Genomic DNA, 72,089 nt, shown 5'->3' with positions numbered 1-72,089 from the left:
CAATCAGTTGCTTCTTTTTCATGTTGCTAAAAAAAATGACTAGAAGCAAATTTCAGAACCTCCTAGCAAAATGTGCAGCACACACAGAGTTCCTTTTCTAACAAATGCCAAAGTCTATTCTTCTTTTAATAAGTAATCATGGGAAATGGAACGGTAGGTTGGCTTTGCAAAGTTTTGCAGTAGTAGCAGGTAGCAGTACAAACCCAGATGATGGGGGTGAAGTGTGAATGGGAAGCAGCATTCAGCAGCGTAGGTGTAATTACCCAAAGAGAATGCTGTTGTCATCATTAGTGACAAAAATAGCAAGCTTAAGGGGAAAAAAACCCTAAAACAAAACAACCACCAAAGCACTGTTTATTTTTTTCGGAGTTATAGATGTGTAATTAAATTGTGCATCAGGATATTCTTACAGATTTTAAACTTTGGCACTAATAAATCACAAATGTTTATATAGGTATTTCAGAGTTTTTCTTTTTGTTTGTTTTGTTTTGTTTTGTTTTATGAGGTTTGTAAAGGTTTAATTGGTGTTTAAGAAACAAAATAAAGCCACAGAATCAAGAGAAATCATGGCCACAAATACAGATTAATTTGGCTAGGAATCATCTTGGCTGTAGGCATTGTAATCCCATCCTAGGGATGCAGTGCGTGATAGATGGGAGGAATCGCTTGCTAGGACCAGTTCTCTCTAACTTAAAATGATGCAAGGAAAGAAAAATTTGCTGATGGCAGGATTATAAAAATATGGGGAAATAGCATGCTAAAATACAGAATATTGTTGCTCGCTTAGCTGAAAATAAAAAAGAAAAAAAAAATGCCTGAACCAGCTCCTTTTCTGGAGTTCCACCTTCTCTGTACCAGCTTGACATAGCTGGTAATATTCACAAAGAAATATTCCTTTTTTTATTTTTTTAATTTCAGGTCTTTATTTTAAAATAAATGTATATGTCGTGGGGATTCATAAATTGAGATTAATTTTGATAATTTTGAGCTCCTCCAATCTGTTCGCAAGAGTTCAGAACTCTGCTGCAGCTTTAGAGGACTACCAAGGTTTGGGAGGAGGGGCAGGACTGGTTTGGGGGTTTTTTTTGTTTTTTTCTTGGTATGATTGATCTGGTTTTTAAATTCTCTTAATTGCAGCAGTGGCCAGTTAACTTCATTACTTACAGAATATTTCTTAGGGGAAAAAAAAAAAAGGGGGGAAACAATTGCAAGAAACTGGGATTTCTACCCCTGTTCAGTGTTATTCCTTAATACATTTTTATGAATGAGTGGCAGATTGCAGATCGAAGCAGGAGATTCATCACACAGGGTCATCAGAAGCACTCCAAGGGTAGGATGGATGTGGCTATTCTCACCTTGAGCCAGGACTTCCCCCAGTGGCACACCATGGTGGGGAAAGCTCCCTTGGGCAGAAGATGCACAGATGTTGCTACTCTGCTTCTGCCCTATTCAAAGGGGAGCAAGCGGCTTCACTGCCTGTCTTTCAAAGCAAAGGCACCTCCCTCCGAAAGGCCGGTTCTCGAGGCATGGCTGATTGCAGGAGCTTTACATCTCCTTTCCTTACAATTCAGGAAGCTGTAATGCTTGGCACCCGCTGAGAATTTATCTATCTCCAAAAGTGTAGCCAAGGGTGAACAGAGGTAAACAAAGTTTATCCTCTTCTGTTGTTTCTATTGTGGGTAATTGGCAGTTTACGGCTCCACCGGGTGGGCCTGGAATACCAAACAAGTGACTTTATCCACTTGTTTATTGACTTCGGTGCCAAAAGAGAACAACGATATCTTTGTCGTTCCCAGAGACAAAGCCTGGCTGGTCACCCCGTGTCAGATGGAGCAGAAAGCTAAAACAAGTGGGCAGAAACCCATTGCAGCCTCATTTCCTATAGAAGAGCACGCTTTCACATACATTTAAAGCAGTTTCCTGTGTGTGGGTGCATCGCAGTAAGGAAACAACCTCAGAAGAAGATGAGGGGGTGGTCAGCTCACACCTATCACTGTTAGCTCCAAAGGGAAATAGTGCCCAGACTTTAAACCATAAGCTGGTACCCCAGAATTCCCTCTAATCTTTTTTTCCCGTCAGAGTTTTTTTTCTTTCTTTTTTTTTTTTTAATAATTTTTGTGTTGCAGTTCTGTATTTTGCCTGCTGATCAACCACCCCCTGATGTACCAGGAGGTTTAGAACTGATAGCCTTGCCCTGAATCCCATCAGCTTTCACATTTTCTGTTGTTCTTGTTGTCATGAGTGACTTAGCTGTTTTAAAACATCTTCTTCCAGGTACTGCATCAGTAAGAGGCAGAAGATTTCTTGCCTGGCTTCCTATCATGCTCACACAAAGTGTTTTGATGAATTCTTTCTTTTTATGGATTGAAGGTTGTTTAGGAATCATCTGCAATCACAATGATGAAAACCATGGTAAGTGAGTTCTGGAGGCAAGAAAAAAACCACACAGGAGTAACTACCCATACACAAGTCATTAATGCTGTAAAGAGACAGCAAAGCTGATTCTGCATCATAATTATAAAGGAAGCATTTGTAGTTTTTCTACAAAGAGACTGGGGTATTGCAATTTTGTTGGTCAGGCATATGCATCAGTGTATTTATAACAAGAAAACACAGAAAGACCTTTTGAAAGCTCACTGAAATTGAAAGTCTTCCCCTGACTTTAATGGAATTTAGATCAGGTACAAAACATTTGTTAATTAGCCAATTTACAAAAATTAAAAAAATTTATACAAAGTCTCTGTAAAGAAGTTTAACAAGTGTTGCTAATGGCTGGTACAGGCTGTGCACAGCCTGCAGGGTTCCCAGTAAGCAGTTCCAGGGCTGGACACAGTATCTGCTCACACAAGGGACTGAAGAAGCGATTTCATAAAAGAAGAAGGGTAGAAGGGACCTGAGCGGTCACCCAGTCTATTTCTCCCCCTTTCAGCCAGCATCAACTACACCACCACTGTTCCTGACAGCCCTTTTGCTAACGGAGTCCTAAAACATCAGCCTGCCCCACCATCTCTCACAGCCCTGAGCAGGGAATCAGAGTTTTCCAGCCCTTCCCCAAACGACAGGATTAGGAACCACGGATTTCTAGGTTTTCTTCTGAGGTTTGAAATCAATGCACAGCGGTTTTGAAGAGACAGGTGATTCCGGCAGACAGGCACCTTAGTAGCCAAAACCTCCTTGTACTTGTGGCAAGCAGGGTGAGGTCGTACAGAATCGTTAAAGCTCTGAGCACCACGGGAGGTGGGTGTCTTTGCTTGATAGCACTGGGTAAAACTAACCAAAATCAGCACTGAAAACTGATCAAGGTACTGGGTTCATTGTCCTCCTTTTGGTGCTGAAGATGGCCTCAGTCAGTGTGCAGGAGGCAGCCGGGAAAATTGCTCCTCTGAAGATAATGGTGAATAACTCACAAATTGCCAAGAAGCATTTGGATGGGTGAACTGAGAAACAGAAGAGGGAAGAACACCAGAATATTTGAGAATTTTATCAAAGAACCCTAAATTCAATTGAGGATTAATTAGTCTGAATATAGTTTACCAATATTTTCTTCTTGCAGCACCACCAGCCAGGAGGCTCAGAGCACCCTGGACCAGGAGGCAGAGACCTCAGTCCTCAGCAACCAACTGGCTCCTGTGACAGATGATGCTGTGAACTGTAGGAGGGAAGATTCCTCTTAAAGAAGTCTGGAAAGTCATGACCAAGCAGGAGTTCCTCATGTCCTACTCCTGTGCTTCATCTTCAACTGCAAGGGATCTGGACAACCCTCAGGCTTTCAGAGTTGACGGAAAGATTCGTGGCAAAGCTTTCTTAATCTCTCCATGGGCCACTTCACAGTTTTTCTGCTTTCTGGCATGACTGTGTGATACACTCAAGAGAGATTAAGCAGGATTTATCTGCAAGAAATAAACAGCAATGGACATCTAATCTTTGCTTGACAAAATGAATCTTTTAGGTACTGCTCACCAGGTCTGAAAGATGCTCTGGAGCTTCCACCTCTCCAGCCTTGGAGAGTTGTTTGTCTTTTCCACAAGCGGCTGAGCCTTTTAGTGCTGCCTTTGCTCATGGTCCTTGTGAGTAATAACGCAGAGTTAGACAGACTTCCTAGGCTCCTCAGGCTGCACATGAAGGAGCTGTAGCCTGGCCACTTGGGCTTAAGGGCAAGGCATGAAAAATCACACTTCTGATTGAAAATGGCAGGAAAGATTGAAAGGGAAAAAAAAAAAAAAAAAGGAGAGAGCAGCTAGCTGAGCCTCTTAGTTCAGCCCTGAGGGAAGAAAAGCAAATCCCGCACAGCTATAAGTCTTGTGTTATCAGGGCTTTCCTTATGGTCCTTGCTCTTGGGTCTGAGGGATGAGAGAGAACTTTCTTCCCATGAATAAAAATAGTTGATAGTCCCTCCTGATGACAAGACAAGCTAGTTAATAAGAACTCGTTGGGCTGACACCAGAAAACCAGAAATCAAACTGCCTGGATCCTACCTTCTTTTGAAAAGGGAGAGAGGAGGGAACCAGTGGGTGGAGGTTCAGGGATGGGAATACTGCGAAAAGGTATTGAGAGAGCACTGCTCACAACTGCTGGGCATTTCTTTGCTCTTCCCTGGAGATAGTTCCACTGGTATGGACAATAAAAGTACATAGGACCACAGCAGGAGACAGTGTCTTCATTCAGCTCTTGTAGGACTGGAACATCTTGACAGCATGTTATATTGGTGGCACATGGGGTCTTGGCAGTGGTGAGGGCTGGTGACAGAGCACCCGAGCTATCAAAATCCTGCAGGGCTGTAGGTCCACGTGGGCAGATGCATTTCCAACTTCAGGAGCAGCACCAGCCCCGGGATCTCTCTTGGGTGAGTAGGGTTCCATGCAGATACTCCATCATCTCTGGCATGTGATGTGTTTCTGATGCCCAAAAAAAATAATTCTGAAACCTTCAGGTGATCAGCCCCTTCCAAACAAGTAGCGATGTTTGTCTTCATTTCCTGCAGCACCTTCCTTGCTGTGTTTCCCTCTCCAGGTCTACGTATTTTTCTCTTCCTGTGCTGTTTTTTCTCCAGCTTGTGTGTTTTTCAAGGCCAGGTAATCACTGTTACCGCAAACCCAAAGTAAACCAACAGCACTGAAACCAGGAATAGTGAATATGTAAAGTAGTCTTAAAACACTGGATCTCTTGGTATGGTGACTTCATCCATATCTTCAGCTTAACCGAGGTGTCTCAAGCATACAGCAGTGACACCAGGCTGCTTCAGTGTTCTTTTGATGATGCAGGGTGCTTTGAACTCCTGTGAAAGCATTCCTCTTTCTTTTGCTTTGTTTTCTGATGTATTATGTCCTGGCTAGTTCAGAAAGATACTTCCTGGAGAAAAAAGTCCCTTAAATACAAGAAGAACAGAGAATAAGTGTTCTAAGAGGGAACAAACTTTATCTAGGGCAAAAACCCCCAGTTTTACGGCAAGCTCCTAGCCAAAGAAATCTTTCCCATTTGCACTAAAGTTTGTTTTGTCTCTTCCAAAGAGATCTGAGTATCTAAAACATAACACTACCCAGATGATTCTTTCACATAACAATGGTCCTGGCTTGAAACCTCCATAGTAGATGACATTTATGATTCTTGGTGTTTCCTTATGATTCTCACACTTTTGCAGGATGATACCATCTCTAGAAACAGTCCTTAAGTAATCTGTTTTGGTGCTTACTAACCTTTTAAGTTACTTCACTTTCCTTCTTGGTCTCTGATACCTTGTAGTTTCCAGGTCAAGACGAACCAGTCCATTGACATGCCCCATCTTATGCAAGATAAAAAAGATCAATAAACCCCCTAATTCTTCTACGCAGTCAAGATTTGGCCAAGCACCTTCAGAGAATATCTCTGATGCTGAATTGATTTTTGATTTCCAACTTCAGCCAGTTAGCTAGGCCTCCCAAGAAATGGAGTATTAGACACTACGCTCTGTTTTGCTCTACCCACAACCACTTAAGGTATTTTTATCCCTCTTAATTCCTTCCCATTAACTTAGACCTGGTGATCCTGGGCTTGGCTGTTTGGGTGATCAGCAGTCATTCCTCACTGAAGGGTGGAGGAGACATGGTCTGCCTTCCAGGAGAACACCTTCCCTCCATTCCACTGTCCTTATGTTCTTCAAAGGCGAAAATTGAATCACTGAATTCAGATTAAGTCAAAAAACACTGAGAGGCAAGATATTAGAGAGCTGTTTACATCTGCCAGTTAATTGGCTATTGCTTGTGCAGTAGCAGTTGATAGACACCATCAAGAAAATAGTGCCCCCCGGGGAAAATTATTCCCTTTTTACACCCTTTGCAGTCTCCTGGGAAATACGCTATTTCTGACAATGGTATGCATGTATTATGTAGGAAGGAAAGTATCCAATCTGTACTTTTGCCTACAGGCATGCTGTTTCATATACTATGACCAATATATCATTTATTTGTTTCAAGTCAGCTCAGCAAGGCCAGTCCTAGGAAATGAGTTGGATGGGTTGCTTCCAAAAAACAATTAACAGGTGATATTTCTTCAAAGCAGAATTTTAACTCAAGTCTGGACAAGAAAGATGCATTAAAGAGCGTTGGTAAATAACTTTTTTGAGTTAACTGTGGAAAAGTACCTCTCACAGCTGTTCAGAGCTGCTTCCTCATTAGAAGCTCAGAAGGACAGACAGCTGATGTTGGGATATCTTGTGGCTTTCTGCCATGTACAGGAAGATCTAAAATTGGAAATGCAAGAACTGAGGTGGCTGGGTTCAAAGGTGGAGTCATTTCTTTTAAGGTAATGTGTGGGAGAGTCCCCTGCCAGCTCCATAACACCAAGGCCTGATCAAGGGACTCCTCACCAGTGCTGCAGGCTGATGAGACACCCCAGAGCCTGCAGGCCAACCCACAGCCTTAACTGCATCTGGACCCTTTCCATTGTATGTAGAACAACTAGACTTCCAATGACCAACGCTAAAAGTAAATACTAGATGCAAGGTTTTAGGGGGATCCCATGCTGTATCTCAGCTGCCTACTTTGATCATTGTCATCTTTGTGTGACAGATGTCAGCTGTTGTCAGAGATGGTGTTCAAGGCTCATCGGACCACAGGGCTGATGCTCTCCCTCAGACTTTCTCCATTTCTTAAACCCTGGGTAAACCTCTGTCAAATACATTATAAATCTGGTGTTGTGAGATTCACACTGCACTTGCTGTATTGGATGAAGGTTGCATAGAAAAACGTGTTCCTTCGCTATGGGAATCTGGTAGGCATCAGGGGGAGCCCAGTGATGTGTTGGCCCTGCCACCTGTGTCTGTAGGCTGCTTGTGCAGGGGAGCAGCGGGGCAGGCAGCCCCTCTCTGCCGTCTTATCAGTGGCAACACAGGAAGCCCCAAGCACAGTCTGCAAGTGCTGATTCAAGGAACAGGAAGGATGTGGTCAGCAGCAGCAGCTATCAGATGCACTCATCTTAAGATGCTCAGATTCCTGCATGGGAAGGGGGCAAAAGCTCTCCCTCCCACCACCAGTCCCCAACTTATATGGTGAGACCGAAGGCAGAGCTGACATATTTTCTAAGCTGTGTCACTTTACTTCCTGTTTTGAGCAGCTACAGCCAAACCCACCTTGTTCTGAGAACATAACTCCCAGTGTGATTGCTTAAGCAGATTTCAAATGAAGGCTTTTTAATGCTGCTACCATACCAAACCCTTCCACTGAAGCCAGCATGCCAACTCCATTACTTAAGAGGAACAGGAGCCTTTTACCCACCTCTTCAGCTGAATGCCAAAAAAGCACTTGAGACACACACTGTGTTTCTTAACTTCATGTCCCCATGCATCTTTCTGCGTAAGTACTTAAGCATTGTATCAGGTGTTAGCTGCACAGAGCTGTGGTGTTCCTTGCAAATAATGTCCTTCCATTCCCTTTGTTCACCTGGTCAGCTTTTGTTTGGTCAATCCAGCTGCTTCTCTGGTGGGGGATCATGATCAGAGCACAGAGCAGAGCTCAAATGCTGCGCTTAATGTGGTTTAACAACATTCAGCACTGCCAGCATCCGTTCTCAACAACAGGTTTTTATTTGTAAAAGAGCTATGCTGATGAAGCAATGGATAAGTGGGTAATCCAAATTTGTATAATTAATACCAACAGGGTCCAAAAATACTTTTTAGCTAAAAGCAAGCCATTAAATTCACCACACTCTTATTATGTCGGTCTCCTGTTCCATTATTTTCACCCTTGCTAAATTTTGGACTAATTTTTGTTGAACCATGTATAAAAGCAACCTTTTTTTATTCCATATAACATTCAACTTTTTAATATTCTGCTACAATTCGAAGTTTAACTAGAAAGTTGTCAGGGCCCACTCTTCCATTCAGTATCTGAGCCCCAAACACAAGAGAAATGAGCCACAATCACAGCCGGAAGCTTCATTTGGTGCTGGCCAGAACGCACATTAAACAACACAAATATTTTAAGGTGGTGCTACAGAATACACCTGCCCACCAGACCATTTCCCACCAACCAATGAATCCCACCTTTACGGCACAAGTCCCTACCTTCCAGAAGCTCTAACTGAAGACTACCACACAGGTTGTTAAGTGCTACAGCACTTTTGCCCAGGAATAACAACAGACCACAGGTGGCAGACAGTCCACCAAGACGTACTAAACGGCTCATACATCTGAGCTGCTGGAAGACGCATTACCTGCTGAGCCAGGTAATTGTATCTGCCTCCTTCCCTTGTGGCGTGGCGGGTCAGAAGTACTCAGGCTTAAAGGTTGGTTTGCATTTGTCACCTGACACAGCAGTCCTGGTGTTAACGGAGCTGTTCAGCCTTTTCCCATGGCATACAGGAGAGGGCATTGCTTGGGCATGGGATGCAAAAGGTACTCCTCCACAAGGACAACTAAACCTGTGCCCACCAGTGTTTCTGTCTGCATCCATTTCGTACGATCATTGGAGAACTGCTTCAGCCATACCTTCATACCCAGTGTTTATTCATCCCCCACCTTCCCCTGCTTCCACTTCTTTCTGTAGCTTGTGTCTCTTCCACCCTTCTACCTTCCTCCCTTCCCGGCAGCACGGATAAGTTATCACCAACCCTTTGCTAGTGTCTTCTTGAAGCCACACAGTTACACAGGCAAGTGGTAATGCTTCAAACGCAATACAGTGCCAGCCTTCCAAGAATTTACTTTGTTCTCACCATTGTAGAGTTGGTCCAAGTTTCTCAGGCAGGAGTTTTCCATTGGAAAATGCTGTCTGTGCAGTGCTGCAATGTTCTGCAGAAATGTGATGACTTCTCCAAGACTGTCAGTGGAAAGCGGGCGGTCAGGTTAGTCTGCTGGTCTCCAGCCAACCCACCTTCCCAGGCGTTCTGGCATCACAGCCACCTATGTGATGTCCAACCCAGGATTTGGGCTGCCAGCTTTCCAGCTCTCCAGGCAGAAGGGGTCATATGAAACTACTGCCTTGTTTCCACAGCGGACCAAGATCTGGTACCTTTGCCCCTTGCTCATTCCCTAAGTTGACAGGTTTCATGGATATCTATCACAGCTTTCTATTTACCCGGTTTCATCAATATCCAGACACCACTGCTGTCTTTGAATCAGTTCTGCAAAGCCAAAAAGAATAAACATTCAGAGATGAGATTTCTCCAAAACTTACCAGCTTCAGGGGAAAATAAGAAGAAACTTTGTGAGTATAAAAAAGCGCCCAATTAAAGATATTGGGGGCAGGGAGACAGCAAATGGAAGGGGTTTTTTGCTGATAGAGAAAATATTTTGTTTCAATTCCCTTCCCTTTACCCAAAGAATGGAAAGTTTGGCCATATTTTCTACGGCCTAGTAGTTGCTATGGCATTCACTGGCAATGTCTTTCTGCGTGTTCTTTGCAAGGTTAGTTTTAAGTACAAGACCTGCCTGTATGCATCTGTCAAACCATTGCTAGAGAGCTTTAATGCGATAGACTATCATTTTGTGGGAAATATCCCTTCAGATAGTTGGGAAAACGCCACCTCTTTTTTTCCCATAAGCTGACTTGTGGTAGACTTGACAAACCAACTTTTTCTTCTGATTCAATCCCAACTGGCTTGCCAAACTCACTGGATCTCAGGCCAGCCTTTCCTGGAGTTTCTTTTATCTAAGGAAAGTAAAGCAGCCTTAAATAAAGGAAGGCTGATACCCTGATGACCAAAATTATAATTTTGCCTTACAGTTTAGATTTCCAAGTGGGTGTACGATAAAATACATAGATTAAAGAGCAAAGACCAGGATCACGACCAGAAGGTAGGTAAAAAATGAGGAAAACCAGAAAGAGAACAGTGGAGTAAGGATGGGAACCTGGGGGACTGCAGCACACCAGGATAAGATTCACAGCAGGCTGAGAAGCGGTTTGAGGTTTGGCTACGGCTTGTCTCCCTCCTGGTGCCAGCTGTGCCACAGCACCCCTCGGTGGGATCCATACCCTTGTAATCTCCAGTGCTGTAAGGCAGAACACACAGCTTATTCTCGTGAGTTCCTGGGGAAACTATCTAACAGTAAGTTAATAGCACCTCCTGGGTGACATGTCACTTTGAGAAAATGAATTAGTTCCCTTTTTTCTTCCCCCCTCCTTCCCCAATCTTCATTGCTTTCACTCCAGGAGGAGGAAATTAAGGAGAAAACACTGAAGTGTAGCATAACCCCACTTTTCGGAATTAGCACCTTTGAGAACGCTTTTGTTGTGGATTTGAAAATTGAATTGACTTCTTATGTAAACAGGAATAGTGGCTGCAGAGTGACAAAATGAGCAAGGAATGTTCTAACTTCAGGGATCAACAAAGTGAGATGCAAAATGCTGGCTTTTTTTTGGCATTGCTCTTTGTTCTTGCAATGTGCATCTGGACTGGTTCTGCAAACCGAGTGTGGTCTTCCTCTCTGATCATTCTTGATATCCTAAATTTAGGAGAAAAATAACTGCAGCAAAATTATATATAATCTTCCTTCCAAACGTACCCTATCATTAGACAGATATACAGTGCATGGATTATTATCAAGCCCGTAATCATAGTTTGCTCAAGAGATTTGAAGCCTACACAAGTCCTATATTATTCTCTCAGCCCCCTAAATGCAGTGCAAAATTAAAGCCACTGTCTAAGCCACAGTGCTCTGGCTGAAATAATACAAAGATGCTACAAATATCCACAGATATCAGTACACCTCATCAGGCAATGTGAGCCTTACTGCTTCTCTCTGACATGGAGCCACTGAAAATCTGAGCCAGGTAAGAGAAAGTTTGCAGACCTTCTGTACTGCTCACATCACTGGTGGTACCAAACTGTTTCCATCCTGGACTAAGTAATATCTCAGGAATTCACAAAGGACACTTGAAAACAATGTGGGGCGCCAATAGGATTGCAGAGCTGCAGTGTTGAAGGCTCTGTCTTTACAAAAGCATCATCTACTCTTGAACTCTGCCTTATGCCCATGCAGAGAAAGCCTCCAGCTCTTTTAAAGCAGAAGCCAGCACTTGATTTCCAGTCCTTCAGGAAACCACTGGGAACTTGGGCAACCACTCAAAAACAGTCTTGGCATCCTCCTTATGCCATCTGAAGAAAAAGGTGACATCTAGAATAGTAAACTAAACAGGGTCAGATTGCATTGTCTTGTGCTGATGCCAACAGGCAGGACCTGGCCACATCCCTGCTATTAAATTCCCTTATCCTCCTAAATGGGTTGACCGTGTCCAAATTGCCTATTGGGAATGCTCTCTGGCCTGCACTGACACCCAAACCAAGCCCAGAAATTGTCAGGGTGAGCACTACTGGGCACAGGTCAAAAGCATGCCAGGGACCAATGTTAAGAATTTTGGAACATAACTGATCTAGGCTGTGCAACGTGACCTGGCACAACTCAATTTGTTGGTGTAGACACAGCCAAATCTGGGACTCAGCTCCTAAATAGGCATCAGTTGCTCTTGGTGATGTTTTCAAGTGCAAGTTAGCAAGGCAGAGAGCTGCTACCGTGCATTTCTCACAGGCATTGAACTGCCCTGTCTCAGGATAAATAGCGTTCCTTTCTTGCTGATCCCAGGGCCAGCACAGCACAAGTCCTTTCCAACCACACAATTTCACATCACCCACGCAAACTTAGCACCTGAAAGGATGTTGCAGACATTGTCCCACTCTCCCTCCACCCTATGGGTTGTCATTTTTGCATATTTTGCATGTGTTTGTTCTCTGTTTGGGGAAAACCCTGGGAAAAATCTGTCAGCATTTTCCTATGAGGCTAGGAAGGGAGATGGAAAATAAATATTCAACATTATCATGTCACCTAAGGTGGGCATCACCTCATAGATTAAGATATATGCCTAAATATTGGTGTTTCCATGTGCTGGGTGTCTAAGTTCCTGTTATAATCAATGGAGGTCCACTTGAAATGGTCAGTGAAGCCTGGAGAGCAAATTAATCAAATACTGCTGCTGACGGGTACACAATTTATGAAATAGAAGATACAAGTCTGTTGCTCTAGTGCCATTTTAGACACATTAAGGTATCTGAGACATTCATAGGGAACTGTCAAATACGGCACAGGACCTATGGACACCTTTGCATCCTGTGCTGACAACTGAAGGCTGGAGTAAATGCATGAGATCAATGCAAAGAGCACTTGCCCCATGCATGGGCATCTCAGCTCAGCTTTGCAGCTTCATTGATTGCAGTGGAGACTGGGTGCCCAAAATGCACAGAAACACTTACCTACACTTTGATTCCTTGATTTGTGCACAGAGTCACGATGCCTGCTGTTTGGATTAACTCAGTGCATGATAAGGCATGATATGCAAGACTGAAACCTGTAGTCCTTTTCCCTGAGTTGACGCTAAATTTCTTAGAGATGTGTCCCAGAGATGAGAGAAAACCTGAAAGACTCCTCTGTTTGTAGCATCATTCTGCAGAACTTCATAATTTTCCTCTTTTGAATTTTCCATGCTTCTGAGCATGAAAAAAAGGAAGGGAGGTGAGGGGAAGGGAGTGAGACACAAGACAAAAGTCCAGATTCTACTTTTCTGATGACTACTTTAGACTGCTCTGCTCTGAGCCCTAGGGCAGGTATCAGCTTCATTTTCACTTAACTCAAGACCCTTGCCCACTGTCCAAAAGCTTAGAATAGCCTTAGCATCAAAATAAATATACAAAATAAGTATAAGCTGGCATCAAACATCTAATTCAGCCTCCTCTGATCCATGTAAGAATCCTGATACAAACATAAATCAAATGCAGCCGGCACATAAAACACTACTACTTTTCCAATCTGTTCCTGTCTCACTTTGGATACGTGCCCGTGGTGCAGTGAAAAAAGTCATAGCCAAATATTTTTTGCTATGCAATTTCTCTTGAAAGAAAAATAATTCCACCTGGCTTATCTCATCTGCCTTTGGCTGTTTGTGTTGATGATTATGGAAAGCATAACCCTAAAAGGAGATGATGATAAGCATGTTAACGCGTATGCCATATTGTACTAATTCAGTGACACGATAAGGGTCTGTTTGCTTCTGTTCCTCTCTGTTCAACAGTACTAGTGGAGGCAGTTAGAGCAAGGCAGCAGGCAGGTGTGCAGGTCCTGCTCAGAAGAGGTGTGAAAGCAGAATTTCCACTGGGTTATTTAGCTAAAAACAGAAACTCTACCTTCCTTGCTTAGGCACCATAAATCATCATGACAAGACAAAAGGAAAGAAGAGAGAATCAGAAAAGCACAGAATGGCAAATGTTTAATAGTGTCCAACAATGTAAAATCATCTGGGCAACTTAGAGGGAAAAAATTTGGAGAAAAAAAAATCAGCTTTCACTTGAATGCAGAATTACAAAAGGCCTTATGCTAAGGGTCTGAGTCCTTGCTATTGCGTCTTGGGTGTTGACCTGATATTCAGTGAAGGCCATAACACAGGTCGTGTCATATTTCTGTGTTAATGCATGGATTGGAAGAAATTTTTTGGAAGCCAAAACCTAGCAGACCATGAATCACCTTCAGAAGCATTACCTTAGTAATGCAAAACTATTAGATGGAAATCTCTTCTTTTTGAGTATGTCCCAGAGAGCCCTCCCAAATCTCAAGCATCCCTAAGGAGGTTCACACCTCCCACTTCTGACATCCATGTGCAAAGACTCTTCCTCATTGCACCACTATCAGTTGTACCAGATTTGGGATCAGCCATGTGTTCTATGGGGGGAGCCCACACAACCATAGCTCCCCCTGAGAGATCAGACACCTGCTGCAGCTTCATACCATGACTCCTCTCCATCATATGACCCCATATGCATCCACACTCATTTGCCATGCTTATTAAGGGACAATGAAATTTCCCGCACTTCACAACACTTTTACTATTTCACAGGTCCAACATTCTTTTTCTTTTTCCTTCAAAAGGGGCTTTGGCCAAATTTCCCAGAAGAAGGGTAGAAGGGAAAACGGCCTGCAGGCCAGCAATATGGAAGAGGTCTAACCGCGCGATGATACTCTGCCCTTGGTTTTCCCTTTCCAGGCCCCAAAGAGAGGTATTGAGAAATAAGGACTTACACTTCAGTGAATACATAAGCCTTTAGGAGTGGGAAAAGGGATTTCCAAAAGGAGATTATTCTATGATCACCCGTTAGAGGGCATCTCTCCCCTTCGTGTAGAGTATCCAGAGGCTGGCTCTCAGGCTAGTTAGACCACCAGCCCCATCCTGCTCATCTGCTCTGAGCCAAGCCTTCCTCTGACAAGTGCTCAGGAAATTATGAAGTTTGTACTCTGCCTCACTTCACCTCTGAATACTTACAAATGTCATGGGTAGTGTTAGTTTGTGGAAGCCAGACGGCTGTGGTGGGGTTTGATTTGTTTTCTTCTTTCCCTCGCTTGTGTTCTTTTTTACAGCCCATTATCAAAACCACAGCAGAGATCAAATTTAGCATGATCTCATCAAAACTCTGCAAGAGCTCTGGCAGCTTATTCCAAGTGAAGGAGGCTTTGCGTTTATCCTTCTCCACAAATGCTGACTACAAGACCCAAGGTGAGCAGGCAGGTTGCTGCTGTGGTGATTTGTTTTGTTTTCAGGGAGGTTTATTTATTTGTTTGTTTCCTTGGTTGTTGGCTGTTGTTTGGTTGTTTGGGTTTTTTTTAAATCCAGAAATGCTGGTACCTCAAAATAGAAAATTTTTATTGCATCTTCCCAGTTGCAGTCAAGTAAGTCCCTTCTCAAGTAGAGGCTGCAGTCTTTGGTCAAAACCAGAGGGAATAAGTACTGCTGCAATAGTCAAGTGTGATGGCGCAGCTGCTGCTGAGACACCGGGGCTAACTTGTAAGACCACTTGGCATACTTTTTTGAGTATATTTGACAGTCTTCCTCTGGAAGACGAATCCCTTTCTCACCCTCACAACCCCTACTGCTGGATTAAACATTTGTCTTATCCATAAGGTAACTTCCATGCTGACCAGGGCTAAGGAAAAGTGTAGCCAGGACTGCCTCCCAGGGCGGGTGACACGAATGAATGAAGTCATCAAACTGCCTTTGCACAAGGAACTCTTGAACATACTCCATCTCTCTTTCCTGGACAAGAAATGGCAGAGGATGCAACAGAAGGCATGGATGGCCCACAGAAAGTGGGTAGAATACTGTTGTTTACTATTTCTTTCAATACAAGAACTAGAAATACTAGAAATAGCATAAAAACTAGTGGGTGACAAAACAAAACAAGGATGGACCTTAAGGGATAAACTATGGTGAATCTAGATAAAGTATTTGAAGATGTTCATGCCTCCAGCTCTTCACCCTGGCCTGCTGCCTGCAATTGTCATCTCTCAAACAGAACTTGGATGATAAAGAAGCTGAGAGAAAAACAGACTGACCCAATGGGGCTACAAAACCTGCTTCCCATCTCTGTTGTCCTTACTAGGAAATAATGTGGAGATGAGGGTCCTTGACATGAAACAATGATCATGCAGATAAATACTTACCTTGGCATTAATTTTGTTTAAGATTGCCTAACTGCCATGCAGAAAAAAGTGCAAGATAATGATCTAGACACTCTTTGTAGTCCGTGGAGTAATGATAAGCACACACTTGAGCTCATCCTGACACGTGTTTGAAATGGGTGGGGTGATCTACTCTGTAGAGGTGAAAGTCACCATAGTCAGAAGGGAATCAGGTCATCTAAGCAAGTGAGACTCCGAAGTCCACTCCAAAGCCCAGGATAGATGCTGGTCTCTAGGTGTGACTCACTGCCTCTCTTGGACATCTCGCACTCAGTAGACACTGTGGCTTTCTGGTGATGCAACTGTCATGGCACTGCCTGAAGAGGGAGCCTGGAAAACTCTCTAAGACTAAAAATTTGATTTTAAAATCCCACAGAGAACAGAATTTCAAATGAATTCCAAAATGAAAAATATTTATTGTAATAGGTACAAGCCCGGATTTAACAGGGTCTAGGAAAAATCTAACTGTTTAACTGTGGGTAGTATGTGTTCTGATAAAAAATGTAAAATGAAGAAAAATACACTGGTCAAAAGACAAAAGGGCAGTTTTGACTTTGTATGAGTTCTCGCCCCCTTTGTCAGTACATAATTCAGGTGTTCTGTTCAGCAATAAGAAGGCAGAAACAATTGTCTAAGAATGTGTGTGGTAAGAGAGGCCAGAGAGTCTTGGCTGGTTTATTGTGTATGTGTAGAAACACTATGACCTGATGAATGTGATTGTCAGCCCGTTCCCTCAACCAAAAATCTAATTCTGTCTCTACAGCTCAGACCTTGAACAATCTGGGTTTGGGGTTTTTTTTCTATTTTGCAAAGTACAGATTGTGGTCCAGAGGACTGGCCATGAGTAAAACTTCTTTTTATTATCCATTTTCACTTTGACCTAGAGCACAAGGATTGCCTTATGCGAGGGGCTGTGGCCTTACCACTTTTTGTGTCTATTAAAATAGTCATATTCTAAGAAGAGAAGGAAAAAGAAGTGCCTGCTCTGCTACTGTGTGCTAGAATGAACACTCCTGTAATAATGTCTACGGCAATGACGAAGCCTTTTAGCTGACAAGAACCTGGTTGCTGTTTTAGTTGCCTCAGTACAAGATTTGGCTGAAGGGAACAGGCTGAAAGAACTTGGGTTTTCTTGGTTTGGAGAAAAAAGGCTGGAGGAGGTACAAAACCAACTTCTGTGTGTCTCAGAAATTGATTCAGAGTGGAAGAGGACAATCTGTTCCTGTGTCCATGGCGACCAGGTCAGGAAGCCTGGGACATAAATTACCCAAAAAAAGTTTCAGGTTGGTGATTAGGACAGATGTTATAACAGAAAGGGTGGAATACAATAACGTAGATTGTGTGGAGCAGCAGTCGCCTCCACACAGGCATCTTTAAGGATGGGGTAGATGTTGGTGAAGGATGGCCTGAGGTGTTGCTCCTGCCTCAGGACACAGACACGGACTGCATAACCTTTCCAAATCTGCTGTGATTCCCCACGGCACTCTTTTTAGTCTTATTCTCATAACTGGAGTGCATTATCTATTTTATTAGTTTGACCATTTCAACTGTATATTGATCTATGGAACCATTCTTAATTGCAGCCTTAATAAAATCATTACTTTGTTCCAGCTTTTGTTGGTTCACTGAAAAGGTAGTAGCTCAGCTCTGTAGTATGCCTGCTTAAGCATGTGTTTTCCTCGGCCAATTCTGGAAATAAGTGTTGGTAACGCTAGCTAATTGCAATGAAGTTAAGGACTGCTGGGACACAGTATTCAAAATGAGCTATGAGTAAAGCTTCGTAGATCTCCTAAATCAGTATTCAGCTCCTGCACACTATTAATGGCACTGTCAAACTCAGCTAAATGCTTCACTTTTTCTGAGCCATGGATAGACAGACACGGAACATCAGTGCAAGAAATAGCAGAGATTTGTCAAGCAGACATAGCTTGCCCCTGGCAAGGAAAATGGCAAGGGTGAAAGATCGTCTATGACTCTATAAAGTTTAATTTCCTTATTTCCTCCGCCTCTGTTCTCTTTTCTTTAATACCCCCAGCTATACAGGAGTCTTCTATTAAGAGGAGAATTCATCTCTGGAGCTAGGTTGATCTTACGACCTTGGCTTCCCTTTTCCTCTGTAGGGTAGAGTGCAAGGAATAAGAAAGTTTTCTTTGGACTGGATTCCTGCGCTTCATTAAAAATCTTATGTAAGTTCTGTAACATTCGCATTCAGCATATATAATCTGTCCACAACTGAGATCTAGTTGTAAGCCAGCATAGTAAAAGCAAATCCTGAATCAAGAGGCTCAATAATCCTTCCAGAATCCACAGTAGCATTAAATATGATTATGATGAATACTCTTGCTATCCATCTCAATACCCACTTTGGGATTTGTTGTGGTTTTGGTCCTTTTCCAGAGCAGAATCACAGAACTGAAGGAAACCCTCCAGAGGACTAGTTAGCCCCTTCTTCCTGGTGACATGATTTCTGACAGACAGTTGTCAAACTTAAAATATATTTGGTAAGGGGGACTCCCCTCCTAAACCCACACAATTATTTCCAGTGCCTCATTTTTCATTCCATCAGAGATGAGGGGCTTCTTAAGGCCTAATTTTAATCTCTTTGCTCCAAGTTAAGAACATGATTTCATATTCTATTCTCCATGGGTCCTGGAGAACAGATTTTTTCTTTCTTCTTCAAACACCCTCCTAGATACATGAAGATGAATATGTTCCTCACATGGGTGTTCTCTTTCTCAGCCTAATGCCTACCTGTAGCCCGCTTGTGTACTGCTTGTCTTTTAGAGTCAGGACTAACAGATTAACCCTTTCTACAACAGAGGTCTGCCTTGACACCACTGTGACACGTCACCAGGTAGACATGCTCAAATCGATTTTCACCCACCTAGATCAGGCCCTGTTGTTGGTGTAACCGTGGAAGAAAGCAAACCTCACCCGAACGAGAGGAAGGTGTTCGACAAACTCAGGGCTACACTGCTGGCAAATTTTGTGGTGGCTAGTTTGAAGTGAGCTCAGGTACGGTTACGTGAGCTCTGATCACAGCCAAACAGCTAAATGTAGGTAGCGATGGGTGACCAGCCGTTACCCAAACGCAGAAGGCAGGGTTCAGTCACTTAATGCCCTTTGAGACATTAGCGAGAGCTGAGACATCCGTACAGGTCTGGCAGGTGTGATAGAGGGTATTTCAGCAGCTGGAAGCTGGATCTCTAAGGATTTCAGCTGATATTTGAAGTGGTATCAAGTGCTTCTCTCTGGGCAGCTTAACATCATTCAACATGCTGAAAGTTTGATTCATCCCTTCCAAAAGAATATAACCAAAATGGGGCAAATTAATTTTGCCTTGAAAACACCTATTCTTCTTCAGTGGTATCAAAGGGGCCTAAGCAACAGCTCAGACATAAATGTCTGAAGCTGGGTGGGATAAATTCCACCCAGATACTGCTACAAGGCTGGCACACAGCATAGAGATACCCATACCATCTTAATATAAGCTAACTGAGGTTGCAGGAGCCAGCTAGCTCCCATAATATGGAGCTCTGGATGGGCACGTTTACCTAGATTTCTTATCTGTTCAGGGAACCAAATTAGTTTATACACTGTTCTACTGGGCTGCTAACTGATCCCCACTGCTGGCTGTTACCTAAGTATCTTTCTCCACGAATGCTCTGCACTGTAAGTAAAACCATGAGTCCTGTGTATTTGGAGTCACACAAAATAGGTGAAAACAGTGTGGTTTGAAAGCTCATGCAAACTGAAGATGCCATAGCTGATCTGTTCTTTCACTCACACTAGAGCAACCCTTCCTTTTCCCATGTCATCTGTTGGCGCAGTAGCACCAGATAACAAGGTCATGAGAGCAATTCAGCAGCTATTTTAGTTCCTCCTCAGAAAGTCACGGGTTGCACTGCAGCTCACTGCAAGTTAATTAGCGATGCTGCTTTCCTGGTTTATTCCACTTGCCCTACCATAAAGCGCTCTTGTCCTAGAGGCAATATTTCTTCCCTCATGCCCTGCAAAGTAATTAAAGGGAACAAATATGTCTACTCCAGCTGCCTGGCTTGATTAACCCCTTCAGTGTCACTTTTTAGGGGAATAAAAGAGAATTTCAGTGCTCACAAGCCAGTTCCAACTGTTGATACCAAACACCTAGACCCAGAGCAATAGCAACACATAAATACAAAACTTAGCAAAACCCAGAAATTTTGAGCCACTGGACTGCTCACATGCTGCTGCTTGACCTCATATGATTAACAGTTACCAAATGTCAAGAAATTGTTTTCTATGGGAGACCAATGCTTATGATAGTACTATTCTGTATCCTCTCCCTTGGAGGATGTAAAGAAAATGTTACAATATAGTGGACGGTGATGCTAGACTGGCTAATGAACATTGTTTTGAGTGATTTTTTTTTTTTTTAACTATCTCTTCCCCTCAGGTACTCCATCAACAAGTAACACGAATAAATAGCCTTCAGAACAGGATAACCGGTTCCATCTGTCACACAGAGACCTGAACTTACAGCTGGGTCATGATAGACCAGTGAAAATAATGCTTGCACTATTAGAACAAGCTCACATTGCAACAAAGAGCAACAAGAGAAAATCACATGAAATAGGGAGCAGTGGGAGCCAACGATGTGATTTTCCTGCTCAATTCTGAATGTTACCAGGTAATGAATGGTATTATCAGTTACCAGTTGGGGATAGGTGGGAAAAACCAGTGCAAAATCCCTTTACATCATCCTGGAAGCGTTTGTTCAGGTAGTCAAAATACTGTGGGTTTTGGAGCCCAGGTCAACCCATTGACAGTAAAAGATATTTTCCTGGAGAAATATGGGAAAATCTTTGTATTGTTCTGTAGCAGGTTGTCTACAGGAAGGCCGTATGACTGAATCTAAGTTTTTATTTGGAAAGAAAAGTATGGGATTCGCTTTTCTCACATGGGAAAAGTGAAAGAGTTGACCTCTTCCAAGTCCAGATTGAAATTCAACTTGACTTTAAAAAACAAGGAGAGTAACAATAAACAGTCTTACTGGAACTGTGTCCTGTGAAATTGAGAAATGTAATTAGTCACAGCTAGTCTCTAATAATTTCATGCCACAGGGCTTTGGGAGCCTTTATGTAGTAATTAAAAAGAGCTTAGGCCAAATTAGTATGGGTTAAAAGATAGGCTTCTTTAAGGAGAAAAAAGCCTTGCCATGCAAGTTCATGTCTGCAAAAAGCTTTTCAAAGGGAAGCTGGAACATGTTGGTTTCTGCTTGAACTGCCTCCAGCATTTGGTAAACACATTCACTGCAGCCTACCTGGCAAGGCACAGCACAAGGGACCGTCTCGTTCCCTTGGTCCTGCCAGAGCTGACCCCTGGCTGCCCAGGAATGTGAACCCAATGGAAACATTGAGAAAAGAGGCAAAATTGTGCTGGTTCACCGGCTCAGGCAATGGGAGCATTGACCTGAGTCCTAGGGTCTCGTCCCTGCTTGCGTGACATTTACGTCTTTCGTGTTAAACAGCCACTGCAAATCTCCCCCTTGTTAATACTGTTAACTCATTGACCCTGTCTTGGGCTTAACACAGGAAAGCCAATCTACAGAGAAAACACCACCAGTAAGCTCCTGGTGTTGCTTCAAGTTGATAAGTTAGGAGTTTTTAAAGGGCAACTTCAGAGAAGGTTATTTTTTCTGGCATTTCAAAAGCTAGTCCCAGGGAAAAAGAATGAAGTGTGCACGACCAGGCCGTAAGCAAACTGCACAAGGTCTCATCAAAAGCAAGCGTCATCTCAGCTAGCTTGTGCTGTTGATAACATAGATGTCTGCAGGTGAATTCATTACCTCTCTCTTTACAATCAATGGTGAGAAATAGATATTTTTGGGCTATCTTGCATCAGCCCTACTTTAGATGTCTGCCTCACCCTTGCTCAGTGAATCCTCACCAAACCTCATCAAGGACCCTACATCCAGCTGGAGCCCCAGGCACCAGACAGTTTAGGCAGATCCTTCAAAAGGCAGAAGGATCCACTGGAAGCAGTCGGTCAGGTTGTGTCGAAGCAGGGTAGTACTGTGTAGAAGACTGTAGAGGTAATAAAAGGACATGCTTTGAATGGCCAGCTGCTCCAGAGATAGCCTACTGGGAATGTGTAGATGCAGGTGTTCTTTCCTGCTGCTTTTCATCTCTGAATGAAAAGGACAATCTGCATAACTACAAGGGTGGAAGAGGAGATAAATTCCCCCTTGAGTATCCACAGCCCATAAAGGGAGGTCAGAAATAGATGTCTAATTTGTACATTTGCTTGGATGAATAATCCTCATAGTAATTTCTCATATCAGAGCTCTGGTCTCGATATGGTCTGGTCTTGATCATCATCAGGCTCTTTATTCTACTGCTTTGCCTCCCTCCACAGCTGTTCCTTGCCACCTTCTCTCCCCTTGACTTTTGTCCCTACCTCTGAGTTTCAGTGCTCCTCTTCTCCAGCTCGCCTAGGCACCAGCCAGCAGTCACTGAGAATGCAAGAGACAAACGCTGCTATCCCATTCCTTCCAATGCTGGGCACCCTTGTTTGCTCCATCACAGCATCAAAATGAGCAACGCACAGGAGGGGCTGGAAGCCACTGTGCAGCAGGAGGCTTCTGGAGTGTGCCAGACACCTTCCTGAGCCACCTGGTGAGGGAGCCAGCCAGGGACGGCACCCACTGGACCTGCCTGTGAACAGAGAAGGACTTGTGGGTGATGCGATGGTTGGAGGTTGTCTTAGACCTAACGATCACAAAATGATGGAGTTTTTGATTCTCAGAGAAATAAGGATGCCAGAGAGTTATGGTAAATGAGGTTAAATCCAGTTGTCAGCCTGTCACATGCGGTGCTCCCCAGGGCTCAGCACCAGGGCTGTTCAGTATCTTTATTGATGATTTGCTTGAGGGGATCAAGTGCACCCTCAGTCAGTTTGCAGGCACCACCGAGCTGGGGGGAGCACTGACCTGCCGGGGGGCAGGGGGCTCTGCAGGGGGTCTGGGCGGGCAGGCGGGCCGAGGGGCCGAGCCCAGCTGTGTGGGGGTCACCCCGGCCCTGTGCTGGACCCTGCCCAGGGGTCACACCAGCCCCAGGAGCTGCGGGCTGGGGGCAGGGGGCTGGGCACTGCCCGGCGGGGAAGGGGCTGGGGGGCAGCAGCTGGGCACGAGCCCCCCCATGCCCAGGTGGCCAAGGGGGCCAGCAGCGCCCTGGCTGGTGTCAGACACAGCGTGGCCAGCAGGGCCGGGGCAGTGCCCGTCCCCCTGCGCTGGGCACTGGGGGGGCCGCCCCTCGGATGCTGGGCTCAGTTTGGGCCCCTCAGCACCAGCCAGACCCTGAGGGGCTGGAACGTGTCCAGAGCCAGGCAGGGGGCTGGGGAAGGGGCTGGGGCACCAGCCTGGGGGGGGCTCAGGGGGGAGCTGGGGGTTCAGCCTGGAGAGAAGGGGGCTCAGGGGGGACCTTCTCGCTCCCTGCAGCTGCCTGACAGGGGGGTGCAGCGAGGGGGGGTCGTCTCTGCTCCCAGGAACAAGTGACAGGACAAGGGGAAACGGCCTCACCTTGCCTCAGGGCAGGTTTAGATTGGGGGTTGGGGAACATCTTCCCTGAAAGGCTGGTCAGGCACTGGGACAGGCTGCCCACGGAGGTGGTGGGGTCACCATCCATGTTGTTTAAAAGACGTGTAGACATGGTGTTGCAATTTGAGTCCAAATCAATTTGCCTCACACAGGGCACCAGCTGTCACAGCACAAACTAGCAAGTTGCATAAAACTTTACCATTGGTCAAATTCTACTGCCCATAAGTCCAGCTGCTGCCACTACAGGTTACTCTCTGCTGTCCATGCTGTTTCTCCCTCCTCCAGAGGCCAGACCACACTGCCTTCATCCAGGCTCCTCCTTCACCCAGGGTTTTTTCTCCCCTACTCCTCAGAGCTATTTAACCACTTTGCTGCAGGATCACAGCTGCACATCATCAAAGCAAGGCCACAGCTGCATATTATCAATGTCAGTCAACCCACTGCCTTCATTCCCCTACAAGGTGGCACTTAGGGACATCCTTTAGTGCTGGGCTTGGCAGTGCTGGGTTAACAGTTGGATTTGATGATCTTAGAGGTCTTTTCCAACTTCAGTGATTCTATGATAAATGGAGAAGTCCTCTGAAACCATGTTCCATGCATAGCAGCATAGCTAGGATTAATGAAAGAAAGAAGGTTCAGATATCTTTGTTTAGTATCCAGCCTGTCGCATGCACCAAATCTCCCAAAGGGTCACCATGAGGGTGCAAACATGGTTTGTGAAGCTGGATCCCACAAACAGCTGACCATGGAAGTGTCTGGTAAGGGTATCGTGTGCTCAGTAGAAATGGAGGAGTTACTTGATCGTTACAAATCTCTCATGCAAAGGGCGATTTTCAAAGGTTTATATTTCTGCCAAATGTGAGTGAATTTTATTTTAGAAAAAGACATGATTCCAAATTCAAATTTTTCCTTTTTTAACTTTTTTTTTAAACTTGGCCAAAGTAAAATATTTTCCCTTACCTTATTTGTGGAAACTGCTGGATCATGTTCACTTTTTCTATTTAAATAAAGAAGCTAAAGCCCTTCATAGGACCTTTCTGTGCAGACAATTCAGTGTCAACATCAGCACGAAGAGACTGAAAGGAGTTGTTCACATTAGAAGAGTTATGAAGCCTTATCTATGTTGGGACTATTTACATGCTGGCAGACGTTTAATGAAAGAGGAGGACTAATTGCCATGGCAACCATACATCCATGCTGCTAACCACCACTGTGCACCTCCTGTTTCTGCTGATGGCAGCCCTCTGTTTTCTTTCATCCAGCCAACAACAGCTTCCCGCACTTTGAGTGACTCAACCTTCCCCTGTCCCAGTCTGTCACCTAGCGAAAGCCAACGAAAAGAAAGTCTTCCCTGAACCTGCCCCAGCAGGCTGTTTTAGAGCACTTACCTTTTTCTTTCAGGATTTGTCACCAGAAAGTGGTACGTTTTTCTATGGTTTCTTTGTCCTTCTGTAGCAACGCCCGTGTGACAACCAGTACTACTGCCCTTTACCAGACCTCACAGGCATCTTCAATCCTACATTGTGAAGCTCCATGTGACCAGGATGTTGTATGAAAGAAGAGACACATAAATACGCTTAATGGGCCTTTTCAAATCTCTGCTTTGGCAAAAGAATGAACCTGGAGGAAGGATGCCCTGGCTGGTTCTTCTGAGAGTAGGGTCTTCCTAGGTGGCTCACTGCTCATTTGCACCACTGCTCTGCCACTTCTCCCCCACTGTAACACCCTTCACCTGCCCAAGACCCACCTAACAGACAGCATCTTGAGCTGACAAATTACTTCTGGACCATGTGGCCCTTGAGGAGTATCAGCTTAGACCTCTGTGTGTGAGGAAGGAGGATGAAGTTGCAGCTGGTGGGCTCATACTCATGTTCCATGTGTGTAGTTAGGGTATGTAGATAGCCCACCCTGACCAGTGGGGTGACTAATAAAGTTACAATAAGCGGAAATTTCAGGATGTTAAGAGATAAGAGAGGAGCAGTCACATACATGCAGATGGCTCAGCCTGACACTACAAATAGAAAAAGAAAGTGGGGAGGGGAATACCAGTTTAACAGAAGTGATGAAAAAGAAAGACTTTAACAGCAGAACAAGGACTTCATCATGACAAAGACCTTAGTGGTACCTTCTGATTACAGATTTATAGAGAAAGAGCTCACCAGGCTATGGGCTCAGTACAGCCCTTACCTACTCACAGTTAAGAAGATAAATCACTTAAAACCTGATAAAATTATTTATTAATTTGGTTAGTCAGGCTCTGAATCTAACACATATTCTTCTACCTTCGTTAGGGAAAAATCCCAGATCCAAGGATGTCTATTATCTTCATCATGTACTGTAACTTCATTCAAATTTTGCAACTTCGATGTGTCTCCATGGATGCCATGTATAATGTGTGTGCACATCAGTCTTTGTGCCACAGAAACATCAAGGTAGCAGTATGCTAGATGCATCATCCTGGGTGTATTCCACGTTTGGTCAAGCTATGTGTTTAGGGGGTGCAATCACCACAGAGTCTCTATCCTTTGGAGAATAACAGGAAGCTTCTGAAGCTGGTTCAGCCCATTAGAGACCTGACTTACTCCCTGGATGCCTCTCTCCAATAAATGGAAAGAGTCTTGACTGTGTAAGGTCTTAATTTAGGCATCTCATTTTAGTGCCCACAGCCAAATGGATGACTCTGGGCTTTTATGTATGAGAAATAAGAGAAAGCCTTGACATGGAGAAGACTCTGTTCTTAATAGGCAAGGCAAGAAAGAGGCTGGGTTTAATAAAAGAGTTAGTGTTTGCATCATGCAGAACAGGACTCGGTGGCTACTCATGTCAGCTCCTTTTGGCTTTAAGCAATTTGGATCATTGGTATGTTTTCATCACAGAACTGAAGGGAGGCCCAGAGAGATTAAACCACTTGCCTACATTCATGTGGGGAGTCTGTGGACAAACGGAAGAATGAGAATAGATCTCCTGGGGCCTTGTCTAATGGCTTAACCATGAGATCCTCATTCCTTCCATGCTGTGACTGCTTGCCTTCCAGCTGTCTTGCACACTCAGGGTCGAGGAGGGTTGAATACATTCGGATACTGCACTGCACTGCACAAGCTGAATCCCTTCCATGTTTTTAGCCTAAATTTGTAATATCCTCTTTTGAAGTTTTAAATGACAGGGAGCAAAAATTTCTCTGCTTTTAGTAGTCAGTTTAGTTTTAGTCTTCGTTGTGATGCTGGTCCCTGGTTCCGATCAGATGGTGGTGTGGAAATTATTGCAATCTTCAGCAATATTCTTGTAGCATATCCAGTCAGACTAGAACAAAATTTCTTACATTTTTATTCATCTGTCTCCCTCTCCCTCCTGCTTTCATCCCACCTACCTACCTGCTTGCCTGCCTTTTTGATAAATATGTCCATCACTTTCATCGCTGAGCATGTTAATCTTCCACATACTAGTCTTTTCCAGCTATGCCAAGGAGAATACATGTGAAGTGATCAAATGTTTTTTGAAGGACATGTTTAATGGGTTTTGCAAAACTATGGAGCTCAAAAATATATAGCTATCTATCTTCTGAGATACCTAGGAATTCTGCCTATATAGGAATATTTAGCTGGAGATCAAAAATATGTGGACCAATTGATACCTACCTCTTCATTACTTCAGTTCTTCCACAAATTTCTTTACTATTGGCCTCTACTGCCTTGTGTGATGGCCACAAGAACATCCTCAATAAATGAAGCAAACATCATTTCTCTTCCCCACACCATAAAAGCAAGGGAGGGAAGAAAAGGAACCAGCATGTTTCCTTGTGTTCTCCATCCAGTGGAGTTTAAGGGTTTTCCTGGTCTTACCTGTAAATTTGGCTTGTTTGCACATATGGAACATCCTGAGTAGATCTGAGACTTCCACATCATTCAAATCCTTGTATCAGTACAGGCTGGCAGCCAACTGGCTGCAAAAAAATGTTTTGCAGGAAAGCACTTGGTTCCTCTGGTGGGCACCAAGCTGACCAAGTTGGATTGCATTGAAAGAAGTATGGCTAGGAGGTCAAGGGATGTGATCCTCCTCCTCTCCTCTGCTCTAGTGAGACCCCACCTGAAGCACTGCATTCAGCTCTGGGCCCCCCCAACATAAGAAGGACATGGACATGCTTGAGCAAGTCCAGAGGAGGCCACAAAGATGATCAGAGGGCTGAAGCATCTCTCCTGTGAGGACAGGCTGAGAGAGCTGGGGTTGTTCAGCCTGGAGAAGGGAAGCTTCCAGGGAGACCTTAGAGCATCTTCTAGTACCTAAAAGGGTCCAACAAGAAAGATAGGGAGGGACACTTTATCAGGGAGTGTAGTGATAGGATGAGAGCTAAAGGTTTTAAACTGGAAGGGACTAGATTAGATATTAGGAAGGAATTGCGTATGAGGGCGGCAAGGCGCTGGCACGGGCTGCCCAGAGCAGCTGTGGGTGCCCCAGCCCTGGCAGTGCCCAAGGCCAGGCTGGACGGGGCTGGGAGCCACCTGGACTCGGGTGGGACTGGGGCGTCTTTAAGGTGCCTTCAACTCAAACCATTCCATGATTTTATGATTCTATGAACCAGCAATGTGCCATTGTGGCAGAGAAGGCCAAGAGCATCACAGGATGCAGTAGGCAGAGCACTACCAGATGGTCAAGGAAGCTGATTCTTCCCCTCTGCTCAGCGCTGGTGAGACACATATCACCAGATGGCCCAGTGCTGGGCTCCTCAGTACAAGAGAAACATGGATTTACTAGAGCAAATCCAGTGAAGGGCCGTAAAGCTTTTTTAAAGGACTGAAATATGGTTTTTATGAGGAAAAACTGAGAGAGGTGTAACTGTTCAGCCTGGAGAAGAGAAGGCTCAGGGGGATATTGTCGATTTATAGAAATCCCTTCTGGGAGGAGTGAAGAAGATGGAGATAGACTCTTCTTAGTGGTGCCCAGTGACAGGGCAAGGGACAATGTGAACAAAAATTGAAATACTGGAAATTTTGCTTCAAAAGAAGGAAAAACGTCTTTATTATGAGGCAGATGAGCACTGGAGGTGGTTTCCCAGAGAAGTTATGGGATATCCATCTGTGGAGATATTAAAAACCCAGCTGGACATGATCCTGGAGACACTCCTGTAGATGACTCTGCTGTAAGCAGGGGTGTTGGACTAGATGAACAAGAAATTCAAGAACAAAGAATGTCAGCCTGTCAGCTGGCTAGAACATACAGAGGAGATATCACCTCCTTTTTTTTACTCATGAAGCCTCATGGACCAAGGCTAGGACTGTGTCTGTGCTGAGTCAAAGTGGGGAATCTGCTCAGGCAGCTGGGGCAGCTTGTCCTGAAAGTATCTGTTCTTGCCTTCTCCTGTCTCCTTTCCTAGTAGCTCTCAATTCTGGTGGGGCTTCTTTGCATTGGCAGAACCATCCCAGCTTTGGTGTCCTGACAAAATCCAAGTCCCTTTTCCCAATGCTTTCAGGAAATTCTGGGTACGGCAGCTCCAAATGAAGTACATTTAGGTGGAAGGTAATGCCAGCTTTGCTGTCTTGCCCCCATCTGGAGTTTCAAAATGATGCTGTGGCTTAGCAGTGGACTGCGGAGGTGAGTCCAATGGAGAACAAAGAAGACCTTGAGAAAAGATAATGGCGTGATTATGTTTTGGCTAAATTCAGTTTTACTTTCCTCAAAGTAGATGTCCTAATTTGCAAATTACTGTTCTGTGATAGAGATCCTATGTCCCATAGGTAGTTAAAATATAAACAAGTCTCTTGGGATCAGGTGGGAGCTTATTAAAAGTAGCAAACCACATATGCCTCTTTCCTTGCATTCATAGTTTGGGTTGAAATCCTCTGGTTTTGGTTTGTACTGAAAGCCTTTGCCTTTCCAAAAAAAAAAGTCTCCCACAGTGTCTGAGCTGAGCTTTTTATTTTTGTATTTTTTTTTCCTATAACTGGAAGGAACATTGCGTTGTGTTTGGGTGGTCAAATATAGTTTCTGCACCTTGGAAGTGACCAAGGTTGTTATTTTTTCGTCTATCTTTCATAATAGCTGGAATCTCCCAAGAACTCCCCTAGTGCTGAATTCACAGGCTGTCTAGAATTTAATTGTGGGGTCAACATGGAACATTCTTCCTGGAAAAAGAGATGATGAGGTGGAGTAGTAAAGATGGTTAACCAGAAAAGCAAACAAAATCAGCCATAGACATTTATTAGTATTTAAAATAGAGTCTTGTCAAGTAATGTGTGTGTGTGAGCGTGTGAGTGTATGTGTTAGAGGAGGAGGAGGGGATTTTCATAACTGGGTGTTTGAGGGAGGAATAACAGCCATTCAGGCTAGGCAAACAAGGCCAAGATGTACCCTGTAATTTTTGTAATGAGAAAATTCAGAGCAGGAGGCTCGGGATCTGAGGTAAACTCAACGTGACAGTCTGCCAGGGAAATAGAGTGGCTACACAGAGCATGGCTTAGTATGGGTAAGGCAGCCTTTAGCTAATAGAACAAAATTTAGATTACACTGCATGAAAATTTTTTTTCTGCTTTCTCTCCCCACAAGCAGTGACAATACTATGCTCATTTATAGATCTCTACCTGTATCTATTTCCCTACATAAACTCTTGAGAAGATGAATGCTGAAATCCAGGTACACAGAAATACACACACATGCTCAAGGAAACCGCACTTTTCCACAAAACAGAAAATGTAAGTAAAAATTAAAATTTTCATTGAAGAAGAGTAATGTCGGAAAATTTAAGCCAAACAAGAGCTTTGATAACATGTTTTGGTGGATGCCCTTGTTTTCAGAACCAGAGCTCAATGCGGTTTTGATTCACTTGTGCTGCTGCTGTAGAAGAGGTGGTGAAATCGCAGCCGTCAGGAAACTCTGCCATGGTTTTGAGTCAACCTGTAGCTCCTATGAAGCTGATAAGGGGTATTTTACCTGCTGTAAGGCTGTAGGAGAAAGACTGAGTGCTGAAGCGCTGGTAAGCAGAGGAGCAGGCAGAGAGCTGAGATGGAGATGGGAGATGAAGTGAGATAAAGTGGCTGCTTACCCCTAAGAAGGCTATCCAAGCAGCCAGGGAAAAAATAATTTTATACACGTGTATTCAGGAGGGATTTTGAGATTGTACATCTCTTTCCTAATGCCATAAAAGTTAGGTGTAATGCCCCTCTCTCCCAGATGCAGTTACTGCAGAGAGAGTCCTGAAACTGAACCATGTCTTATGAAAAGAGACCCATATTCCTGATTTCTGAGTGTGGAGAGCTGGCATTGATGATAGTGATTTGGGGTGACTGAAGAAGTCTGATTTTGAAAAGGCTGATCTATGCACGCCTAAAAGCCATTTAAGATTGGGCTCCAAAACCTGATTTCCCCCCAAATCACCCATTCCCTTGGAAATGCCTTCCCTCCCCTGCCCCAAACCAAAATCTCTACAGAAGCCAGGCCTGGCTCCGATCTTACTTCAGGCATTTATAGTCTTGAAGTTTAAATCCAGATTTGTGCCACACATCTCAATGCAGTTAATCTCTTGTTGATCTGTCACGGATGGGAAACTCTCTGTCTAACTCTGTCACCTTTTGGTAATACACTTCTGTGCTCGTTTGTTTTTTCAGAGCCAAAGGATCAAAGCATGAAGAACTAGTCTCCACAGACTGCACCATACCAAGGGATAAATATGTTTTCTTTTTAGTTTTCCGGCATTACAGTATTGAAAGCCAACCTTAACAGTGGCCCAGCGTGACTGACTGTTTATTGTGCTTGTCTAAACTCATTCATGAGAACACTGCTTTTAAAAGTTAGTCTAAGAAAACACCAACATGAGCAATGCCTCACTGCCTCTCTCAGTCCACCCCTTTGATCCAACTTCTTCAGTCTTTGCCTTCCAGCCCTTTCCCTTCTCCTTGGTCTATTCCTATTACCCTCTGTAGACTTGTCAGACTCATTGATTGCCAATGGTAATTCATGAGTTGATAAGTCTGGAAGACTATGAACTCAACAGTGCACATTTTTTGGCACATCTCTACAAGATATTAACACCTGGTGAGTTGCCAGGAAACTGGAGGGTAGAAAGCAGCCCTTTGGTTGACAAAACCTCATCTAATTTTGTTGTTTTCTTGCCAGCTACAGAGTAGCTTCCACTGAGGAGCCATCGTCAAGTCCCAAGGGGATATAATGGAAATTGCAATTAATCATCCTCCTGTTTCTCTGTTAAACCTTCCAGCATACGGCTTCCTCTTTCTTACCTTCCTCTTACTTTGATGACAGCTTCCCAAGAGCAATAAATTCAGGAGTCTGTGTATCATTGAGCAGACTCACAGCAGAGCTTCTGCCCTCAGACAAGGAGAGCATGACCCCTCTTCAGACCCATACTTACCCATTGCAATAGCTAGCAAAGATCTTTCTCATCAGGCAGCACCTGCCTTTTTTTTTCCCTCCAAACATGTAACTTGAGATGTCGCTACTTTTCATATATTTATGAAATACTTCTCACTGTTTTACTGACCTTTTGGGATAGCAAATGCTGGGAATCCCTTCTACACACAGTTGCTCAATGGTTGAATAGACAGTAAATTCATCTTTGTGTCTCCCACATTTATTTAAATTCTAATTATTCTTTTCACCTTTTATGCAGAAATAGAATCTCAAAAGTGCTGTTGCTTCTCTTCTCCACTCTACATCAACACAGGCATTTTCAGATTTTGCAGCTTTGTTTAATTTGATCTCCCTTACATCTCTTTTGGCATGGGCAATTCCCAGCTCTCTTTTTCACTGATTATCATTTTGGATTGCTGTTGGCTGCTCGTACTGCTTTACCTCTTTGGGCGCCTTGCCACAAATCCTCCGTCCTCATGGATATTCTTGGCACTTCCCACTTGAGTAGGATCTGTGAATTTCATTCATGTTTGTGTTCATTTCTCTGCCAGATCATGAATGAGGATGTTAACTAACACTGATCCATGTGGATATTCCACTAAACTGCTTTCCCGCAATGCCATGTAATACCATGCATGATTCATTATCCTCTGTTCTTTGTTTTCAGCATTTCAGTTAATGATTGGGCTATGCAGCTGCTCACAGAGGGGCTGGTTTTAATTTATGTGGCAAGAACAACTTCATGAGACATTGTCTCACATGCTTTGGTACAGACCAGATATTTTACATCTACTGTAATAATTTTAATCTTGTTATTCTATTATAACAACAACAAAAAAAAATCGGATCCACGTGAATCTGAACTTAATCTATCCATTTATACTCACACAAATTCAATGGAAAGCACAACTAACTCAAAACAGTAGATCCCCCCACTTCTCGTTGCAAAAGGAGACTGAGACTTTTATTAACAGCATAGCTCAAGGTTGCCTTAGGAGTCAGGGCAGGGTTCTGCGTGGAAAGGGTCTGTTCATCATATGGTACAGCAGGGGCTCTGCACCTGCTTAAGATAAACTAGTCAAGTAAACCCTTTTTTAAACTCTTCCCCAGTATGATTCTCAAAATAGGACTAAACTCAGTCCAAGTGTGTATTTGTGAGTGGAGAGGATGAAAAAGAGAGATCAGCAAGTAGCAGAAAGCACAGGTGGTGTAGGAAAGAGAGAATTACACCCTGGCTGGGATTGGAAGGGACCTCTGTAGACCATCTAGTCCAGCCCCCTACTCAAGCAGGTTGTCCCAGAGCAGGCTGCACAGAGTTGCATCCAGGCAGGTTTTGGATGTGTCCAGAAAAGGAGACTCCACAACCTCTCTGGGCAGCATCTTCCAGTGCTCTGTCACCCTTGGAGCTTGTCCCCAGGTTCCGCAGGAGCTGCCTGTGGTGCAGCCTGTGCCCGCTGCCCCTTGTCCTGCCGCTGGGCACCCCTGGCAGGAGCCTGGCCCCGTCCTCCTGCCACCGCCCTGGAGGCGCCCATGGGCATGGATAAGGGCTCCTATCAGTCTTTTCCAGGCTGAACAGGCCCAGCTCTTGCAGCCTTTCCTCATAAATGACATGCTCCCATGCCCTCATCATCCTCATAGCCTCTGCTGGCCCCTCTCCAGTAGCTCCCTGCCTCTGGAACTGGGAGCCCAGCATGGACCCAGCGCTGCAGATGAAGCATCACCAGGGCAGAGCAGAGGGGAGGATCCCCTCCCTCACCCTTCTGGCCACACTCCTCCCAATGTCCCCAGGATCCCACTGGCCCTTTGGCCATGTGGACATACTGCTGGCCCATGGGCAACTTGCTGCCCACCAGCACCCCCAGGCCCTTCTCCACAGAGCTGCCCCCCAGCAGTCGCCCCCAGCCCGTGCTGGTGCCTGGGGCTGTCCATCCCCAGGAGCAGGACCTTACACTGGCCTTGGTTGGACTCCATGAGATCCCCTCTGCCCAGCTCCAGCCTGCCCAGGTCTGGCTGAATGGCAGCGCAGCCTCTGGGGTACCAGCCGCTCCTCCCAGTGAACATGAAACATGAACAGTTTCTTATCAGGCTAGCACAACCAGATTTCTTTATTTTTTAAAGGGAAACCATTTCTTGCCTGTGTGTCCATACTTCTTCTAAGTGCCCAGCTGCCTGCTCACTGTGTCAGTGCCTGAGTTTGGTCAGGCACCTGCCGCTTTTATGAAGTTACACTTTATTATTTCCATGCTTCAGTGCTGACAGCAACACCTCTGGAGTTAAAGTTATTTTAAAAAACTTTGGGTTTTTGAGCAAAAGCCTAAGATCTCTGCTATCAATGAAGTCTACAAGGTTTTCCTTATTATATACAAAGGCAACATTTCCCCTCAAAATAAAATGCCATTCATCAAAGACATTCCAGGAAAACTGGCACCTCCACCTCCCTCGTATATCACTGTTTCTTCCCCAAAACCAAACAGCAGTGGGATGATCAGCTGGATGCTGTTCTCCATCCTTCATTTCATCACATCTTTTGCCAGCTAAACTTCAAGGGGATAGTATTTAAGAATGGAAATCAAATAAGAACCAGGAAGTGTGAAAAAAAAAGCAGCTTCGTTTTCTGATCCCAGGCCAGTGGAAAAGATGTCTGTTAATTTATGAATGAATCAGATTTGTGCTGGAAGCCATTTACAAGGAATGTGTTCTTGGTCTCTTGCTCATGCTAGGCAAAGTTACCTACTGATGTCAAGCTGCATCTAGGCCACCATTGTTATGCTAACCCTAATGTTAATCCTGGCCCTCGGCAGGAATGATTCACAAGTTTCATTAGAGCAAAAGGTCTGCTAAAACCTCTAGACAATTCCTCTGGAGACCTGAGAGTGTATTTAGATTCAATAGACATCTGTATTTGGATTCAAATTACATTCTTAGCTATATTTCTCCTCCCACCGCTTTTAAATCTCCAGAAAAAGCGTAACTTTAGAAAGGAAGGCTACATTCCCTAACAGCCAAGAGGAAGATTTACAAGCCAGATGGTGATACTTTAAATAACAAAAAATGATGCAAGTTAATTTTTCCTCTCTTTCAGTGTGAAAACATCACCATCCCTTCCTCTTACTACCTCCATCTCAAGACGACTGAGTACTCTGCCCTCACTAAATCCTTCTGTACTAATTAAAAACCCTTTCCTAGCAGTGCTAGGGACTTTGGAAGGTACACCTTCTGTCATTAGAAAGCAAAAACTTGTGTTCATAAAATTAATAATGGAATGGATAGAAAAGTTCTCCCTGCTGTCCCCCGTGAAATAAGTTTCTGGCTTTCATTAAAAAAAAAAAAAAAAGAATGCAAAAATGTAGAAAAAGAAAAAGGATTTAAAAAATAAAAACTCTCTGGCTTCTGGCAGCCAACAGTTTATATTTTCAGATTGTAGTCAATGGAAAATCTGTTTCTCAAAATATACCTTTTTCTCTTCAAAAACGGCTTGGGGTAAAATGTTTCGGTTTACAACCACAAAATGTTTAGTTTAAAAAAAACAGCAAAAAATTCATTTCTGACTATCATACTTCAATTACATGAGAACATCAGGACACATCTGGGACTGGAGAGCTCTGCTTCAGACCAGGGCTTGACACTGTATTTTCTTGTGCATTGCAAAATCAGTCTGTGGCTCATCATGAGGGAAACTGAGTGAAATTATAGGTCTTGTGTAATACAATAAGTCCAGCTGAATGGTCTAATAATCCTTTTTGGCACTAACATCTATGAATTGATAAAATACTGTGAACATTTGCAATGATACTGAGAGGACTGTATTTCCTTCCATGTTGTGGTCTCTTTGCATGTCATTCATCTGATGACATGCAGATGTCTCAAATCAAGCCAAAGAATCCCACTGTAGTATTGCTCAGAAAACACAAAGTGTTGGAAAGCATTCCTGTGTCCAGCATAGGATCTCCCTGGTATATCCCATTGCCGCTTGCATGTACCCAACTCCTGTCTGGAGATCAGGAGTGTGCTGAGGGGAAGGAGAAAACATGCCCTTCATCTGTTCCTGTTAATCGTAAGAGACCTTCCTGCTGCAGCAGGAGATGCAGGATTAGCAGACTGTACTAACTTGAGGCAAGGATTTGCTAAAAAACTCCAAAGTGTAAAAATCCATGTACTTACATCACAGTTTCCTCAACACAGGATAGTTCCACATCCTTATCACTGGGGTCCAGCCATCGTGAAAGCCTGTCAGTGCCTTTTGAGCAGTCAGAGCAGTTTTAGTGACTGGTCTTCAGCAGTGAAATACTCTTTCAGAAGAGCCAAAACTAAGTCTGGTCAGGACAGCGCTAATAGGTTGGTACTGAACCACCATTCTGTTTCCAAAACTAGAAGTTATAGGAGCAAACCTCAACAGTGTTTTGTTTTGCAGTGGAAGTGCAGCTGGGTACTGAACCCCACAGTCACCTCATTCATTGCCCGTTGGGTCATGTAGTAGGATGGCTTGGAGCGTGCAAACTGCAGTCCTGGGGGAAGATGTCAAAAGGGCAGCTTTACTGCCAGCACCCGACGTATGGTCGGTCCCCAAGACTCTCATGGCAAGAGGTTTTCAGTCTTCAGTAGAAAAGCCTAAAGGGAGATCTGATTGCTGTCTTCAGGTACCTGATAGGAGTAAGGGGAAGCTGTAGACAGACTTCTCTTGTGTGTGCACTGTGACAGAAGTAAAGGCAACAGGCACCAGCTGAAAGAAGGAAAATGCCCTTTAGATATTAGGAAATAAAAAATTTATTGTACATTGTAAAGTTAGTCACATATTGGAAGACAGGCCAAGAGAGGTTAGGGAATCTTCATCCCTGTACGTATTAAAAAACTTAACTAGACTAAGTTCAGCACTCTGACTTACACTGATTCTTCTCTGAGTGGGGAATTAGGCCTGACAACTTCAAGAGATTTCCTCCAGCTGAGACTATTCAATGGCAAGGGTCTGAACAAATTAATCCTTGAACCAGCTTCATGCCACATGAGTCGTGGTTATGTCTAGTCTGGACCAAACTAAGCTCAGTCTGAAACAAAATCCTCAAGCCACATGTAATGGATTAGAGGGACCAAGGCATCACCTTCTTTGATGAACTGACCTCTTTTTACTGCACCAAATAAACACTTATGGTAATATATAAAGAGACCAAAGTTTTGAGATAGAGCTAATTTGTCTGTATCCTGTATAAAAGTGTCCAAAACCACCAAAGGCAAGGTTTCTGTAAACTGCTTGATAATCCTTTGCTGTAGATTAAATTCGGCTATGGCATACTTGCAGTTTGCTCTCAACAAAAGCCTGTCTGTAAGGACTATTTTGGCATCTCAGTGCTATCACCGTGGAGATGTATTAAGTATTTAAAGTCTATAGAATGACACAAACCCACTGGCAGTCTGTTTTGTGCAACATGAATGACTTGACGTGGCAGTTAGCTATAGTAGAGTCCCTCGTGCAAAGGAGGCTGACTGCCGCCCCGCATCAGTGCGAGGATGCTTTCTTGAAGCTGTTATCATTTCTGAATATCACTGGGGTCAAAGAACAGTTGCACTGAATTCCTTGCATCTGTCAGACTGAGTACTCAGTGTGGAAACCTTTCCATGGATACCAAAGGAAAAACACAACATCAATAGAAGCTCCCAAAAGACGTTTCTACCTGAATATGGAGAAGATACAATCAGCTTTTCTATGAAGCCGTCATTTGATCAGAGCATTTGAGGAGAAATGTGTGAGCAAACCTATCAAATATAAGAGACGGTTGCATCACGCCCTTCAATCCTATTGTTTCTTATCAGTGCACCTATTCCATGAATCACGGAATAATACCTCGCTGACACTCAGAGTGACAACTTGCTTGATATTATCTGCAGAAACCAAACATGACTGATGGGCTTAGACTGTTCAACATATTATGTTCGTATCAGTGATGTTTCTCACAGTCTATTTTATTTATTAGTCCTTTCATATTATCTCCTTTTGTGAAATTAATAACAATCAACCTCAGCTTTAAGGGTCTAGTGCTGAAATTCTGCTTCATTTTTTCATTATCCTGACTCTAAGCTGTTACTCATTTTTGTCATCTTTATAAAATGTTCTTCCAAATTAGACACAGATAAATAGTTCAATTTTTTGGCTTGAAACATGAACCAAAATCTTAACAGGGAACTGTGTTCTGGGCTGAAACAAAACAGAGCCTTATGGAGAGACTCTGGCAAAGTAAAAGCAGAAGGTCAAAAATCTCCCTTGAACCAAACTGATAATAGGCGTTTACAAGACACAATTTGCTATCCTTTTAGCTTTTCAGAATAAAATTTATATAAACATCTATTTTGAACAGAAATGTCAAAAAGTACCATTTCAAATAATGTCAAAATTGAAAGCTCCAGCCAAGATGCTTTTCTTGCCCTCAGCCAGTCGACTATGAGTTAAAATAAGCCAGCTATGTTTAAATCCCTTCTATCCATCTTCTAACCCTTTCCTAAGTAACACTTATTTTGGCTATTTAACTTCTTCCTCACTGCATTTAGGTCTTCAGGCTGAAATTTCCATGGCAGACTAAAAAAGCGAAACACAGATTTGCTGACAACTTTTGGAGACAGCTGAGGCTCACCTCTCCCCAGAACCCCTGTTTCCCCCCACTGTCCCTCCCTCTCCCATCAAATTCCTGGCTGTCTATGCTTTGCAGAGTCCAATTTGCTGCTGATGCCTAGTCTTTCTGCCTCACTGTCATAATTTCAGCTCTAGCTGCCAAACACAGGCTACACAAAGAAATAAACCCCAGTCTTTTCCCTTTCACTCAGCAGGGAGCTCCATAAAGATTCCCTCATTAGCAAACATAGCTGCCAGCGATGCTCTTTAATAGCTCCCTTTCCCTAAGACGCTTTATGACTACAAATGAAGACTGATTACAGGCCCAAATCTTCCTAGCAGGTCACTCACACACATGAAATACCTGATTTATCTGACCATTCCCCAGCAGTAAAGAGGCCACCAGCACTCCGGTGCTGTCTCTCTCATAACTGCACCCTGGGCTGTAATTACCTGTGTGTCTAAGTGGAGCTGACTGTAATGACAAGCAGATCTATCGCCCACAAAACATCGGTGCTGCTTGTGTTTTGTTTATAAGGGAAGGAAAGGACACGTCTGCTCCAAGCTGTTCTGTTGGTGAGATGCTCTCACCAGGCTTAATCAAGTCATTGAGCAGTCTCAAGAGACTGGTGAAACTGTGTGCTGGAGAATGACATCACAGGGTGAATTTTTGGAATTCAATTTCCATGACAACACAATGCTGAAGGGCAAAGCTATATGATGGCATCAATCCATCAAAGTCTATGCAAATATATAGAATCATAGAATATCTCAGGTTGGAAGGGACCCACAGTGATCATCAAGTCCAGCTCCCTGCTCCTCACAGGACTACCTAAAACTAAACCATATGACTAAGAGCTTTATCTTATCAATAAGCAATGGACTCTGGGATCTTCCGCAGAGGATTTTCCTGAGAAATTCCTTGCAGTGTTCAGCCAAAATGCTGACTCTTTGAACTTCAGAATACCATAATGAGCAAAACAGTTCCTACCTGCTATGTATCCAACACCTCAAGAGAAAAACTAAGGTTAATCTGTTGGGGAATAGAATGTTTTTGATCAAGGATATGAGTTGAAAGGCTGCTGGAGGGATGCTGGTGAAGGTGGGTCCAGTGCTCCACGCCAGTGCTTTTATGGGAGGTGCAAGTGGAGAAAAACTCAAGAGTTCTTCATCCACGAAGCAGGGACAGAAACTATTCCTCTGCTACATGGGTACGCTATGGGGATAAAAATTTGTGCAGCCCATTGGTATTCCAATTAAAGGAGTACATGAGCACTAGAGCAAAGAGACATTCCAAGCCAATAGGGCAGCCAAAGGAGCATCCAAGGCTGATGGGTATGTTTGTGCCTGCATTCATGCCTGTGTGCATGTGCATGTTGTGTCTCCTGATGACATGGTGATGGTACCTTTTGTTTCACTGCATCTGGGATGCACAGATTTAAAGACTAAAGAGCTGACACAAATCAAGAAACTGCCATCACCAATGTCCAAAAATTAGAAAGAGAGAGACAGGAAATCAAATAGTCAAGATATACAAGTTGATACTTGAATCTAGTTGATACTTGAATCTAGATCTCCAGAAATCAGAGCAGTTGCCTCATCTGAAACCCTTGTATGCAGATTAATTCCTTCTTCCTTTGTAGACCCTTGTAGGTAACAGATATTTCAAACTATTCAAAAAAACTATCTGCAGCTCTTTTAGAGAATAACATAGAGATGTCCAAGAATATAGAGATGGAGATGACTTTGATCCTACTTCAGATTTCCTCTGCAATTCTGGCCAAGAGTTTTGGCTTCTTTTATCCTTGCCACTCTGTGGTCTCTCTCGTTTATTTATTTATTTATGCATTCTATATTGGAAACTAGGTTTCTCTGACAATTCTCATGGTATCAACTGCGAAGAGCTTTTGATCTCAAGTGCTTATTGAGGAAAGTAGGACCACTAATTCAAGAGCTTAGAGATTATGTCCTTCCAGGAATCAGGAAGAAAGAAACCAGGACATGTTCTCCCAGGCTTTGATTAAGAGTCCAAAAGATCAACCTAATGAAACTGGGGTCAAGCTGTATTTAAGCTCTAAATCAGCACTTTTTAATGAGAGTGGGAGATTTTACCAGGAACAGGTTATCATTGTATTTCAAAGACAGGGAAGTCAGAAAAAAAAAAACCCAAACAAACAACAAAACAAAACAGAAGTGACTCAAGGGAAACCATGAATGAAATCCAGAGTTTTCAAACCTTTAGGGCAAGTTTTACTTTCATAGACTACCCTGCCTTTTTTAAAGACGGCTCCCACCCTATTTCCTCCTTAGACACTGAGCAGCTCAACAGGACTATGAACTCCAGGCCAAAGTGAGTAGTCAACTGCCTTTTTGTTGATGGCCTGAGTGGAAATCTTGGCTCTTTGCACTTAGCCTGGAAGGGAAAAGGACTCCTTTTTGAAAATTGCACATTGACATGTTTGCAGATTGATTGTTGCTCTAAGGATGCTCTCTTGCCATGACACATCCATTAAATAGCTCGAAGTTTTACTACACAACTAATTTTCCAAACAGCAGTAAAAAATCCCAGTATTGTACATGTCACCTCAATTTACTCCTTTTTCTCAGCCTTGCACCTCGTTAAATTTTGATTTGTGCCTAGAAGCAATCGCAGGACATGAAATTGCTCCAGTGAGTCTTAAAGAATACCAAGTGGCCCTTCAACATTGACTTTTCTTTCTATATGCATTAGTTTCAGGGCTGTGGATTCTGAGTTTGACACAATACAATGACGTTATCAAGAGAGATATGAGTGTATGGCTCATTCCATGTCTTCATTTCCTTATAAGCTCTGCCTTCAGCAAGAACATTTCCAGATCGAGGGAACTTTTGGACAAAAGCTTTTTCTTTATTGATTTTTTGGTTTTCCTTGGCAGGGGCTTCTGTTGGAAATAATTTAATTATTTAAGATTTTCAAAGGATAAACCTTCCATGGCTAATGATAGCTTACTTCTAGGTTGCATGATGAGATCAAAGCCTTAGGGAAACGATTTTAAGTTGATGGCAAGAACATTCTTCAAGTTGGTAGAAGAGCCACTTATAAATCCTCACTCAAATAATTTTTCCCTTTCAATAAGATAGAACACTTTCAGCAGAAGAGACTGAAAGCAGATCCATTATTTTCTCAGACTGTGGAAAGCAGCTTAGCAAGAGCTAGACCTAGCCTGGAGGCTTTTCTATGCAGCTCTTGAGGTATAGGGGCTACATTCTCAATGAGCTTATGTCAGGGACTGCAGCTCCACTGCAAAATGTGTTTGAGTCTATAACTAAGAAAAAGCTTATGCACTGCAAAATTCTGAAACCTTCTAAGTATTCAAGCCACCATGGCAACCAGGGAAGTCTCAGCATTTTATTCGGAGTGCCATTTTCTTTCCAGTAAAATACTTGCACAGGTTTTGTTTCATCCCACTTCACAGCACATAATTATATTTTTTAAATTCAAAAAAAATCTTTTTTGCAGTACTGAACCAGAAAGCCATTTCCTGCCCAATTCTAAAAATGAGAATAGTGAAACAAGTATCCTGCCTCCTAAAAATAAAATAATGTATTTCAATCTAGTCAATAGAAACTCACCTAAAAACATTTCACTGACCAGTGGCCATGGTATAACTGGATCAGACGGCTCAGTGAAGCTCATCCTATCCACAAATCATGGCTATTGGAAGCATTTGTTATGGCCTGGGTTGGGCTGATACCCAGCTGGTAGTAGGAAAAATAGTAATACTGAAGTGCCCAAGGACAAAATACTGGAGTGACATAGATCAGTTATAGCCTTGGAAAATGACAGAGGTGGGGAAAGGGTAGTTACAAGGAGAAAACATTCAGGTGAGCACCATACCTCCAAAGCCTGAACACCACAGTCATTTTTGCATGTGACAACAGATGTTTGGCTTTCATAACTCAGAAATATTCCAATGAAGAAAAGAAGTGCCTTTCTTAGGTGGGGTAGAGAAATGCATTTCCAGAGTGTTAGTGACTCCCATTTTCTGGAAGACTTCTAAATGTCCTCTAATTTTATGAGGCATTCAGGAAGAAAAAGATGACAAGATAGGTGGGATGGTTTTATTCCAGAAAGTAAACTGACAACAGCACTTTAACCTGGGGAAACATAACTGAAATGGGATATAATAGAGATCTGAAAGATCATAAATTGTACTTAGAAGCTGGATAAGACACATATTGCTTCCTCCTTACATTAAAAAAATAGGGTGAGGAGATGTCACATCTGTGAAATCATCTGATATTGTGAAAAAAACAAGTGAAACACAATTCTTTTCATATATGTAACCAATCACTGATAGCTCTTGTTTACATAGGATATCGGGGAATAAAATATAATATGGTCCTAAAAAAGGAATTGGAAATAATCATGGATGAAATAGTGTTTGGTGGCTGTTGACAGGATAGACATGACCTGCATCTGTGGAAGTCTCCAAGCCCTGGATGGTGGGAAGCCCTTGGCCACAAAAGGAGTCACACTAGGCAGACTCTGTATCTGCAGACTGTCCGTACATCTGCTCCAGACCACTGGTAGAGGAGGGAAAGATCTACAGACAAAGGGAACCCTGGCTAAGAGAATGGCTGGTTCCTATGGTGTAATTAGTACTGCAGTTCAAATGCTGAAGTCTGCGTAGGAGGTTCAAGTGTTCATCCCTGGTTAATTAAAGGTGAAACTGCTACAAACACAGCTAAAGGAGAATTTACCATTTGATTACAAATATATATTAGAAAAGCAGATTATTTAATTTTGTCAGGAAGAAATAAGTCATTTGCAGAAAATGAAGGGGTGGGAATTTTAAAATGTTCCAGGTAGCTTTCCTCTGTTATGGTGGCATCTGCGAAAGTCAGCTGTGATCGGACAAAGGAAATACCACAGGGGACACCATTCCTGTATTAATTCTGCCTCTGCCAGAAACAAGAAATATCAGAAATCTAGTGAGAAAGATAAACCTTGTTCCCATGAAACGGTTTTGACTGGTCCTGTGCACCAGTTTCTGCTCTTGGTCTTCCTGACATGAACCAAATTATTTAGGTGAAGTTTCTGGGAAGACAGCTGCTCCAAAATCAGTCTCATGTGATGCAAGCCATCTTCTGCAACCTCACACAGAGTGACCTGACCTGTCCAAACAGGTGAGCTTCTCCCACATCCATAAAGAATGAAGTCAGGCTCCAGAGGACCAGTTCTTCATATAATGCTCAATTCAGAGATGCACCAGGTTCTCAGGGTGTCTTTCTGTTAAGTTCATTCTGAACTGGGTCACGGCCACAAAAAAGTTTATAAGTTGTCCTGCATCCCAAGCAGAAAAAGATTGGCGCAAAATGTAGTAACAATTGTAGTATTTGGACCTACCTTTTCTCTTTTTTTACTCTTACTTTAAATTTTATTATTTTCAGCTGCTTTTAATTAAATGCTCAAATCCTTCCGGTAGCTTTAGAACCTTCCTCCTCCCTTCCAAACACACACAAATTAAAGAATGCTTCCCCTGTATTTAATTCATTTAAAACCGGAATACAAACTAGAGGTTTTGGATTGCCTTTTTTAATTTTTTTTATTTTAAGCTGAGACATTCCTCATTTTATTATTTTCCCACATTTTTTAACTACTGCATAAAGGGCTCCCATCTGCAGATGCATTTGAAAAACACAGGTCACAAATTCTGGCTAGGAGTCCAGCTTATAAAATGTTCCTTGACCTTTTAGACAAAGCAGTACAGTATGGTTATTTATATAGAGCTTTTTTTCTCTTAGGGAAAAAAAAATTGGTGCAAAATGTGTTTTGCCAACTATGCTGCAACAAGTAGATCTGGCATTTCCTGCACAGAGGTCAGCTGATGATTTTCCTTCAAAATCAGCAGTATTCTTCTGATTTACACCATCTGTGGATCCATCTGAAAGCAACACTCCAAAAAGCATGTGGAATTCATTTATGTGGGTACAAGTGTTTTGTTTGGCTTGGCAACTTTCTTTTGAAAATGTACATGTTGGACTATCTTCAGGGCTTTCCAGAAGTGCTTTGAATGGATCAGGGTGGAAGGGGTGTAGGTGTCCTTTATGACCTTCCCTTGCTCCTGGCTGGTCTGGGTACAAAGCCAACCTTACAGTATAAGCCTAAAGGCTGTATGTGCCAAGAACCATTCAATCTGTGCCACAGACCTTGGGAAACAGGGGTGAGGGGAACGGCTCACAGTTGTTCACAGGTAGGAGCTGGCCATGCTTCTCCAGGTTGCCACCAGTATTTTGTGGGGTTGAGCAGGGTGAGGTGTGAAACTAAGCTTCAGGACGGCCCAGTGATGACAGCCTTTGCTGGCTTATTTCCCCTGCAACCAGGGATTTGTGTACCCTGTGCCAGCTGGGCTCTAGCTAGTACCAGGTTCGGAACTTCTTATGCTACCGGTGAAGCTCAAGAGCTGCCAGCTGGCCACCAGTGCTCTGATTTTTCCAAATTTCAGTGCCTCTATCTAGGAACTTCATAATTGCCTGAGTTCAATGGGGCAATTATCCCAGGGTGTACATAACGTATTACTACAGAGCATATAATTGCAAGTTTAGGAACTAAAGTAGTGGACTTGGGGATGTGGTCCTGCCTATACATGGCACCTTACACAGCACCCAAGCCTTCATAGCATCCCTTAACACTCAGCTGAAGAGCAGAGCCACAGCATTGCCCCTATTTTTGAGAGCACTGAGGCTCAACAGTGGAATTTATCTGACCAAATGTAGGCATCATGCTAAAGTAGATGGCAAAAACAAGTCAGATGAACCATACTTTAAAAATGTGATTTGTCTCCATCGACTGTGGAAGCAGCCAAGTGCGACTAGTGAAGCTGTAGACGTCTGCATCGCAGACGGATGAAGTTGGGTGAGAGGAATCCCACCCAAAGTGAGCTGGCAGAGTCACATGACATGTCTGAGAAGAAAGTGGGAAGAGCTGTGCAGCTCTCCCACATGCTAGCATTATTGCTAACGCATTAGCCTGCCTTCCTCACTGCACAAGCAGAGAATAAATTATGCACAGAAAGCACATTTTTGGAAAGCCCAGAAGGAAAAGCTTCCCATACAAAGGGGGTGAGTGGTGCCAAGGTTTAATTTAAAGAACAGGTCGGCTTCAGCTGCTCAGTGGTCCTCACTGACCTGGTCTGCAAGGTGGCCTGACCTAGCCTCATGGTCTATTATATATAGACATCACCTAAGGACCAGAAACACACATGTCTACCTGTGCCATGGAAGAAGCCCTCAGCAGGCAATGGATTCTGACTACAACTGACTTGAAACAGGCCTGAAGACTCTTTTCCTTTTTTTGTCTCCCCTTGAGGACCGTGTAGTTCTCCACTGGTTCCAGCATGCTGAAAAATGGAGGTTTTCTTCTGGTATGGATTCTGGTATAAATTGACCAGGGAGCAACAAAGGAAGCTAAAAACTGCAAGATTTCTTAAGAGACTTGATGTACAATTGTTGGGCTTTGGTTTTGCGGTTGTTTTTTTTGTTTGTTTTTGTTTGTTTGTTTTTAAAGATATCAGTATCTTATATACTTGAAAATAGACACACTAGGAGAGGTCCACATTTCCACCACAAAAATGTGGGTGCCTGTGACACGCTAAAATTCTCTAGTCCTTATGTGGGTTTTCATGGCAGCAGTAAATGATGGAGAAAACTTTCACTCATCCTTTGCTCTTCGGTTTTGATAATAAATCCAACCTGCAGTGGTCATTTTTGTTTTGAAGAATTCTTACAGAAAATAAGGTAAGAAATAGACCTGGATAGTAGCTGTCAGGGGATATGCCGGATTTCTGCTTTTTGTCAGAGGGGATTGCAAGTGATAAGGTATTTTGCTTCATAAAGTTACCTGGAGCAACATCTTCCATTCTAAAAATGTGCACAAAAGGCCAGGATGAAAAGTAAACCAACATTTCTACCCACTTGGTTGAGAGGAAGAAAAGGCAGTCTTGCAGTTTCAGTCCTGAGCTAACTGGTCAAGGTTCATTTCTCCGATCACTTCAGAACTGTATGCATCAGAGAGAGAGCCTGCCTTCTGGAGGGTTTGTGGGTCATCGTGGATCATATTAACTGTCTAATCAGGTGTGAATACATGGCTCTGCCTCCCAGCTAGGTGCTGACCAAAACTAACCTGTGGGTTCAGCTGGGAAAGGCAAGGCGCAATTTGCAAAAAGATCTAGCGTTTGCAGACACCTACCTCCTTTTCCTGGGAAGCCATCAAGAAATGCATTAGGAAAATGCCCAAAGAAATACCCAAAAGAGGATTCAGGTCACTAGTGAGTACTTAACCCCCTCTTCTGCTTAACAATTTCCAGGTGCTCTGAGAGGGTTTCACACATCACCTCACCTTGCTGAAGCTGTCTCTGACTGTGAAGGCACGCATGGTTTTCCTAGGTCTAGAAGAGCAAGGAAGGAGGAGCAGGACAGTGTCCAAGAGATGAGGACTCTCAGCAGGAATATCCTAATTCCTACACCCCTCTCTCTGGCCTGCTCCTGCAGTTTGCATGCAAAATTTCTTGAACAATTAATTAATCATCTGGGGAGTAGAAACATGCATAAGGGATAGTTAATCTGTGTTCTTTTGCCTGGCTCTTTCTGCCCTTTCTTTTTGGCATGCTCCCCAGAAGTTTATTTGGAAGTAATTATGCCGAATACTGTTTAATCTATGACAAGCTTGTTGCTATTGAAATACTGTGGTAATCCTGCATAATGAAGAGTGGAGCTAATAGTTAATCTTTAATTTAATATGAAAATATAAAATACAGTCACTGAAATCTCATGCAGCAGGTTCAGTGTTTGCATGTCTCTAAAGTTTAACAGTCAAGAACCAATTAAGGCAGAAGGCATAGAGCCACAGACTTTAACAAATAGTCTTAGTCATGGTTGTGTGCCCCCATTATTTTTTTTATATATATATATATATATTTATATATAAAATTATGCCATTTGGGGTCTGTAATTGAATCATCCCTCTTAACTTCTGTACTAAAAACCAGGACAATTCCAAAAAATCCTTCTCTGTTTCTGTTAAAAGGGGTCTAATTGCCTGTGTTCCAATTTTTCTCTGCTTTAGTGCTCATATTGAAGAGGAACAAATGCAATAGGTGGAAGAACACAGATAATTGTTTATTTATTTACAGATTCTAGCCCTGGACACAGAGCCATGAGAATAAGAGCTGCAAATGGTGTATTGTAATTCCCCTGTTTTGCTCTACAGATATTTTAGTTTATGAAATAACAGTAATGACTTCAATGAAACCACAAGTAAACTCCCCAGCCAAGTTCAGAGCCTAATGTGCTGGGTGCTTCACAAATAAAATGCTAGAGACAACCCTTATTCCAAAGAGCAAAATGACTTGGCTGGAAGAAGCAGAACCAAGGTCATATCTGCTTGCAGGAATGCAGACAGATCTGGGATCCCAAAATTTCTTGGCCCGAAGACAGCCCTGAAACAACCACAGAATAGCCATTTATGGTAGGAATATCAAAGTTACACCTCCTCTACATATATGGCCAAGGTGACAGGTCCCACATAGATGCAGCCTTTTTTGGAGCAGAGGTCAGACCCAATACCCAACCTGGGCTTTGCATCAATAAGTGTCCAGATTTTTTTACCAAAAAGAGGGGAAACTTCTAGCTCCAGTGGAGTTTATCCATTCCTATTTCACAATGTTATACATTTGGGAGCCACCACTTCAGGACAGAAGGAATGTTTGCCTTGTGGCTTAGGCAGTAGCAGACAGCTTTCAAAGGAAGATCCCTGAATGGAGGCAGCGACGTGGAGGTGTCTGCGTGTGGGTTAGGAGCACAAATTCACATTATCATCATCAGAAAGCTGAGTTAACAGGGTTTAGAGGGTGATTCAACAGACACAACAGTGTGAGTGACATTCCTACACTTAGAATCTGGAAGTATTAGAAACATCTCAGGACATGTGAGATACGCACACAGGACTGCCAAGCTTCATATGCGAGATTAGTGAGACCCACGCCTTCCTGCAATGTCAGTTGGAAAGCAAATTAAATTCCCTAGGGCATCTCATACAGACATTAGAATCCTAGATATGGTCAATTGACTACCCCTATGATTGTCTTCTTTAGGAAGAACTGCATTGGTGTCTGCATTCAGTTGGCTGTGCTGACTAGCTCTGCATTTATTGCAGTGGAAGCTGGGACATCCAGCATGTGCATAGACACCAAACTACAGTCTTGATCCATAAGCAACCTTTTATTTTAAATATCACTGTTACTACTTACATCTGGCATCACAGTATGCTGATCATTAGAAGATTAGCATCACAAAACTTCCTTTCTCACTCAACTTATGTATATTTTTTCCTTTTTGTTTAAGTCAAGCGATACACAAGTTGGGGGATGCAGGGAGTAGAAAACAAGTGCAGAATAAGGAGAAAAATGAGAATTCCTGGAAACAAAGATATGCCCACAGTGAATAGTTAACCTGTGGAATTCACCAGGACAATGTCATTTGATCTTAAAATAAACCACAGGTTGTTACTACAGTGTGCTGCAGATGACTGAGTTGACAGAGGACAGTTGTCTGGTGTTAAAATAGTAAATTAAAACCAAACTGGCTTTGAAGGCCAAGTAAATCTCCATTCCTCAAGACGTATAAGTTTTCCTCTGGCAGAGGAGTGGGAATAGGAAAGTGCTTTTCTCCAAAACAGGCAATTCACTAAACTGCAGGATGCTGCTAAGCTAAAGAATGTCTAACATCATTCTTCAAAGTAACTGCTATCAGCCGTTTCAAAAGAGGATAATAGACCAGAGGACTATTTCTCCGGTCCTGTGTTATCCATTGCTGTTCCTATACTACCAACCTTGGAGATGTACGTGAAACTCATAACAAAGAAATAAAACTCAAGGCTCAGACCACAGCTAACTGGAGTGAAACACCCACATTGCTGGTTTGCTGGGATGCTGCTGAGATGATTGCTCCTCCAGAACTGTATTCTCACCAGGCTAGCTGAAGCACAAGCTTAACAAACCAAGCCGTCACACAGACACTTTCCTCAAGCAATCATTTCTTTCCCCTCTAAAGAAGAGCAGAAGTGTGTAATTACTCATCAGCTTCCCTGCCTCAAAGCAAACTTGGAGATTGTTGCACTAATGATAGCCTCAAATTAGTGGCTGAGAAGAAGGTAATTAGAATCATGCTGCCAAAAGAAATGAGGAACAAATTGTGCGTTCAGGAGAGCATTTTGTAAGCACAGCTACAAATTAAGACCTCTGTGATGGCTGAGGAAAGAGGGAGTTAGTCTGTTGGCTGTCGCGGGAGGCTGGGTTTCTATGTTGTCACTGTGGGCCTGCATCGCCGTCAGAGCTGCGCTGTGCCCTGGGGGGGGGGGGCTGCCAGCGGCCTGGCGTGGCACAGCACGGGGAGCTGCATGGAGCGGTGGAGGTGTTCAGTGAAGTAGCTTCCCCTTATTCCAACCCTTCGGCATCTCTGCTTCCTAGCAAGTGTATGCAGTTGTGTGTCGTGGTCACTCCCCTGAGTCCTGTTAACTGGAGTCTGCAGTTTGGAAGACAATTCAGGAGCAGGTGCTTAAGGCCAAAGCAGGCCAAATTGCTTAATGCACAAGGAGTGTGTTCCTTAAAAAAGGATGCTGATGTCAGGAAAACATTGGAAGCATCTGGAGACCACTATTCTAAAGCCCTAATGAGTGACCTGGGCCTGAAGGCTGACCTACAGCCCCAGGGAAGTTCTGCTGCAGGAGGAGTTTCATGCTCCACCAGACCTCTAGGAAACCCAACTCACTCTTCACTCAGCGTCCCAGGAAAGCTGCTCTCCTGCTGAGGTGGTGGGAGGAAGCCATCCAAACAGAATACACCACCAGGGCCTCTGCTAAGGGTGTTTGTCTTATGGCAGTCCTATTCCCATTTTTGTACTCTAGTTTTGTTCTGGAAAGTTCCCACGGAAGCACAGATCAGCTCTTCCACTGCCTCATTCACAGACAAGCTGAAAATCCTGGGCTGAACGAGACAACAGCAGGATCAATAGCAAGAGGGGGCTTTACTTAAAAGTAAAAGAATAAAAAAATTAGTTCCTAGAGAACGTTACTAGATATGCAGTATAGGCTGGAGAAAAAAACAAACATGCTTCTGATGCTACCTCATGATTTAGGAAAGTTAGTGATTTCTAGATAATTAAATCAACTTCCACTTAGGGTGTCAGGTAGCTCATGCTGTAACACGAGGCACAGTAAGAGCTTCTATCGAAAGATAACGTAGCAGCACAGAAAACTCAAAGTACCATACCTAAGGAAACCTTAATAAGGCAAATTTTGTACTTACTACCTAATCAGGCTTGCAGCTAAGTCAAGGAACTTTCATTGTCTTAACAAATTTACAAGGTTGGTGTATGCTTAACACCCAGGTACCCATTTCCAAATGTTCCTTCAGCTACTGCCTGGGCAAGAATTAAAGGAGCTGCATTTCTCCATGAGTTCCATACTCTTCAGTACTTTTTTCTTCTGATCTACAAGAAAAAAAGATATGCAGGAACAACACCAGTGAGAGGAATGGAGACATATGTTCAAAGATTTGTCAGTGCATCTAATTTTGTTCACAGCAAGGATTTTTTGCCTATATTTAGGCAGCACCCAAGATTCTCAAAGACATCATACATCACCAGAGTTTGTAATATTTGAAATGTCATGAAAAGATGGACAGATGCATTTAAAATTAATGTGAGCAAAACGACATTGCCACAGAACAAAATGTTGTGTTATTAAGAGTAAGAGATTAGATGTCATTCTAGGAGAAGAATCTTGACTGTCTATGGTGAGAAGCTATTCTTGGCAGTTCTTCTGTAGGCTGCTAGTATTGTCTTCAAGTCCATGCGTAAGCTTTTGTTTCTCAGGAATACAAACGCTTCTCCTTGTACAGAGCCTGTTATCTTGGCACAGCTTGCCGTGGTACCAGGTATGTCTGTTGACCTGCCTGCATGCCCTTTCTCTTGTCAAGGTCTCAGATGTAAGCAAAAAATTTGGAGTGCTTTGTTTCCCAGCACAGAATCAAGTATTTTGCTGACCGAATCCAGGCTGCCCCCCTCTTCACTTTGGAATGCAGCCATCAGAGCTGTAGGTCAGAAAAGGTATTTGTTTGGTGCTGTAATTACTGTGCCATTAAGAAGCTAATGCCCTTAATTTTTAGATTTCTGTATTATTTTTCTTGTCATCTGATACACATTGCTCATATTGCCTGATTCCTAAAGTAATTTTCTCCCTTTAAGATAATGTCCACATCTCTAAAGTTAAGTGGCAATGGCTGAAGACTCTTAGGCTGACAAATCATCGAGATCATCGACTCTTTTCCAAGGGAATAACAGTCCAATGTGAGCTGTCCTTCTGCTTCCCGTGTTCACATTATGCTGCTGGCTGGTTCAGCCATCCAAGGAGAGCTGACAGCCGTAACCATTCAGTGTCAGTTGCCAAACATTTGTCCTCCAGCCAGGAGCTCCTTTGCCAAGCTCCAGTTGTGATGAGTTCCCCGTCACTGATCTGAGCTGAAAATAGGTGCAGTTGGATCCGTAGGTCTCTTTCTTTAGATTTATTCAGTGGGTAAGAAAAGCAAAAGAGGAGGAAGTGAAGCTGAGTTTTATGCAGACATTGTTACAAGTCACAGGAGAATCTCAAAAGGGCTGGAAGGAGAGTTTGACTCAGATGGAAAAACCCAAGAATCCAGATGCTTTGATCCTTTGATCTATCATCATGGAAAGTCTAGGTCAGGTTTTCAGGCTCTTCCTTGAAATCTTTGGTGCTTTTTAAGTCCTGCTCGAAAGCCATCCATCTCTGCACACTTTTGTATCTCAGCAAAATTCATCAAGAAGGAAGGCAACGAGTAACTAAAATGTCTGAATGTTCATTCAAATTCTGGGTGTCTTTTGAGGTTTCTTCTAATTTTGTAGCTAATTAATCTTTAATTGTTACCAAATTGGTTTACAGTGGGTTTCCCAGGCTGAACATATCAAGAAGAACAAAAGACATTAATTAATGAATAGTGTAGATGGGCAGAGGAAAAAAAGCAAATGTCATACTTTTACAGAACAAGAAAGCTGTGATTGCTATGGAAAGGAGCAAAGATCTCATTTACATAAGACAAAAGTTCGTTTTCCCTTGGAAAGGATTATGAAAATTAATTAAATGGCACTAGCAATTATTTTAGAGGAATAAATCTGGTGCTGAAGGGGGGAAAAGAGAGTGAGAGAGAGAAGGAGAAAGAGATCAGACAATACTGTATCTAAAGGATTTGGGTGAGATTTTCTACCTACTGCTCCAGCTGATCAGAAGGGATGGCAGTTGCGCACATACTGCAGAAGTTAACCCCCGATTCCTCTGACATCCTCATCTCATATGGTCATTCAGTCACCAAATGCACATCAGCAATGATCCAGCCAGCGAAGTCGGTGGGATCTGGGATGCAGTCTGTCTCATACTGAAGTTTAGTAGTTGAGGTGAGTTGAGCTACAACTGCCTTTGCTGTCAAATAAGAAGGGAGTCTGGGAAGATGAGTTCAGACATAGATGTCTACACTGCAAACAGCGAAATTTAGATTTAATAAATCAGCTCCCGTTCTGCAGACATCAGAAATTAAAGAGATTATTATGAACATCTGCACCATATTGTGCCATAAACCGCGTATGGGATGTATACAAAGTGAGGGATGGGGTACTGTGCAAATTGTACGATCTGGTAACATGTATTGAACTAACCAACATTCATGAGGTGGCCAAGGTGCCCATAGCTTTCACCATAAATCCATACTTCCCACATACATGCGCTGTCCCATTTTCTTCCCTCAAACTGCCCTGTACCAGATGGCAATAAAACCAGACTAAAGGCAAAGGTTGATTCAACCTAGTAGACATACAAAGCCATCTACCAAAAATCAGAGATGTCGCAGGGAGTAGCCGTCAGGGAAGAAATCAGCATCGATCTTTCCCTCCCACAACTCTAGGATATACTTTCCATGTCCAGCAGCAGAGATGAACATAGGAATGAGTGTGGAAGTCCTTTCTAAACTGCGGAGACAACTCTGTAGAGTCATGCCATGGAGATGAGAAGGATGTGGGATGTGTCGGCAAGACAGCCCTGTGGTAAAGAAAGATGTCCTTCTGGTGACCTCCTCTCTAGCCTTTGGCACTAACTCTGATCTCAGTGGGACAGAGACCTAAAGAATGTGCTGCTATTCACATCACAAGAGCCACTGCAAATTGCCAAGTTTATGCTGTTTCTGAGAGAAGTCCTTCAGAGATCTGACAGAGAGGCTTTCTCCAGGAGAAATGGCTGATCAAAGAGGCTGCACATAATTTTATTCAGAAAGTGGTACAAGAACTAGACACTGCATTCACTTACTATGAAGAAAGTACCATGCCTATTTCATTCCACTGCTGCAAAATGTAACTAGAGCTCCAAAGAGAAATGTCTAAGTCTGTGTAAGGTTAGGCTATATACCTTTTGCTGTCTTTTGAGTGTTACAACACGAGATACCCGTTCATGACACAAAGTAATTATATGAAAGCTTTCCTTGGCAATATTTATTCTTTATCAAAGTTAAGCTTGTTTTCTCAGTGTTTGTACTCAAAGAAGAAACAGAGTAGATATAACTCTTCAAATTCACACATGCTTTTAAAAAGTACTGTAACAAAAAAAAAAAAAAAAAAAAAAAAAAAAAAAGGAAAAAATCCAACAAGACATTATTCAGATAGAAGTAGTGAGAGCTGAAAAAACTCAACAAAATATTTTGATTTAACTGGCAATAGTAGCAAAACTAAATGTCTGTAAGATTGTGCTTGTTTTCTTGGATATGTTTCTATGGTATGAAGTCAAATTGTCATTAACTGCCAGTTGGCTGCCAAAGTTATTTCCAGGAGTTCAAGTTTCCCAGTGGTTCTACCGTAACATTTAAGTGTAAAGAGTTTGCCCAAAAAGCTTCATCAGAGGAAGGAGGAGTGGGCTGGATCTTAAATTGCTGCACTTATAAAGTCTTTAACAGGAAAATTATGTATGAGGAGGTGGTGGAATGTGTTGAAAAATTAGCCCAGGGAGAGTGTGTTGCTGACATCCAGGGCTGGGATTAACAATGGGGCCCTGTTGTAATTTGGAAACGCTGCACTTCAAGAAGCAGTGAAGCTGAGGAAGCCTGGTTTGCAGTGGCTCTTCCCTGTGCAGCTCCTCTGATGCCTATAAAGGGTAAAGCTATTTTTCCTTACAATAGGGGAGTTATTAATAAGACTTCTCTCCTCTGGAGAGCTTTGGCTGCAAAATCTCCAGGGAATCTATATCTTTGAGACTGCTCATCAAATCCAGTTGATGCCGACTATTGGTTTTAAGAAAGGTTGTAGAGGGGAAGGATGTAGAGGCAAGGAGAAGAGACATGCAAACAGAGAGACACAACCACACAGCACAACTGGGTGTATTTCCTTAGGAAGCCAGAAAAAGTTAAAACACTGTGTGACAAGTAGCGTTCATCCTGTGTTTTGTGTGAGCAAGCAGATGAAAGAGATGAATGGGGTACAGAGATGGTGCACAGAGTGCACTGCGGCAGGCGGGGAAGAAAACAGGTAACTATTATCTGTCTTAAACCAGAATTGTCTTGTGCATTGGACAGGACAGGGCCATTTGAAGTGCTCCCTGCTGTCCCACCACAAGTAGCGTGTGCCACTTGCCGAGGATATGATGTAATATTTTTCAGGTTTTGTTTCCCTCTAAAAGCTCCATGAATAACAGGACATTGCAGTGAGATGCCTGAGGCAAGGTGCCAAAGAAACTCTGGCATTTCCCTGTTTGTAACTGTAGGGACCGATTCTCCTCCAACCCATGTGGTTGTGAATCCGATGACTGCTGCTTGTTCCTGTTCTTGTTCCTGTTCTAGGGAAGTTGATCTGCTTTTTCTGCCTTGGCTCCTGAAGCCTCGCTTTGCCGCAAAGCAACTGGCAGAAGCAGGTTGAGGCATCGTGACACTGTTAAGAGGGAGCAGGGGGGGTAGGCGGATCATGAGGTGATGCTGTCCTCAAGGGTGCTCCATCTCAACAAACAAGAAGTCCGGCAGAAATGCCAGGAGGCCTGTGTGAATGAACAAAGAACTCCTGGCTACACTGAGACACAAGGAGGCACACAGAGACTGGAAGCAAGGATGGGTAATCTGGGAGGAATGCATAAACATTGTCTGAGCTTCCAGGGATGCAATTAGGAATGCTAAAGCCCAAATGGAACTGAATCTGGCCAGGCCCAGAGGGTGGTCAGCAGTGGCATGAGGTCTAGTTGGAGGCCAGTAGCCAGTGGTGTACCCTGGCGATCAATACTGGGTCCAGTCTTGTTTAACATCTTCATTAATTATCTGGACACTGGGGCAGAGCGTACCCTCAGCAAGTCTGATGATGATGCAAAACTCCAGGAAGCCAAGGGTGGAAGAAGATGACGTTTTTGGAGGTAAAGGGAAGAGCTGTATGACTGAGACTTACCTGCAGGATAGAAGATCTCTTCGTTACTTGTCAGCATGGGCACCATGCCATCCAGGTGTGAAACAGAGTCCATGCCACATTGGTACTAAGACACTTTGTCATGTAACATAACCATTTGGACTTCATACCCTAGTAAGTAATGCCTTATAAAGATGGAACAACCTGATGTCAACTGGCCCTACTCAAAGAGACTCCTGTGTGCTGCATGTTACAACTTCCATACTATGGGCTGAACGTCCTTCAAAGTTACAGAAAGCCCAGAAGTTGCCTCCCTACTTGTTAAACCAACAAACCTGGTTCTGTCCTGCAATTTACAAGGGACATAAATGTCAAGAAAATTAAAGGCTATTGCACATTTCTGGTTTTGGACTGCAGTTTTATTCCCCAGTGCTGATAATGATAGGACTTGGCAGGGCAGGATAAAGTCATGGCACAGACCTCAACTTTGTATTTGTTCTCAATAAAATCTTTCATAAAATAAACATACTGTAGCCCAGAAACACCTCCCTCTTAGGCTTCCCTTTCCTCAACGGCAATTAGAAGGATGGGGCATGATGTTAATTCCCAGTGCTGGTTAATAACCCTACAAGCGGTGTGAGGATGGGAACACAGGCGGCTCGATGACTTGATGGAAGAGTACTTCACCCTACTGCTAACGATGGCAGCAAGGCAGTATGAGGAGGACAGTGTCACAGGGAACACTATGAACTAAGGGTGGAGAAAGGTTTTACAGGCAGCATCAGAGAAAGACTTGCAGCTTCCTCCGAGTAGGATATTATAGAAACTTAACAAATGCTCTGACCTACTTGTGCCAGCCGAGCCTGACACCCTCAGCAATGAAACACAAGCCTCTGCCACTCTAAGGATCCACTTTGCTGAGTAACAGATGGCAGGCTGCTATTTTTGTGCTCATAACCCACATTTTAAGAGCCTGATACCTTCGCATATGCCAGTAGGAAGGCTGCTAGGTTGGTCTGCCAGTCCTATTTAGGGGTGCAAAATCCCCCTCACTGATGGGGTAATCATAAGCAAAACAATTTCAAATGCTTCAAAAGATATTTTTTTTTCCATAGCCAATCTAAAACGGAAAAAGCCTCACTAAGAGATTGGATCAGATTCCTCGCTCAGCAAAGGAAAAACAAGTTGACATCCAAACCTCTTAAGTCTTTTCACACATGGAAGGCCAGGCAGCCAAAATTCTCCTTCATCATTTCCACATTCAGATTTCCACACACTGAGCATTACAGAACAGCACTTTTTACATAACAAATAGCCCTTCACAAGAAAAAAAGAAAAAAAGGAAAAAAAAAAAAAGGAAAGTAGAAAATCACATGCATCTGCCTGTATTTTCAAGGATTCCTCTTGATTTCTTTTTTCACTTCCTATAAAAAAATGGTTTGTTTTGAATATGGAAAGCAGCATTGCCTCCTGCTGCCCAGTTACCTGGTCTTACCCTACATTTGATGAAGGCGGTGGTGAACTTCTTACCACCCATTCAGAGAATAAAATTCCACTCTTTTCAGTTATTTCATTTGTATTGTGTTGCAAGTTTCAGAGTTCTGGGTATCCCAGTACTTTCCCAGATAATTTCATGTTTTCATTTCAACCATTCAAAGCCTACTAATTCTTCCACTTTCACAACATTTTTGCTGTGTTCGTCATTTTAAGTGATTAGCAAAAATTGGGTGGGACAGGGAGAGGATGTATTCATACATTCATTAGTTATTTGTATAATCAAATTATTTTCTCTGGGATTGGTACTGTTTTGTGTGTCCTGTGTCAGCCTGATCAGAACAGCCATAGTGTGTCATTAGCAATAGTTGATGGAGTGAGTGGATAAGGCTTTTCTTACAAGCATCTTATGGCAAAGAAGTTGGACCTGGTCAAAATCAGCAGGAATTCAACATGGGTTTATAAAATTTGACAAACCTGGATCCCCACAACATGAAAAATCCTCGACCACCACCAGCAGAAATATAGGGAAAATTTGGATCGATATGAGCATAATATTGAACTGTGAGGCTAAAGACTTACTTACAGGATGTCCCTGTGACATGGATGGGATACAGCATTTAAACACATTTATACATTTCTCTCTAAACATACACATGCACATCTAACAGCAGTGAAACACCTGCTAGAATCAGCAACCAATTTCCAAGTTGATGGCATTTTAAAGGTAAAACCATATTAGTAATATTGGCAAGGCTTTGTGACACAACTTAAGTTGATATTTAAATCTAAGAAACTTCTGGAAAATCTGGTAGTGCTAGTAAACTGGGATTTCTTGTACTTTCTGGGTGGGGTTTTTTCAGCATAAATTCAATCACCTTTTCATGTTCTTTCCATGGATCTAAATCTCTGCGCCTTTCTAAATCCAAAGAGATGGGTAAGGTTTGAAAAGTTCAGGGGCTCTTCTCAGGTTCATAATAGCACATTTAGAAAACCTCACAACATGTTTTGGTTCTGAGAAATCATCCTGATAAGTAGAAACCATGGATTTGGCAGAACAATATGATATTTAAAGCCTAAAACAGCTACCAGGTGTCAGAAAGTTTCTGCTGCTTCTTCCATATTGTACTGCATTGTGGTGTTGTTATCTGTGCAATTTTTGCAATTTTGCTAATTGCTGTGAGTCCTGGCTATGATTTGCTAAGCACGAAAACTCAGACAGTGCCTGGAATAGAAATGGAAGTAAATTAACTATCATTTCTGGATTTGCTGTGCTACATCAAAATTAGCCCTATGCAGAAATTTATCTGTAGCAAATCAAAGTGACTTAATTGCAGCACTAATGACTCTGAAATCACCAGCTTAAATACCAGAGGAGCTTCTAGGTGTATTTTCGAGAAGTGGGAGACCTGGCTGCAAAAGCGACAACGCAGAAAATGTGTTGCACAAAATAACTTACAGAACACTTCCGAGAAAGATGGTAAAAAGTAGCCTTTGCATGCAGGGTTCAGTTTTTGATAAATGTAAGTGCAGATGTCTTCTTGTGTCTGGGGTATCCATGCTCCAACTACAGTCAGCTAGATCCAGACAATGCCACAAGTCCAGGCTGATTCAGCGCATTTGACAGTGGCCATTGAGGCCCCACAGCACTGGAGATGCAGCAGGGTTTTGGGGGTGTTCCACTGAGTCTGTAGAATCATAAAATCATGGAATCTTTTAGGTTGAAAAAGACCTTTGAGATCATCAGGTCCAACTGTTAACCCAGCACTGCCAAGTCCATCACTAAACCATGTTCCTAAGTGCCACATCTATGCATTTTTCAAACATTCCCAGGGACGGTGACCCCACCACCTCCCTGGGCAGCCTGTCCCAGTGCCTGACCACCCTTTCAGGGAAGAATTTTTCCCAATCCCCAATCTAAACCTGCCCTGGCACAACATGAGACCATTTCCTCTTGTCCTGTTTCTTGTTACTTGGGAGAAGAGACTGACCCCACCTCACTACATCCCCCTTTTCAGGTGGTTGCAGAGAGTGACAAGGTCTCCTCCAAGCCTCCTTTTCTCCAGGCTTAACACCCTCAGTGTCCTCAGCTTCACCAGACTGGTGCTCCAGCCCCTTCCCCAGCTCTGCTGCCCAACTCTGGACACGCTACACCATCTGAGGGTTGGTGGCTGTGACCTCCTCAGCACCATCGTGTAGACACAACACCATTTGGGGCTGGAAGGTGGAGGCCAGATGAAACATCCCAGAGTACCAATTGGCACTAGACACTGATATTCAAGCAAATTATTCCTGACTTTAATGATGTCCCATCCATTAGTTCCACTATCTGCCATCCAGATGGGAAATCTTTCCAAGGATGCTTTGCCCTAGATAGTAGTAACCTGCCAGTTTGCAAAGATCAATGAGAAGTCAGAGACCCATGCCATATGGAGAGGCACCTGGAAGTCTGGCAGATGTCCTAAAACATTTAAAAGAGCTCAGGATTCCTTTGTTCAGGCAAACATATTGTACCAAACTTGTCTGTGATATTACAGGAGGGGTCTTCACTTTTGTGTGAATGAGTTTGGCCACTCCAGTCACTTACTCTGAGCAGCAGCCCTATGTCTATTAGCATATTAGGCTGAAAATTAGCTGTAATGGGTGATGGATTTCATGGGAACACTATTTCTGTCAAGTGAAACCTCATGTCAGCTGAGCAGCTTCCTGCCTCTGACTGCTAGCAAGCACTTCTCACAAGCTTAATTCATTAGATTAGAAGTATCAAAGGCACAAAAAAAGCTGCAGCTTAAAAAAAAAAAAAAAAAAGAAAAAAAGCTGTGTCTTCCTGTTTTCATTTGAGCCACCACTTTTCCTGTCACTGGGTTTTCTGCATGAGCCTTGGTGGGGGTGCTAGTTTGTAAAACTCTGAACACGCAGAGAGCACCAGCCCTGAGCATGTGTGAGCGTGTGGGAGGGAAGGGGGTCTGAACCTGGACTGAAGGACAGCGCCTGACTTTGTGCTGTCTCCTTCTGGAAGCGCTTGACTGACGGGTCAAAAAACTTGCTTGTGGACCATGGCTGCTTTGCAGAAAAGAGCCTGAACTTTGTGAAAGGAATTACCTCACAGACTGACACCTCTTGCTTTGCAGGGGGAGGAGTGCAACAGTGAAAATGTTTAAAATTATCCCAAAGAGGAGGAAAAATCCAGCTATTGCTACCATGAAATTTATCTAGATGATTATTTTAATCTCAGCTTTCAAGTGCCTAACTCCTTTCTAATCAGCACAAGAAGGCAGACATTGCTGTCAATGGGAACAGAACAGAAAAGCTTCATAAATCTTTTGAAACACTGTGTTTATGTCTATCACCCTTGTTTTTCCAACTTGTACAGAGAAGTGTCATTGTAGAGCAAAAGCAAAGATGACCCCTGGGGCCCTGAAATACCTTGAAAAGCCTGGCCTTTTCTGAACACAAGCTTTTAGGCGGATCTGTCCATGAAAACCTAAGTAACAGCACTTTCTTTCTCATCCTTTGAGTGTATTCCTACAATGTGAAGCATGACTTTTGTAGCAAACGTTCAAAATTTTTCAGTCTCACCTTTTATGATGAAATCTAAATGCCTGTCTTCTGGACCCAAGTGCCTGAACAAGAAATTCAGACTCAGTTTTCAATTCAATGAAATGAACAGAATCAAATGAACACCTGGGCTTCTAACTCCTGCTTTACTTAGGAGACCAAATGCCTTCTTGGATCTTAACTTAGGTGTATTTGTTGCAGAGAATTGCTTGGCAATATGACTTTCCTGAAGCTCAAAATCTAGAAGCCAAAATAAAAGCAAATAGCAACAATAAAAGCAACAAAACCCCTACTCATTTTTATTTTATTTTTTACAGACAAATTTCTGATTTCCCAAAACTGATGGATGACACTATTGTAAGAATTTAAGCTAATAAGTCTCTGTTATAAAGTGGGACAGTTCTATGCTACAGTGCTATTACTAGTAAAAGTAATAACTTTGAAAGCCAGAAGCAATAGAAACGACTGCATGACATTTAAAAAAAATCCAAGGTAAACAGATTTTGCACTTGGATCCATTAACCTTCTCAGTTTAAACTATGCCGAGCTGTACTTCAACCTGACAACCACAACAGTGAGACCAAGAAGAAATGGGCTCTAAAATAGATGGGAAACTGAAAAGTGTAGCTTTCACCTGGGACCTGTGCTCTGAGCAAACCTAAGTGTTGCAAAAGCTCAGCGCTCTGAAACAACAGAACACAGACATTTCACTGCCCTAAATCCTGGGAAGTTCTGGACATTTACTGGACATGTTGCAGTCTCCATGTGTCCAACCACATTTAATAACACACCTTCTTCTAAGGGTTGTTTTGTGAAAATCATCCAGTTAATATTAATGAGGTGCTTTCAGATATTGAGAGTTCCCGATGTTTGTCTGTGGAGAGAAGGAAAGAGCAATCGGTCTGCTCTGGTCTGGGGGGCAGTTTGTTGCGCCTGCGTGAGCCAACACACCAGCTCACTATTCCCAGATGGGTAAGGTGCCGCTCACCCCCCTGCCTGCTCCTGCCACCCACCCACGCTGCTGGCCCCACGTTCATGCCTTTTACCTTGAGCTGGTTTTGCATTCATCAGCTTCCTCCACGAGCCAAGCGAACATGCTGAGGCACCAGAAAATGGCATGTAGTAGGAGGAGGAAATTATTGTGCCATTTGAGCGAGCTGAATGAGAGCTGCAGAGAGCTGAAGGAAGCAGAAAGGATGGGGAGGACTCCCTGGCTGACAGTGGGGCAGAGGAGGAGCAGGGGGGTGGTACATACCCCACTGGGTGGTTTTATGGTGCTGGCTGAGCCATTCCTTCTGCAGGCTACGAGGGCCAGCCACCAGCAGTGTCAGGCAAGTCCATATAGGTACACACTTGGCTGGGGTCCCAAACAACATCAGGACCATGTGGCTGAAGATGGAATTGTAATAACAGAAGATTTTTTTTTCCTGGTATTTCCTGATTTGCAGAAGTTTGATGTCTCAGTTACATGGCAATATGGTCACAAGTTAGGCACCTGTCACTAAAAATGAAGTTTGGCTTCTTGGCGTTCTCAACTTTCATTGCAGGTACTTTTAAAATTTGTCTCCTTGTCACTTAATACTGCAATGTACTGTTCCTGCAGGCTGAATAGATAGGGCTCTTGTGGCCCCTGTTAAATCCTTAGAAGCAGTTTCTGGGGAAAGAAATTATTATATCAAATGGCAATGACAGGACAGTTCAAGAGAAAGAAAAAATTGGAATTCAACCAGAAAATGGAAATTATCACCCATTCTCTAAAAAAATGCTGGGCAACCATTATAAATCATGAGTAAGCAAAGACAGGAGGGAACATTTCACATGTTACCAGAAAAGCAGCCAGGCTGCAGGGCTGCATGGCACATGCGTTTTCACACCCTGAACATAAGAATGTGCTGAACAAGCCCCGTTCCCTGGAAGCTGGTGTGATTGACACCTCGCAGTTCTCAGGAAGGATACGTCCTGGTACTGGCAGAGCCGTGGGATGAAGTAAGGTCTCTGGTATGTCAGCCCCACCTGTTGGACTCACCATCAATAAAAGCTGCCAAAGACTTACCAGAAGGGTGACTAATCCATGCTGGAAACATCAGAGAACTTTCCAGACCTTGTTGTTTTGTAGTTGCAGAATGACAGTTGGTGGTATTTGCTGGTTGGGATCAAGCTGCTTGGAGACCTTAATAAAAATGGACACATGTCATCACACCACCTTAAAGTTGTCTCTGATTTTTTTTCCCCCAAAGATTAAAGCAACCACCTACCTCTTTTGTGTCATCCCTTCTACAACACCAGAGTGTGCTGTGTCAGGCCAAAAAACAGGGAGGTGTGCAGGGCAAGCCAAAAATCATTATAGATGAGTCCTCTTACGAGGCCTCCGGCAAGGAACATACCACGTAGGTGGCCACTGCAAGCTGAAGACCAGCCCATAGAGAACAACAACAAATGGATAGTGTGTCTGAGTGTGTGAGGCTTGGGAAATCTGTCCTCCGACAGGTCCTCACTGCTGGCAGGCAGAACAGCTTGCTGGTGTGGGCTGCACAAGGCTGTTGAGGCATGATGGAGGACATCATCTGCCATGGCTTTCTGGCTTTGCTCTGACTCCTTGACGTCGCTCAGGCTGGCACACATGCAGCCGTGTCTGCTGAGGTTGTGGCCGTGCCCTGCTCAGAGCTCCTCTGCCGTGATGCAGAGATCAGCCCTACCGGCTCAGCAGAGCAAAGAGAGCACGGCGCTTAGTGGCTATTGAAACTATTTTTTTGGACACACAGGACTTTGAATTCTTTTTTCTCCCGGGCCATTAAAAGGATCCACGCTGCTTAATTTTGCAGGACATTAACAGAGCCTAGCCTGCTTGTCTTCTCTTTCTATCCTGTTCAGCTTGTTCTCCCGAGCCCTGACATTATGTGGTCTAAGGCTTAGGAGGTACTAAGGCTTAAAAGAGAGCATACAGGTACAGCTGAAAGGCCTTTGGTAAACTACTCAGAGGGATGAGCTGATGCCCACAGGCTCACATTCAGGAAGGGGATTTGAAGATCCCAAGGCCATTACACTGGAACGAGGGTGAGCAAGGAACTGGTATTCTCCTACCTCCCTTGGCAGCTTTAGCAAAATAATTTTCCTCTGCTGTCTTGGTTTTCGTTATTTGCTTCACCTGTCTTCTTTGGAGAGCTTTACAGGAACAGCATCATCTAGGAGTAAGACCTCCAGGCACTTTTGGAAGTGTGTTCTCTAAATGCCTCCAAGCTGGATGATGCACTGGAAGTGCAGGCAATGAAGGAAAAACATCAGTTTGGGTCCCAGAGGGCCCTTTTCTCACTTCTGCCTCTGCTGATAACTTAAGGTGTGCCTTCAGTGAAGCTCTTCAGCTTCATTGTGCTTCTGCTCCCCTTTAATAACCCTTCTGTATCTGAAGGTATGGAGGAAAAGACAGAAAACTGTGTATCACTGAGACATGGTGTGGGGGAGGCTCACAGGCAGTCAGAAGAAAACATTTGACAAAAACACTGGGAATACACAAACCTCCCCATCTAGATTAAACTGGCACGGGTCAGCAAAGTCCAAACAATCCAGCTTTCTGCAAGGGAGTAATTTAAATAACATTAAGGCTTTAATAACCAGATAAATGACAGGATCACAAGCTGTCGGAGAGGACATGCTCTTCTTTTGATATTTCCTGTAGTTTTGTGCCCATGAGCATCTCTGTGGCTGGCCTGTCATTGCAACACATGTTCAGAGAAAACTGTCAAACAGTCCATGAATAATCCAGGGGAAAGCCAAACAAGACAGAGATAAACATCAATGTACATTTTTCCAAATGAAACCCATCTTTCATTCCGTATTTTAAAGTTGCATTCCTGCTCTCATCGTTCATAATTTACATAAACTCCCATAAAATCTTGGCTTTCTAGTTCTGCCCTATCTTAGACACTCCAAAAATTGGCTTCCTGCAGATCATTTTGGTGACCATGATTTATTTACTTCTTGCTGACTTTGGACAGGTTTTCTCCATCATCAGCCATTTTGCCTCAACTGCGTACGAGGTTGTGGAGTGTCAGCCCTAGGAAATGGTTGTGTGCATCTGCCTCATCTGCTGCAAGCATAAAGCAAGGTCCATTATTTTAAATGCTCTGCATTTGGATGGCATTTATTAAAGCTTTAGACAACATGCCAGCAACTTGTTACTCGTGAGATGATGTACAACTTGCTAGCTGGAATTCTCTCAATCATATATAACCATGTGAACATGCATCCTTACTTATAGGAAGGATGTGGGCAGAGAAGCATTTTGAAAAAAGAAAAGGAAGTTGCATATTTATTGAAGCTGTTTGGGAAACACCGAGATGACAAAAGTTCTTACATACTTCAGTAAATAAAGATTTGTCTAAGAATCTGGAGATGTGAGTCTTACTTAGTGCTCCATCAACTATAGCTTATATAGTTTGAGTGAGTCTCTTAATCCCTTCACCCTTGATGGCTTTCACCCATAAAATAAGGACAATAATAATAATTCATTCATTCATTGTTGTGAAACACTGGAAGATCTCTGAGCTGAAATAATTGGGTTACTGTCTCAGGGAGACCACGTATGCATCTGCCTCCTTCTAACCCAGAAGGACAGACATAGTGCATAGACATCCACTAGCAAATAAAGCAGACGCAGCCTGGACACAGGCACAGCCATGGTTCTGTGAACTTGCGGAGAGCCCTTGCTCAGGAGGTAGCTGGAGCCAGAGGCAATTCCCAAAGGGCAGTTTGGATGTGACCATTTTCTTCTTTGGAGGGAGCGCAGGGGAAGAGTTTCTGTGTATGGACATGAGTCATGGTGTGTAACTTGGCCTCAGGGCCAGAAAGCAGGGCCTGAGATGTTTTATTTACCACATAATTAAGTGGGAAAGGGAAAGTGAGGGGTCATGCATGGGAACAAAATACCACGGCCTCGTGTTTAAATCTCAGTGTGATTGCACACTGCTCAGTTTCACTGACCTTTCCTACAACCTTGGGCAGCACTTGTGCCTCTCCTGCACTTTGTCCATTCTGCCTCTCGACTGCCTCAGAGAAGGTCCTGGAGCTCCAAGAGCCTCTTGTCTCTGCAACCACCCCAGTGACACCACTGCTCTCCTTTTTCACCAGGACGGCCTGCAGAGGTGCAGAGGAAGGGAGGACACTCTGGCCCTGCATGTTGCTACCTAGTCCTCTGCTTGAACCTGCAAGGTCCTCCTCCTTCTCTCATCTGCTGCACTGACACCTCTCCAACGCTGTAAGACATCACCCTGCTCCCCACACATCCCAGGAACTTATTTACCAAGTACGATGCCCTTTGCTTTGGATGCAAACATCTTCCCTTCCTTTCTCCCCGCTTGCATTTCTCATCCCCTCCCCTAGAAAGGGAAGGAACCCCGATGCTGGGGAATATGCCATGCACACATAGATTTGTAGCAAGATACTTGGGAATGATGTCTTCCCTCCTTCTTCTGGGCTCCGTCACCTTGAATACCTCCTCAGGGCACTTCCCATTCTCCCCTGCTCCTTTTCTCCCTTCTCTTTGGCTCTTCCTTCCCTCTTTCCAGGCACTAGCAGCCACGGCAGTAGCAGTAGCTGGCAGAGCGGAGAAATATCTTCCCCCACCCAGGACCCTCTCTTCCTCCCACCTTCCTCTCTTTTGCTGCAGCTCCTGGTACGTTCCTAGATTTTTAGCTTCCAGCAAGAATAAACTCTGCATCCATCCAGTTGAAGCTGGATGTCAATTCCAAAGGGTTCTCCAGTTTCCATTTATAAATCAGCCACGCTATTATTATTATTATTGTTATTATTATTATGATTATTATTATGATTATTATGATTATTATTCTGGTGTTGAAAAAACAAAAGAAAGTATGCCCTATTTGTGTAGATTTTCTGTCCTGGAATATTTTGAGTGTCATTTGCAAATCTGCTCACAACCAGCTGACCAAGCCTGCTGTGGCTGCAGCAGAAAGAAGAGGTAAACTCAATTAGAAGTCGAGTCATGATAAATTTTCTGTTGCCATTGGCTAGCAGACTTGTACGGCAGAGCCAGCCAGCTCTGGTGCCAAGAGGAAATCTGACACAGATGACAGTCTGACTTCCAGTACCTAGGAAAAACGGGCCAGCCAGCTCTGTGTGTGCGTATGTTTTTTTCTTCAAGAACTTTTGTACAATTTAAGAGGGGAATCCAAGCCTCAACACGCTCCCACTTCTGTGCACAGGAACAAAACACAGCACTTTCTCCTGCTCCTGGCAGGGCTTGAGGAGAAACACTTCAGATGCTCTGCTGTAACCAGGATCCCCTTGCCCACCTTCCCAGCCTCCCTTTTTTTTTTTTTTTTGTTGTTGCATGAAGTGACCTGAGGGGAACTTGCCTGGTGATGCTGTTTCCCCCCTCCCTGAGCTCGTGGAAGACTGACAATGGCTCGAGTTCGGACACGGTGGCTGGTGAGTGTTCCCAGCTGTGCTGCTCTCCTGCACATGCAGCCATAGGTGGATGCTGTATGGCAGTAGCTGTCCTGTGCATTGGACCATGAGTCTTCTCCCTCCATCAGAAGCCATCTGCTTCCAAAGCTTTCAAAGGTGCTTCAAGTCTCAGACTCAGTGACCCAAGCTCCAGAATATGGGGCCAAGTTTCGATCCTTTTATCTTGCCTAAGTAACCCCATTCCTGGTGCAAAGGCAAGTTCATTGAAAAAGGGGCAATTTGTTGGCTGTAAAGGGGAAGGAGCTTGACTTTCTATGTATTTAATTATTATTTTACTGAGCTGTTTATGGCTTCCATTCAGAATTATGATCCCCTTGTGCCAGATGCAGTACAAATATATAGATACAGTTCCTATAGTACTGTATGCAATACATAAATATGGAGTGTAAACCCAACATATACAGAAACACAATATCAACAGACTGTTAGATAAAGCTCCCACACTGATGGGCTTTCCTGGCAGCTTAACCCTGAAAAGCCTGAAATGGATCGGGAGGGTCAGGGTTTTTTCTAGCTAAATGGTTTCTGGGCTAAAAATGCAGTCCTGTAAAATTCAATTGTCCTGAAGAAGCAGCTAAATGTACAGATCAATGTCTATTAGGTAAACCATATCAAAATTATTATTTTTAATCACTAATCTGGTGTGAGCTACTTCATTTCCAGTCAGTTCAGTAGTATTGTGCCATTAACACATTGCTTTATGGGAATTGTAGTTCAAAATCTCACTGACTTGTGGAACAAATTGCCTGGAAGACTTTGCTCGCCAGGTACTTACTATAAGGCATGCATTCTTGTGACAACGTTTTACTTGGTGCACGACAAGAGATGCAATCTGACCATAAAGCCTTCCCCCTACAGAAGGAAAAAGATTCAAACTGCTTTGGAGACTCTAGCTCTAACACGCCACATCAGAGAAACACAGTTTAATAATGAAAAGCCCTCAAACAGATTTTCGTTTCAACAAGTCAGACTAGAACATTTCAATTTCAGGAAGGTTAAAATGTTTCTCTTAAACTGAATTATTGAGACAAAACAGTATGATATTTTTAATTTAAATTTTTCACAGTTTCTGTCCCACAAAAAATTGACAAAACTCAATTTTTTTTAATTAATAATGGCTCAAAGCAAGTAGTAGATGGAAATTTCAAAATCCCTCTTTAAGAATTCACTAAATGAGAGTAATACTTTAATGCAAAATAAAAAAATCACATACTTGAATGGCTTCATCACTGGGGATTCACACCATTACCACCGAACAATGGAAGTCCCATTTCTGTTGCCTGTTTCGGCAGCAAGGATGCTGTCTTCCTGCGAAGAGATGATGGCCATCAAACACCCTATGAAAAGATTGTAAACTGTGCTGTTAAAACTGGGAATTGCATTGGATACTTTTTCCCCATAAATGTTTGTAGTTCAAACACAGTTCTTCTTTATGATTTGGTTTTAAACATAAGGGAGGTAGAAAGGGAAGCACACTAAAACTAAAAATGAAAGCAAATTCTTTTGTGCTCCCTTATGCTTTTAGGATTCATTGATGACCTACATCAAGCTGGAGTCCCTGCTGCTGCGCGGAGTTTTAGACACAGGAAAATAACAAACCAACCAGTCTGGACCTTAGGCTATGTAGAAAAATGTATTTGCCCTTGTTAAAGACATTCTTCCACTTTGAATTGTGTTGCAATCACATTTCTGAAAAAAAGATAGCAAAGGAGAAATGAATCCTGAAAACTGTCAGGTTTCCCCTTTGAAGAGGCGAGGGTTTAAGATCCTCTCTGAGGCAAAAGAGAGCAACATATTTGTTGTATATTTTTAAAGGGAAGTAGAAGTATGATCCTGTTCAGGGATATTCATCCAGCATGACAAGAAATTACTTGGTAAAGAACAGGCTCTGCCTATCTAAAAGACATTTACAGGCCATTTCAGAGAGATTAGCTTGTGGATGCTGTCTAATTGCCATAAACTAATTTCCTTGTTCAATTAAGTATCAGGCACTGTAAGACAAGGCAGCCTAATCATTTCCTAGAAACCTGATAGAGCCTGATAAGTGGATTTGGCCTCACAGACTGAACAACAGGTGCCTTGCAGCTTGCAAGCTTTGTTTAGATCTCTCTTTTTCCAGCCCAGCTCCTAAATCCATCCCAAGGTGCCATAGGATTCCCACAGCTCTGTGCAGCAGCTTCCCACCAGGCTGGCTTTACAAATGACAGAGATCTATTTCAGAAATGAAGGGTGAAGGACCAGCACCCAAAATACAGTCGGAGCTCCCTCCCAGCCCGTAATTCACAGTGGGTGGGTCTCTACAAGGTGTTTACAAGTATTTATAGGGAGCTGCAGCAAACATGAGATGTTTAAAGCAGATCACAGATAGTTAATTTACAAACACTCCTCCTGCACCATCAGCCACAGCATGCCTCCTATTGTCCTAGGACAAACCTTAGACCTCTTTTTTTTCCTTTTCTTTCTTTTTTTTTTTAATAGTAGGTTTATCATAAAGTCTTATTTGATGTAGGAAGAGACCTAGAGAGCTGCAGGTCTTGGTAATGGCTCTCCACAGGGTATAGAAGCTCTGAAACATGAAAGGTAATCCAAAGATCCAGACTACATCTCAGAAGGGGGTAAAAAGAAGATGAATGAAAACAAAAAACTCACAGACACAAAAACCCCTCCCACAAAACAAAACAAAACAGAACAAAACAGAAAAAAAACCCCCACAACAGGAATTTTTACTGCAAATCTGATCTGGGGAGGAAATGCCTTCTTGACTTCAGATTGCTTATTGGCGTGATGAGGAATACATAAGCAAGGAGCACTCATCAGGCACCTGCAAGATCTTAATACCACTAAGTGCGCCCTGTGTTTTACCTGTAGCAGTTCTTGGATGCTTCAGGAGAAGGAAAAAAGAGGTTCTTCTCCTTCCAAACCAAGATACCCATGAAGAGCACGCAAGTCTTTTTCTGCCTCCTGAAGGGAACCAGTGGAATCTTTTCAATGTTTAATATTTAATTAAATAATTAAAGTTTAATATGACAACCTATGTGGGAAGCAAATGTGATTAACAAACAGCAATGATACCACTCTTCAAAGTCTTCACCCAATCAGATGCTTAAATGCTCCTATCACAAGTAAGCAAATACCAAATTAACTCAATGCCTTCCATAGACTTTTCACACTCCTTTTTAAAACACACAGACACAATACCTCTATAAATGCCCAGAACTTCACACCACTAATGGCCAGAAACTTAATTTGCAGTCTCAGCTTGTTCACAGTCAAATCTGTTCTTTCCTTATACCCTGCCTGAAGGCTTAACACCAGGGTCAATGGGTCCAATGCCATCACTTCATCTGGGAATCACGAGTGCTTTAGTAACAAAACTCAATGATCTGACTGTGGAGCTGAATCCTGATGTGGAAAGAAAGTTCCTTCACCAATATTCACTTTTTTTTCTAGGTATACAGGCATCTGGGCAAATTGTCACGTCCCACACCCCCTTACTGGGGGTGGAATTAACCTGATGGACAACCATATGCTCCACTGAACAAGCACTAAAGGGATCATAGCTTCTGGCACCATCAGGGGACCGTGATCACACATTTTTGGGCAATTTCAGGTGCTCAGGTGAGCACCAACACTGATTAATTATCCATGGAAAGAGCCATGCACATGCCCTGCTCCAGCTTGTACAGCCATGGGTAGATTTTTATTGAGCGGTTGATGAGGAAAGTGAGACAGTTTGCCCTTCTTGGCTTGTCAGCATCGAACCAGTGTGTGCCCCCTCGCACTTAACCTCAAACACATGAGAGAGGTCAGTGCTCTGTCCGTCACTGCAAAGAGCAAAGTCCCGTTCCGCAAGGGAATGGGTGGCCCTCATGCCAGTCTGCTTGGGGTGCAGACCGAAACAGGGCTGAATCCAGATGAATTTCAGTTAGACACCCTGAATGCAGCTGGGAAGTAGGAGGGTAAAGAAACTAAGAGGAAAGAGAAAGGTTTTATGGATCCTGCTACTCTTCTAGGTTTCAATTACCAAAAAGAAGAGGAGAGTGTGTGACAGTTGTATTGCGCAGGAATTTCCCAAATCTGGATGTTTTCTTTTGGATCAGCTGTTATGTGCAGAAATATTAATCTTCCACTCATAACTGATTTTTTTCTCTCCCTTCTCTAGATTCAAGGGAGGGAACTCAGTTTGTTTAGTCAACTGAAGAGCTGTGCTGCACTATGCTTTCTCTCATGGGGGCTTAGACACCAAGCTCCTGTGACGATGCTGGTATGTAAACACATACTTTTAGTCTAGACATGAACCCTGGGTGATTTTTTTCTCCTTTTTCCACCTGTTTCCCAGATGAAGCATTTTATACTGAAGTCCCATCAAGCTCACCCATAGGAGGTTGCCATGTAAGCATGTGTGACAGCAAATCTGGGTGAGAAGAGCTGTTGTTCAGTCTAGACCTTGTGCTGACAGACATGGTGGCATCCATCCCTTTTTTAAATTAGTCATGCTCCATTTTAACAGGACTTGGATTTTCTGCCCATACAACACAGGTTCTCACTTGGGCACAGGACTCATTTCCATGGAAGCAGCTGCAGCAGCG

This window comes from Falco rusticolus, chromosome 4 (assembly GCF_015220075.1).
Source record: "Falco rusticolus isolate bFalRus1 chromosome 4, bFalRus1.pri, whole genome shotgun sequence".
Classification (NCBI taxonomy): Eukaryota; Metazoa; Chordata; class Aves; order Falconiformes; family Falconidae; genus Falco; species Falco rusticolus.
This window is presented reverse-complemented; position numbering follows the sequence as displayed.